The 51,844-nt window shown below is 40.1% G+C and overlaps 1 protein-coding gene across 1 annotated transcript; it reads left to right on the plus strand.

Annotated features, from left to right (window-relative positions):
- Window positions 1–623: 623 nt before the first annotated feature.
- Window positions 624–28,027, plus strand: NRP1 (neuropilin 1; the record flags this gene model as incomplete). The annotated part of the gene is made up of 9 exons (XM_010191174.1): window positions 624–955; window positions 5,506–5,650; window positions 8,640–8,723; window positions 11,779–11,838; window positions 18,883–19,020; window positions 22,408–22,679; window positions 23,181–23,274; window positions 25,010–25,069; window positions 26,324–28,027. Coding segments are annotated over 9 exons (1,475 nt in total), but the record flags the coding sequence as incomplete, so codon positions are not given.
- Between the last annotated feature and the right edge of the window lie 23,817 nt (window positions 28,028–51,844).

Below are 51,844 nucleotides of genomic sequence, written 5' to 3' on the forward strand. Positions count from 1 at the left end.
CTATGATTCTATGGTTCTATGATTCTATGAATATCAGCAGTACTGCTGTTGCGTTCCATATTGGAAATCTTCATCCCTTGATAGCAGCTTTTCCTACTTCTAACTGATAGTTATCTGTGCCATGAAAGAAGCAACTATTTAGCTTCTGTGTCATTTGAAAAAGCCTGAAAGACAAAAGAAATACATTAGGAAAATCTCAAGTACAGCAATAAATTATATTTTACAGAATGTATAAAAGTTTTTCATTTCCAATGTTACCAAAATTAAGTAATCTGCAACCAGGTTTTGGCTGATTTTGGAATTTTCTCTAGGGAAAAATTTACAAATTCAGCTATGACCCTGCACTCTTTGCCCTAGCAAGAATAGAAAACAAGAATAGAATAGGATTTTCTGATACTTTTGGTTCCCATCAAGCCAGAAATACTTGTGGTATTTTGGTATTTCCTGCCAAAACTAGGATGTGCAAATTTGAACAAATTAAAATTATATACAAATCCACAGAGATTATTTTAGATATAAGAAAGTAATAAGTAATTGCTTATGACAGTTGAACGGACTGATATGTCCTGTTTCTGTTTTGGTGCTTGTTCAGATTAACTATTTCTTTCGGTTTTTCTCTGTAGATTATCCTTGCTCTGGGATGCTGGGTATGGTATCTGGGCTCATTCCTGACTCTCAGATTACTGCATCTACTCAAGTTGATCGAAACTGGATCCCGGAAAATGCTCGCCTCATAACAAGCCGTTCAGGTTGGGCGCTGCCTCCAACTACTCATCCATATACAAATGAATGGCTTCAAATTGACCTTGGTGAAGAAAAAAAAGTGAGAGGCATAATTGTCCAGGGAGGCAAGCACCGAGAAAACAAAGTATTTATGAAAAAATTCAAAATTGGCTACAGCAACAACGGATCAGATTGGAAAATGATCATGGATTCCAGCAAGAAAAAGATAAAGGTAAGGAGGAAAAAGCTGCACTAAAAAAACAATTGCCTTAAAAAAAGCTTGCATTAATTTTTTACACATCTGTCTCTGACCTTAGAAAAGGCACACAGTGGGGATGAAGCCAAGCAGGACCCCTAGGGGAGCAACCCTGAAGGGATGCTGTGGGAATGGTACCATGCCTGAGGACAGGACCTGGCCTGAATATTCACCTCTGTGGCAAAGGTTTTGTTTATTCAACAGCGAGTTCAGGCTTGACTTCTGACAAGGGTGGTGTGCTTCTGTGGCCCCTAGGTTACTCCAAAATCCCATGCAATGGTGATATGCAACACTGCCAAAAAAAAGTAGAGGTCCCTCTGTAGTATTTCCATTGACACTGAATGAACATCATTAAGACACTGAATTACTTTTCCCTTGCTTCTTTTTTGTCCAAGCTGTAGAATGAGAATGGTGTTAGTAACTCAATGGGGTACCTGTTGGGTTTCTGAACTGCCTGTAGACTGCTTTGAGAACTTTGCAGGCTCTCTGTAATAGTCTGATCCAAGTCCCTCTGAGAGAAAGCAACGGAGTTTCTGACGTGTTATTCTATCCCAAGTGAAAAGTACTATTATACCTTCACAAGTGAAGCATCTTGGAGCATGCTTGGGAATAAAGGGCAGGTTCATAGGTTCAAGCAGAAACTGCAAGACAGAGAAGTGCCAAATGAATTGCTGAGTTAGGTGCCAAGGAATAGAAAATGAGTGTGGCCCAGAAAAGCTTCTGGGAATGTACCTATTTTGGTTTGTCTTTGAATGTAGGCTTTTGAGGACATAAATTGCACTGAGCGTTTAGCTTATTTACGCTAAATGCCATTCATTAAGTCTTTCATCCCATTTTGCTATTGCTGCTCACAAAGTGCATTTTTGCCTCAAAAGACACAACCATTTTTTAGTCCTCCTACTCTGTTACTTAAGGAAACCAATGGGCATTCAGTTCTGTTCACAAACTGGTGCTGCAGTACTAGAATGAATAGGGAATCATACAACAAAATGTGTCCTCGAAAGGCAAATCTGTGGGGTGCTTGGCAGATGGGAATCCTGGGAGTTGCTCCATATCTCATCTGCATTAGTCTGAAAATTAGATGTAAAAGCTGTTTGGCTACATAGACTCCTCCATTGGACAAACCTGTGTTTCCTTAAAGGAAAAGCTGAGTGGGCCCATGGATGTAGTTCTTCTAGGCACATTTGGTAAATATTGGACTTCATTCTCTCCTGTTTTAATCTCACTGAGTATGTCTGCATTTTCTCACTTCTCATCACTTTTCATCATTTGTTTTGGGGATTAAAACTAAATGAATTCAGCCTTTGCAGTCAGCTTCTTTCTCTTGTTACCATGAGTTTTGACTTCATCATAAAGTGTGAAGACAGTGTAAATCAACAATGGGATCTAACCATTTTCTTTCTAAAATAGATGTTGTTTTGACATGTACTTCTACACTGTGGCTCAATGAGGGAAAAAAATAATGCCATATGCTTTCAAAGCAGTGCGCCGTCTGCTGCATGGCTTTCTGTTTTCTAATACAAACACTTGCCATCATTGTCAGAAGTTAGCGGTTTGACAAGAAAACTAGTGTGCTAACTAATGCACTGATCCCATCCTCAGCTTTCATCACTACCAGAAATTAACTTTCAAGATTAATGGAATGGAGACGGCTGGAATTCAAATCTCTTGTGGCATAATTACAATCCTTCCCAAAAATTCAAGACATTTAATAAACTTTCTTCCAAAGCACAAGTTTTCTTTTAAGAGAATCAGATAAATCCCATGATTTGGGAGTCTGAGGGATTTAAAATGTTAATACTGAAATGTAGTATTTTTAAATGTAAGTGGAGCTGGATGGGACAGCATGCTATAATGAGTCACAGCAGGAATGTGGATTAGAAACAGTCCTGTTATATGAAATGAAACACATCGTTTCACTTCGTTAAAGTCTTGACTTTCAATAAACAAACAACTGCATTTTAGGAAAAGAAAGAGCAGTGAGAAGCTGAACATAACAACAAAATATGTTCAAAGGATGAAACATCACCTTGTATCTAAATATGATCTTATCATCCATGGCTGCAGCTCCTTTCACTAGAACTATCATAACTCCTCCCTCTTTGACTGACCCAATTTCTGCTGTTCTTGAATGTGCAGAATGTTTCCCCCTTTAGCCTAGCTCAACCACTCAAAGGAGTGAATATCACAAATCCTCAAATGACCACACAGACCCCCATTTTCATTTCAAGATCCAATTTGTATTTCTTGGCCATAGAGTTACTCAAGCTTGGTCCATAAAGTTATCTTTCTCTTTCATACTTCTTTCTTTCTTCCACATTTTTGGGGTTTTTTAAACCTCCTCTCATCATTCCTGGTACAAGAAACTTCTGAATATCCTGCCATTTGGAACAACCTTTTTAAATTTTTATGCCATGTTTATCTTCACTTTAGAAGATATTAGGATGATACTTTTTTTTCCTCTCACCAGTTTCGCTTCTCTTTTGTTTAGTTATTATTTACTATAACTTATCTTTGTAATGAAGTAAAGCAATTTGTGACATAGCCTGTATAAAAGACACTCATAAAGTGTAATTTTACTGTATACTCCTCTCTCCTCCCCCACAAAGACTATCAGTATGTGTTTTAAATGAACAGTCAAAATTGAATCACAGGCAGCTCTGCACTACAAAGGACAATGATTCAATATAATTATGATTCAATATAATTTTAGATGCCTATTGAATTCTAATGTCTATGTGTCAGTACTCCAATACTGATGTCTTTTATAACACAGTTTTCATTATTATATGTTGCTATTAAGACTACTATTAAAAAGGAAGCAAAGATTCCTCAGATACATGTGTCTGTCTAATTTTACACATAAAGTGGCATTCATTCTTTCTCATATGGAAGGTAGTTTTTCTGATCATTTGCACTATATTGCTATTCAAATATAATAATATGTAATTGCATGTTAATTGGATCTGACAGGCCATCTACATATGAATCCTTGAGAACCATCTTCCAAGCACTAGCAGAACACTAGGTCAACCAGTGCCCCTTGAATCACCTCAGAGGTACAATCTCCCCAAGGAAATAGGAGCAGAAGCATTAATGATGAAATTCTCTTTTTTAATTTAGTTGATCATAGTCTCCCATCATCATTGTTTTTTGTGACTGTTACTCTGTACAACAGCCAGAAGGGGCTGTGGACCATTGGTTCCTAATACAGAGGTGTACAGTAAAAACAAGCAAGGCTTTTAGGACTGCACTGAAAATACAAGCAGCAATCAGTGTATCCTATGCTGGTTTTGTGCTTTGGGAAGTGCAGGCAGCTTTTCCCGTGGCCTCTGTTTTATCTGCTCCCAAATCAATAGAAGGAGTTCATTGCAGATTGGGTTTTGTTCTGATCCAAAATTAAGGACATCTGGTGATTTCTTCCTGAAGAAGGCTTTAGGCTTTACAGCTATGAGTAGGAAGTATCTTATAAATAGCGCCTCTAATGGCAAATTTGAACTTAAGTTCAAATAACATTTTTTCCAGTGTTTTGACATTTAACTAATTCATTGAAAAGCTGAAAATACTTTTACCTCACTGTTATATACATTTTCATATTTTGTATTTTAGAGTATTCAGTATATGATATTCCTAGGTCATTTTTTACCATAAAATAGGGTAAAAATAACTCTTTTTGTCTATCTCAGGTCATAAACTCTTCATGGCAAGGGCTGCTTCTTTGTACAGTTAATTCATTCTAAAAAGCAATCATCTTCATGGAGGCATCCAAGGTGTTGCTACACATACAATTCATAACTTGTTCTATATGCAAAAAATCACTGACAAGAGAAGCTGAAAGTATCAAACAAATGCCATTGAAAGCTGCATTATGGCTGAAGAACCCAGAGCGCAACTCAGGAGATTTTTGTCTGAAATGTACATTTGCTGACCTGCCTTGCCCATTAGATTATATTGCAGTTTTGTCAGGAACCAGCTTTCTTCTTTCTTTCTTTCTTTCTTTTTATTCTTATTCAATAGCAAGCTCACTGGAAGAACTCTCGCAGCTACTGTTCCTGGAGTTTAATTTATGCCTTTTGAAATAACTACAACTTGTGAAACTCTGTCACTGGGGGAAATCAGATTGAAATTTTCTCTTGAATAGTTGGATTATTATTGTAACCACTTAAAAGGTGACAGGATCTTCACCTCAGCCTTCTTTTTTTCCTGAGAAGTGCTGAAAATGTCACCCAGTTAAACCCCAGATCAGAGTGTCATTTAAAAACATGTCTCATTAAGCACTCAGCTCTTGTTATGACCCTGATGGATTGGCTGCTACTGAGTGTATGAAAAATGAAATGCATTACTTTTCTGAGAAGCTTTAACTATGTATTTTCCATTCTCATTTAGGACGGCAATGCCTGACACTTATGAAACAGTTAGATTCGAGCCTACTGCTCACCTAATTCAAAGACTAGAGAATGAAGGAAAAAAGGTGATTGTTGAAAGTAGCTTTTTTTTTAACAATTAGCATTTGTCATGCTTTGCAGACTTTTGAAGGCAATACCAACTATGACACACCTGAACTGCGGACTTTTGAACCTATAGTGACGAGATTCATCCGCGTCTACCCTGAGAGAGCCACACACGGAGGGCTGGGGCTGCGAATGGAGCTGCTGGGCTGTGAACTCGAAGGTAATTGCTCTGCTAGAGATGAATGCACTTTATTATTTTCATAAATACATTCTCCACTTGGACTACAGCTGAACAGTGCTATGTCTGTACAGGCAGCATGTCAGACTCTTGCTTCCATGACTGTCCGTACAGGCAGCATGTCAGACTCTTGCTTCCATGACTGCCATTAGTGCTGTTTCTTGGCCTAATCAGTTCCTTCTCCACAGACATTTAAATATGCCCAAGGCACAAATATTATTCTTTCTCCCATTCCTTTGTTGAATCACAGTGATATTCTCCACATGGTTTTCTGTTCCCTTAAGCAGCCTTATGATTATACTTTCAAGAAGCATAAAGCTATCAGATGAGAATAAAGACAGGAACTTAAATTTTAAGTTATCATGATACAAACCTGGAAGAGATGTTTTCTGAGAAAGTAGAGAGCGCTTTGCACTAAATGTAGCAATTATGTCCCTTGTTCCCTCAAACAACATGACAGTCACACCAGACACTACGGTAGGCAACGATTACTTGGCTGGACAGTACCTATGCTGCTCCTTGTGGGGGGTAAAGGGAGCCTCTTCGTTCCTTACCAAGCTTTAATTTTGCAAGAGTATGTAGGAGACAAAAGACCAGGAAAAGCAAAGTTTAGATATTTATCCTAGGAATGTGACATGAAGTCAAGCTTTGATTCTTGTTATATAAACAATAATTGCTTAACTTTATAAGATAACTACAGATAACACTACGTGAATTTTGCAGTTTTATCTGGTGGATGACAGTATAGTGGTTTATAAACCACACAGCTTAAAAATACACAGAATAACAAACCATGTTATTCAGGGTTTCATATGATACCTTGTACAGAAGCAGCTGAACAGGCTCCCAAGATGAATGGAACTGACTGCTCTGCCTCCATTTCTTTCTCACCATTTCTTCCTCAGGGCGGAAGAGTGGGAGGCATTTGCTGTGAGAACTGATGAGTTCTGTGTTGTTGGTTGTTTTTTTTAGTGAAGGCCAGGTTGAATAAGTGTACTTTTTACTTGGCCCGGAAAGTGGGGAGGTTGGAAATACTTCTTAGTTCCTGCAGGAAATCCTTATTTCCTGTGGGAATACTTAGTTCCTGCAGACTATTGTGCTACTTGCTCAGAAAAAAGAAAATCCAGCACCTGCCTCATGTAAACTCACAACCTGTGGGTGAAGTCCTTTAGCCACAAGACTCCTGTAGTCACCTAGACATCAAGAAGTTAGTGCGTGGACCACCTTACAAGAACACATTGTTCAGTAAGATGGAGGAGCCAAAGAGGAGACTAACCAAGAAAACGCCTTTGCTTTTAGGCAGACTTTAGCAACAGGTATAATTTTTCCCTGCGACACATCTACTTGCAGATGTTTTCCCTCTATCGTGTACTTTTGAAGGGTGACCCACCTGTAGGTGTGGTCAATTCCCATTTACCTATGGGAGAACCTTAATAAGAACACTTTGTTGTATAACTGTATCTTAAGGTGGGAGCTGAATGAAGAGAAGTCACTCGAGATTTACTGAGCAGGAAAGGAACTGAAATGAGAAAAAAGGCTTGGAGGTAGGCACAAACAGGAGTAGAAATCAGGTCTCCAGCAGTAATGAGCAAAGGGAAGTTTCGTGTGCTTGAAGCATCCCAGGGGGACTTATATGAAATGATGGCAGAAATGTAGGCAAGCTTGAGGCTATACAGGGGCATGAAGATCAAGATAAGAAACTTAACTTGATGTAGAAAGCTAGAGGGAGCTCCCAGAGGGGTTTTTAAAGCGATGTGGGGAAGAGACGTTCTGCATAATTCATAATAGGTACAGAGCTGTTTCTTTAACTGGGGCTAGATTGTACCTGTAAAGCATAGGTCAGGGTCCTCAAGAGCCGTGTTTTAACCCAGAGTATAGCTACTGCAGAAACTACATTTTCTACTACTACTACTCCTGGCAGTTTCAGGCCAAGAACTGAGTGCATAAGAGCTTATGTGGCCAGTGGGCTCTGGGTGCAGTAGAAGGGCAAACAAGAACCTGAGAAAGGGGTGCATTATTACATAGCCTGTAATGAGAGTAAAACATTATTAAAGAAAATAACAGTGGATGAGAACAGACAAAAGCCTGGATCACACTCCCAGAGTGATTATCTTAAGCCAGGGAGCTATACTTGCAGCATAAAACATAAACCTAAACATAACACCAAGAATCTGTATTCTAATTTTCCAGGTGTGGTATATTTTGCAGATACTGGGCAATAGACATATTTTCTGGCACCTTGCACAAATCTCAAACTTTTAACTGTAATAACAAAGATCAGACTTTTACAGGTTAGGCAGCAGCTACCGGAAAGTAATCACCAATGAGAAGCAGGCAGGTGGCCAGGAGGGATGACTGACATCACTGATGTCTTATTTATAACTTCAACAAAAACAAAAGAAACTCCTTCCAGATCTCCTTATTGAGCACAAAATGATTCTACATCACACTGCCTTCCTGCTTCTGTTACCAGGACTCTGCTCAGACGTTTCCTCTCTTACATGTGCTCTGCAGAGAGGTTTCTTCAGCAATATGGCGGATGCTGGAGAATTACCACCTTGAGCATGCTCCTCTCCTGCTCTTTGTACAGGTCAACTCACAGGCACTTTGGCCTGCAATAAAATGATGTTTCTACCCCACCTCCCCACCAAGACTTCCATTCTGCTTTGTCAGGCTTTCACTCTTCATTGGTAGGGACAACAAACATAAGCCAGTGGACAGACAGTCTGGGTCTCTGCTGCCCAACTCTGCCCAGCCCTTGAGCTCAGATACAGTCAAGTACCTTGGCACAAGGAGGCAGAACAGGTACATCCCATTGCAAAAAAATACTAACTAACCTGCAAAGTAGAGTTGTTTCATCCCTCAGATACAACACATGAAGACAGCATATGGTGCTCATCAAAATGTTACTGCCAGTTGCATGCTGATTCTCCAGCACATGTTTTAACTGAATGACTGGATTTTGTTTCAGCTCCTACTGCTGTTCCTACCATTTCTGAAGGCAAACCCGTGGATGAGTGTGATGATGACCAAGCGAACTGTCACAGTGGCACAGGTGATGACTACCAACTGACAGGTGCAGAAACCATCCTCATTCCATTGCTGCTTCTGTTGTAGCTCATATCCATCACCAGTTACCAGCTAAGCATTTGCACTGATTTAATCACTCAACATAAATGGACATTGGTATGCAGTTCGTATTGTCAGTGCTGTCAAAACATAGGCATCTGCCTTTTACATATGACAATACTTTTGATTGTTTTCTCAGCTATGTAATTTTTGAAGCAAATAATAGTGACTAGCTGGAAGAGTGGGCAATTTTTTTGAGGAGGAATTGTGTCTAATCAAATGTCCTAATCAAACTTTCTCTTATTACAGAAAAAGCTGGGCAAACCTTTTGAGGTTTATTGTCTGAGACTGAAGAACTCAAAATGAATTATTGTTTAAGTTCAAGATACATATATGCCTGATACCTAAAATTTAGTATAGCCCAAAACCTTTCCTAGACAGAAAAAAAAGCAAATCAAAGCGTATTCACCCATATACCAACAGAAATATTTCCATGAGCTTTCCCACCAACACTGCATTACAGCCACAGAGGGACTGATGTTCTTCCAAGCTGCCATCACTAGCAGAAAAACAGGAGGAAGAGACATAAGATAGTTTGCATCTGGAACAGAGGAAGCTTGCTAGTTTTCATATTCTCCCACTTTTTGCACAGAACCACTCTCCTTCTGAGAAAGCTTACACTGCACCACTGCATTTTTTATCTCCTCTTGGAGGTCACTTGCTCCACAAAGCCCTGGGCCTGTTTGATGAGATCTTCCTGTAGCAGATCTATACATCTACAGTAATTGAGCTTATTTTCGGACACAGTGACACAAGTTATTTCATCACTGCTCCCTAGTGTGCTTATCTAATAAATGTTTATTGCTTCTTACATCCATGATATAAAATGGCATTAAAATCTGGCAATAGCTGTCCAGGAGGACACTGGGAGACATTAGGTAAGAGATTGGCTTTTTGGAAGCAGCCAAGTAGAACATCCGACAGCAGATACAAATAAAAGTGCAGTTTCAGCACCAAACCCTTTCTGAGCTTTGCCAATGTGTCCTGTAAATGCATGTTTCCTAATCATAAACTGAAAAACAGTTCTTGAGTAGAAAAGACATTGCACAATCACCGTTACTGCTTTTCAAATCAGTGTTCCAGATGAATCTTGTTCTTTTTGAAAATGAGCATTCAAGGAGTTTGATGAAATAGTCTGTATTGTGTTAAGGGAGCTCAGAAAGCTTTCAGTGTTACTAAATAGTGTAATTTACTTATTTCTCTGAAAGTAGAAAGCCAGGTCAGGATGCTCTGGTGCTTCCTGCAAAGCCCTACACTGAGGGCTGGCTTGCAAAGCCCTACACTGAGGGCTGGCTTGCAAAGCCCAGTAGGTAGGGACATACTTCACATGGATGGAGACTGTGAGAGGAAGGAGATAGATCTATGCAAGCACCTTCCCTGATCACTCACAATCTCTGCACTTCAGGGAGCTCAGGACTGCATCCCACATGTCCCATAGGGAAAGCTTATTCAGCAGAAGAAATTCCCTCTGGCAGTTTTTGTAGGTTGTGCTTAGGGAGCAGTTTATAATCTTTAAGACAAGGAAGCAGCCACCAGCCTTCCTGAGCACCAGCTCTTCTGGGGAACTGAATCTCTTCCAGTACTAAAATTGAAAATTACTACACTGGCCTTCTACAGAAGTACAGACAATTTAGTATCACTTATTACTATACCATCTAGAAATCCTGAGCAGTGCATGCCTAGTTGTTCTGGACACTACAGAAACACTGCGTTCTATGTATAGTGTTACGTACAACACTAAAATGCACAGAAGTTATTTTACCCATAATTTCATTGTAAACATTATGTTCTTCCTCTAAAATATATAGAAGGAAAGTATCTAAATCTCGTGTCCCATTAAGGGTAGCAGAGCAGTGCAGAGGGGATGTCATCAGTGCCTTACCCTCTTTTATCCACTCCTGATGTGAGTGTGGCACCGCATTCTCATGGGTACAACAAAGTGATAGCACTCGCACATATGTGTGTACCACAATGAAGCCTCCCTTGCAATTAACTGTAATTGTGCTGTAGGCCAGATTCCTTCCTGCTCTGTTTCTCTATTTGGACCCCATACAGAGCTACTCTATTTGTGTGGCTTATAGCATTTCCCATCAGATCATTCTCACAAACATAAAGCTGATATAGCTTGGGCATTCATTCTCATTGGAAGTCATCATAGTCATCCTTTCCATAGTGCTTTAAGCACTTGCTTGCTGAAGAAAAGAAAAGCCATTGACTGGTAATCAGCACCCCACTGTGCATTTATAATTGTGCTAATTTACTTTTTGTTTCCTTTATCAATATGAGGCTTGCTTTAAAAAGTCAAGTATTTTAAAAATATCAATTAGTGAGCTTAGGAGAGGGCCATGACCCCACTCACCTCTTGTTCCTCTCCTTGAAGAAGACGACAAAGGGGAAGTCCTTAATTCCTCCTGCCCTTTGAGACAGATGTGAAACCTGCCTTAGAATATGGCCTAAAGTCGGGCAGCTCCCATGCATCCCTCTTGTGAACTGGCCTCACAACGCAGCTACGAAACAACACACAGGGAGGACCCAGCATGGCAGAGGCTGGAGGACCTCATGTCCCTGACATGAGAAACAACATGCCACGGCTGAATGCACAAAGTGGTGACTGTTAGCAGATGCTACAGAGAATGGTCACTGACTTCCCATGGGATTTAGAGAAAAATCACTGTATATAAAATGAGAATGGCCACAGGGACTTGCTAAGGATTGATTAGTTGGTGTTTGCAAGGACTCCAAAGATACACAGCTTTATTTAATACTGAGTTCTTGTTTTCTTTGTTGATAAAGGAAACCAGACCTCTAATGTAATATTTTCATGCTTAAGCTCACATACTCAGTTACCTGCATGTCTAGTAAAGATGGAAATACTTCAGATTTATATATAGGATATGACCTATCAAGGTTCAGTTCCCCAAATGACTGCTGTGTCCTTTGTTGTGTCCCATGTATCATGATATGCATAATTTCTTTTCCAGGTGGTACTACAGTGCTGAACACAGAAAAGCCAACAGTAATAGACAATACATTACAACCAGGTAAAAAAAAAGATTTTTCTTATTGAAAACATAATAAATTCCATACCCAAATTTCATGCCAGAGACAAAATAATGAATTGCAGTACTTCCTGACTTCCCATTCCCTAAAAGTCTCTGAAGTAAAGAGGCATCTGGTCTCTCAGCTCTGTACAGTAAATATTTTATTCCTTTCTTCCACATGTAGACACAGCAGAGAACAAGATTTCCTTCTGCATCAGCAAATGCCAAATGCTGACAAAATTAAACTAACTTAATCACACAGTACACTCTGTTTAAATGTGGCATGTCAGTGACACAAAGTGTGTTTGCAAACTCTGGGAAAACAAAAACAGAGCCACACAGGCCCACTCACTATTTATATCCATGGTTTTACAAAACCAAGACAAGTAAATTTTGCCAGTTTTCTCCACCAGGGAGCTGGCAGTTTTACAATATTGTTTTCTAGCAAGTTTTCTCAAAATGGGGTTACATAAATTGCTACCATGAACTTGAAAAGGAAAACACAAGTTGTCACTGGCAGCAGGTCCTTTATACTTAATCAATGCAGTAACTAGCACCTTTTAAAATCCTTAGTTTGCTGCTTCCACAGCTTTCATACAATTTTTTTAATATCCTGTACAATTTACTGGCAGTAGGGGAGAGGATAGATCTGGGCAGAAAACCCAAACCCCAAAAGCTATGAGCACTAGTTTAAAATGGTTTGCATTAATTGTGGAGTGGTAAAGAGGTCAGTTTTCAGTTACTCCCATTTCCTCCATTAAAGTACAGTCAGGCACAGTCTTGCAAGTGATTTATTAACAGGGTGGGTAAGTGTTTATCATTGTTTCCTCAACCATGTGCCACAATCCTCTTTTGCTTCAAGCCAGAAAAAGGGACTAATAATGCAAAAGTCTCCTAAGAACACTGATGGTGTGGACCTGATTAAGAGCTAGAGATAACTTACCTCAGACATTGTTTCCACTCTCAGCCTCTGCGTTCTGATATTGCAAAGGCAAATGCTTTTACTCCCCTCAAAATTTGTCTCCAGGGTCATTGAGTTGGCTTAGTCAGCATACACTATTTCTAGCTCTGCCTTGCTTTATTAGCAGAGGGAGATTGTGGAGGACCAGTGCAATGAGAAACACGACAGCAGGCTGGCCTGCCTTCACAGGACACCTCTCTACGCTGCTCTTTCCCACTGTTGCTGAAGGGTTGGAGGGCTGCTGGTGATCCTACAGTTGAGAAAGGGGTGGGGGATGCAAAGGAAGTGGTTTTAGGGTAAAATATTTTAATTCTTATGTCTGAAATGTTCTTTTAGCCTTCCATTTTGCTGAAATGAAGGCTTTTTAAATCTTTAACTATCTTCTTGCATTTAAATGAATTGCAAATTCATAAAGTGCCTCTGTGCAACACAGTTTTCCTCCCTTCTTCCCAGCACCAGTTGCATTTGCAGGTTGTGCTTAATCCCTTTGGCTTGGGTGGGACTCTCCAGTAATAGACTGACTGTTTCTGCCAGAGATTAAGATATCTTCATTTTCTCTCCTTACTTCCCTCCTGCACCACATTCGCTTACTCTGTAATAAGCCAAGTGTTTTCTCTGCTAAAGGAGTTTCTGAGGTTGCCTTCAGAGCATGCCAATGCTACTTCCCTGCATTGTGCTGGTAGGAACCATTTCCTTTCAGGGAATAAAGGAGAAGTTCACATCCCCAACTCAAGGCTCCCACATGGCAGCACATTACAAAGATCACAGATAGAGATCAGCCAGATGCTAATAAATAAGAATAAGGTTTCCAGAATCTCCAGTTTAGGACATAAAAGTTTCCAGCTGCTTCATAATCCCTCACTGAAAACCAGCCAGAAAACTCCCAGAAAGGGGCAGACAGAAATTTCCCCTCAACATGGGGAGGTCCCTTGTGGCATGAAGGTGGGTATGCATTTCCTTCTGCTGAAGGGCATGGCTGGACGTAGCTGACACAATGAAGCACATAGAGCAAGAGGCCACACAGCAGGGAGCAGGAGTCTGCTATGACAGCCGCAAATACCATAGTCTAAACTGGCCTTGAAGTTACAGAGCTGCTCCAGGGGCCCCCTGGTCCTCAGCTGGCTGAAGATCAGGAGATCAGTGCACTCCAAGTCTTTCAGCTATTCCCAAGCTGAACAAGGTATGAATTTAACACACCAAGGACTGAGCCTTCAGCTTCAGCCTTAATTCCCTCTAAGGGCTGGTTTACCTTAAGAAGCTAATGCACCTTGAGGTAAATGGTGAACTCCAAGCCAAAGAACTATTCCAGCTCAGTTGGATGCAGGCTCCAGCAGGTGAACCTGACGAGCTACACCATGCCAGTGCTGGCCACAGCAGCTGTGCCACAGTGATTCAGGACAGGGATTTACCAGCCCTCTCAGTAGCAGCACCTGCTGTGGCACAGGTACTTCTGCAATAGGTGCTAACGCCATGTATTGGTGTCCTCCTGCCTGCATTCAAGCCTGCAAACACCTCTAATCTTGTTATCCCAGACTAACATGCTTGTGTGTGTCAAAGCCTGAGATTATCGTATTCCAACCAGCTTTCACACACTATGGAAACAGTTAAGAGCAAATAGCTGGAAAGCCTCCATGTATAAACAAGCTTTCCATCAAGAAGACTTTTACAGTTCATTTCAAGGGGACTGAATTGTAAAAAATAAAAAAGAATGTTGATTTCAAACTGCTAAAAATGTTTCAAGGTTTGGATTTTTTTAAGGTTCTACTTTTCTCCTCAGACTTAAAAAGATACCTTTAACAAATCTGTCTGTGAAGGCAAATACCTTTCAGGCCTCAGTCCTAAGACTCACCAACATCTGGTCTTTTTGAACACACCTTTATCAGTGCCAAAGGACTATTTTAAACGCTTGACTCTTAGCTATTTACATACAGAGCAAGCTGTTCATTTACATTATGTGCTCTCAGCGTGCAAGCTCAAGGCTTTGTAAAGCAGAGTAGTCAAGAAATATCTTGTTTTTGACACATGTAATAGCTACTTCAGAAAACCATAACTAAGAAATCCTGAGGTTAAAATCTATGCTAAAAAATCATTTAAAGGTAGAATAGGTCTGATTCTCATTTACGGTGGGACAACTTTGCATCAACAGAGGGATATTAAAGTAGTTAAATTATCATTTACTATCATTTAAGGTAATTCTGTGCTGCCAACTTAAGTGGTATAAAAAGGTGGAATGTAAATAATAATCAGACCCAATATACTACTTTGAAGTGGTCCAAATTATGTTTGTAATTTCCCATTTTAATGTTGACTTACCTTTTGGCAAGAGCATCCTATCGAGAATTTTCATAGCATCTTTAAGTCTGCGAGCCACAAAAGATTAATGGCCTTGCAAGAAAATCACTCAACTAGATTTTAAAATTACTTTCTTGTTTGTGTGCAGTAATGGTTCCAGCTGTGAGCAAGATGTGGTCAAGAAGTACAGCTGTTGGTTATTCTTTGAGAGGATAAATCTGTTTTAATTCAGTATCACGTACCCTACATTTTGAAAAAGGCATATGGGATTTCGTCACACCTCCCTCTCAGATTCTCATCTGAACTGCCGCTATTTGGTTACATAATAGCTGGTTTTCTTCATCATCTCAATACACACAAACCCAGAGATCAATCACCTTTTGGCAGGAGAATTATCCTAGCAGGGGAATGGACCAGTGCTGCAAAGGGAGCCCACCAAATGCTCCTCATCCCTGCTTTTCTTTCTTCCACCAGAGCTGCCAAGCTATAGTTCAAGGACAAAGAAGTGGTCAGATTGCCTGTAGCTTACTGTCAGCTACTGTATCAGCCCCTGGGACCTTTAATAGAAGCGTTGATCTGTCCTGCCTTTTGCTGGGGCAGATCCATTGTCCATATGACTAGCAAGCCTATCCTGATGCTACAAGTGCCTGTTATTAATTGGCTAGCAGATCTATTTTTTCTTTTTATGGGTCCCCAGGAGAAGCATTGGAAGAGGCATAAGAATAGACAATAAGAGATGGCATGTTTAAGGAGCCCATAAAATAAAAGCACTCTGAAACACCTTGCCTTTGACCTTCAATGCCATTGCTGTGATTTTCTAAGGAATATATTAACACAAACACTTCTAAGAAAACAACAGAAACCTAACAAGAAATAGCTAACTGAGAGCAGGTTACTGGTCAAATACTGCTCAACTTCAGAGAATTCTCATTAACTTCTGCATGGAAAAGAAGTTCATTTCTATGCTACACCATGCTGTCCATTAGACCAAGGCCAAGGAACACAGGCATGGCCAAAGCAAATCAGACTTTGGCTCTTTGCCAATTTCCTGGACTATATATTTCAAATGAAAGTGTAAGAAATTCTTTATTAGATGGTGCTGTGAAATTTAGCTCTGCTTTGAAACTCTCCTTCTAATCCTAATGTTCAGAGCTGGCTTCAGACCATGAAGCAAAAGGCTTTTGTCAGTCCCTGCACTTTAGGATTAACAATTAAATTCTGGATATTTTCCTTATCCATTTCAGTGTCCAGTTCTCTTTGAATTGCATTCCGCCTTAGCAGCATTGAAGGGAAGCAAGAATCACTCATATCATATGAGAATTTTTTTCTCCTTTGATCTGCATTGAACTTCACTGGATATCTCTTAGTTCTCAGGCTATGAAATGGAGAAAGCAAACTATTGTAATCTTCCTTCTCTGGATTCTTCACCCATTTTCATACTTCTCCTGTGTCTTCTGCTATTTATTTTTATTCAGAGTTGAACAATACCAGTCCTTTCAATTTCTTTGTGCTATGTGCTCATTTCTGCTCTGTGATATCTTCAGATTGATGTGATCTATCTACCACTGTTCTCCTTTCTTTTGGTTTGAATACCACGCAGGCTATCACAAGCTTTGCATGAAATAATCCTTCGGGATTAATAAGATTAATTTTGTTTTACGTTTTCTAAGACTTTTTCTAAGTTCTGTTTCATGGCTCTGATGTCAAAGCCATGTAATATAGCTCTTCCTAGGCCTACTTGACAATGAAAGGCTATTTTTCAAACTTAAAGCCCGTTAATTCATTTCAATGTCACTCTTTTTCTTTAAAAACTCCCCTTGATTTTCAGATGTCCCCTTTTGGGCAAGATGTCTTTGATCATGGCCCCATTGTCTAGGAAAAAAAACCACATATATTGAAGAAAGAAATATAATGGATTGCCTTTCTGCACCCACAAGCACACAGGCTGAGTTCTGCTTCTTCAACATTTTGAGCCCAAAGAGAGATTGTTCACCATGATCTGCTTCTTTCCAAGAAAGGGCTGGCATCCTCCAGGAAACATATTTTCTCCACATTAAATTCCTGTGCCAGACATTATCTGTTTATTTGTTCCCAGCTAGGATGCTGTATTCGTGACAATGAGGAGGAGACCCCTCTGGAGGCCAGTGGGAGGAAGGGGAGAGGCAGGCGGGATGGAGCAGATGAAAGGCAGGAGCGAAGAATGGGGCTCAGTGCAGAGAGATGCTGCGGCACAGCCAGGGTACTGACAGACTCAGGAGAGGGGCAGGAGCTGCCATACACCCAGACGTCTCTGCTGACAGACAGAAGTTTTCCAGGGGCCAGAGGGGAGAGGACACAGCAGGCAAGGAGGGAATGATATATGAACCCTTTTTATATCCATTTTATCTCAGCCTACTCACCTGAGGCTTTCACTGTGTTGATAAAATGATTAGTCTAGTTTACTTTACATTAAAATCTGGGTTGTGAGTTCAAAAGCCTTTCCAGTCTTCCATGGCAGCTCATTACATGAAGGAGGTCTTCGCCTCTTCAGATTGGAAGAGCTCCACCTCAAAGGTCTGATCAGCCACAGGTCCCAACACACTTCCTGTATTTCTCCATATTTTCCCACAATAAACAAAACACATTCTAGGGTATGTTCCGCGTTATCTTTCCTGGCTTGTTTTTTTCATTGTTTTTGTTTGTTTGTTTTTTAATAATGGGCAAGAAAGCAAAAAACCACAATTCTTCCCCCAGAGCTGATACTGATGGGAGCACAGAGTTCTTTGTTCTTAGTTCATACTTGCACAAAGCATCTCATTAGAGTAAACCTAAATTATTCCTTTAATAAGGTGTGAGTCATGCCTGAGAAAAGACTTCAGAATTTGGTCACATTGCTGTGGGAAGGGTATTGCTCTACTGGGAGTTGTCCTTGCTCAAGGTGGGGTAAAAGTTCATACCAATGTGGTAGGAACCAAAAGCCCAAAAGATTTCAAACTGCTTCTGAGAATAAGAAATGCAAGGAATTTGTATGCTATCTTTGCATAATCTATCCATTCAAATTCCAACTTCTATTGAAGAAAATAAGCTACTATGTATTAAACCTTTGGGCAGAATTGAAGAGAAGCTGAAAACGAGATATTATCTCATCATGATCATAATACCAGACTTCCCTTGTTTTACATGGAGCTTGTTTTGAAGCTTATTTTGAGTTCATTTGGCAATCAGCCACATTTGTCCCTTTTCCATCTCAATTTGTCCATTTCAATGCTGCCATCTTGTGGACCTGCTTAACTGTCTGGAAGATGCTGAAAAAAGTTCCTTACTGAAGCCACTTACTGTACATTTCACCAGAGATCCTTTCCTGCCAAGAACATTCCTTAGTGTTTCTGCCCTTTCTTATTTTTGTCCAAATCTTATTGTGAGTTATTGCAAAATTTTGCACAGTTATGGTACAAATAGATATTATCAACCAGCAAATATATCTGATAAATAAGGCAGATTTTTCTTTTTGAGTCATATATGTTACAGTACACTTACCAGCTAATGTGGGCAAATCAGAAGAATTAATCTAACCACAAAAAAAATCCCAAAATATGGGTCTTAATCAGACAAGACACAACCACATGATTTACTAGAAATAGTCATTCTTCATCTGTTTCCCAGCAGGGCTGCTCTCACTGTAGCTTCTCAGAGTTTCAAGTAGGAATGGCTCTGATAATTGTCAAATTCATGCATTTAGTTTTGAAGTACAAAATCTGAATTATGCAATTAATAATCACATTTAGTCCCTCCTTTTCTCTCTTATCTTGCAGAGCTGCCACTATACAACTTCAACTGTGCCTTTGGTTGGGGATCCCAAAAGACTTTGTGCCACTGGGAGCATGACAACCAGGTGGATTTAAAGTGGGCGATCTTGACCAGCAAAACTGGACCGATTCAAGACCACACAGGTAGTCATGAGTTCATGATTTAGCCATTTTACCTGGTTGTTCTATTTAATACCAACATGCCTTACAGAAGGAGAGGAGAATAAATTATACCTAAATTATGCAAAGTCTCAAAGATTATTCTCTAGGCAACCTAACTTGTTTATATGTAGTCACAATTGGTCATAATTGTCCTTTCTCTTGGGGAATAAAGATCATTTATTGTCAGGAATTGAAGATATTCCCTCCGCCTAACTTGCCTTTGGGTAACAACAATCTAAAGTAGAAAAAACATCTGAATGATACTCTGCAAATACCACTTACTAGGTGATACAGTCATAAACCAACCTCACATTGTTCCTGTTTGTAGCTACTGAGACTACCCACCACAGAAAAGTGTTGTAAGTGAAACTTCCCAGGTGGATGTATTTCCATGCCCTCCTTCTCTCCAGCAGGAGTTGAAGATTATAGCCATCCCTTTGCTCACACACAGTTTTTCCAGAAATATCACCCTGGGAAATGGATTGGTTGGTTTTGTAGTCTCTAAATCCTGGCTCTGCATAATCAGGCAATAAATATGCTACTGGCTATTGGCGAAGGGAGAGCACTGCGTGACCTGCACAGCCTCTTGCTTTAGTGCTCTCTCTTGCATACGTGCAGATTAATCAAATGTGTTGAGATGAATCCCCCTTCGCACTTCTGCTACCCCTTTGCCTAATGAGAATGACAAGGAAATTAGACAAAATTGGACTTTTTACATTCTGAGACACTTTCAATTGAATCTTAAGACAAGTACGGTAGTTTCAGGGAAAAAAAAACTTATAATACTTTGACTATAAATGGCATTGTACAAATAAATGACATCAAATTAACTAAATGCAGTTAGCTGAAGTGAAGGCTGTAATGGTGGAAAAATTGATGTAAAGTGAAATGGCTCAGTAGGATCTGACGCTGAAAGGAGGTTAAAAGCTATGTTAGCCAGAGACTGACAAAATCTAAAAGACATGCATAAGTAAAGCTCTAATTAAGACAATGAAGACAGAGTTCCTGACCCAGCACTGCAATAATATTCTGGAAATGAGAGCTATCTGCACTTTGCCACCAAGGATTATAGAGAGACTGAACCTGTCTTCAATCAAGCGATGAAGAAATTCTATTTTTCAAATGAGATTTTGTTTTTTCCACTGGGCCCTGCTAGTGCAGAAGTCTTATTTGTTCCATCAGCTGCATATTCAGTAAATCTTAAAGGCAGACCCTTTTCCTCCCTACTGAACTAACTTTCAATACTTTCCAAAATTTTTCTTCAAGTCAAAGGGCACCTTCACCTGCCAGGTTTGCTCTTCACCTGCTAGCAGCTACAGAATGAGTGGGGTGGGTGTGAATGCAGACCACAACCAAACTGAATGGCATAGCCATCCCAGACAAGTCCCTCAGTGTCACCACTGCACAGCAAGGCCACCTACAATGAGCAATTCCCAGGCAGATCTTGCTCTCGGTTGCACTTGTATAAAGCTGAAGAAACTCCAGAGAAGTGATCTGCAACAGCAATTGCTTTAAGACAGCAGGATATGCTGTATGTCACTTCAAATTATACATGTTATGATTAAATCTGGCCAGAGTTAGGTCTTCCAACTGAGACAGTCATCCTAATACTGTGATTAGTTTTCTTTTTTCCTCCGTTTGGATTTCCCTATCACCATTCTTTGATGAGATTTGCACATGTTGTGCTGCCCTCGGCACAAAAAACAAAGTTGGAAAGAACATATAGGCACAAGCGCTACTGGTGAAGATGGACAAGATGTTACTGCAGTAAGATAGAGAAAAAAAGGAAAGAAAAAAAGCCTAACTTTTTTTTTGCAATTTAATATCATCTTCCCTTATAAAATTCTTTCACAGATCAGATACTTCCACATGCATATTGATCAGCATACATCTGAATGCCCACAGAAAAATCTAAATAAAAGAAAAAAATCCTTGTTTCCTGTTATAGGAAATATTTCCCTTTCTCTTTTATTAGGCCCCCTCTTTCCATCTAGCCTCTGTGTTTAACCCATTTATCTTTGTTCCTGGTTTATCTTTTACTGCCCTGTCCTTCTTATACTTCCCAGAGTGGCAACGCTCAACTTCCATTCTTCATTGGTACAGGACTACACCATTACAATCCAGCAAGTCTGAATTATACATTATTTCAAGTGAAATTCAAGAATATCATGTATAAGCAAAGATCAGTGCTGATGAACCATCATCCTTCCAAAATATCTTATTTTGCCTCTTTTTACTATTCCTTTGTTTAAGCATTGGCATAAACAGAGATATATGAACTTATTTCAGTATTTGAGAAATAGTATTTCTTATTATTAATTTTTCTCCTTCTTACTTTCAAAATAACTTTATACCAATGCCAGTAAATCCTGTCTCCATCCTTTTGTGTGATTGCATTACACAGGCAATCTGTTCTTACACACACCAGGGTGAATTTCATATTTTTCCACCATAATTCTCTGGAAAAAAAAGCTGTTCAAAAGCTGACTGGAATGGATGCCTGGCTGGTGTAAATCAGAAGCATTTCTCTGTAGTCAGTGTCTTACTTAGCAATTTTCTGTTACCAAACTAATCACACTCCCACGTGCTTCTCTCCCAGTGTGATTAAGCAAGTAATTTTCCAAGTTAAGGGTATTAGGTATTCAGATTTCAATGTGTATAAATCTGTTATGCTCTTCAGAAAATACCAGCCATAATCTTACTGTTTCAGGAAGAGGCTCACAAATATATAGAGCCCAATATACTATGGACAAAATCAAGGGACTAAACCTGGCACTGTTTGTGACAAGGCTCAGACTTTATTTAGGAGCACTATTTAGATCTCAGTTCCTGACCTCTGACCATGGCTGTGCTACGCTAGTTTATCCTTCAGTGTTTTTCCCATTCTAATCTTACCTTCTCCAGCACAGGTTACTTTAAACAGAGATTTAAAATAGCTATTTGCACAATTACTGTAGAGCAGGCCCTGTAAGATTTCTGCCTGGCCTGATGAACTAGGGCTGGCTCTCTTTAGGAGGTGTACATGCACTAATGGAGCATATGCCATCACACCAAACATGCTTTTACCTTCTTCCCTGGGCAAAATAAAATGCCTTCTGTGTGCCATGTAGTGAATTAACATCTTGTTATGGTACACTCTCAGCACAAAGCATCCCAAAGAACAGCAGAGGAGTCTGTCAGAAAAAGTAAAGTCTCCTTAGAGCACATCAGCTTTCCTAGAGCTCCCAAACCATCTGACTCTCTTTGTTGTGAGGACTGACACATCAGCATGGAAAGAAAGGAAATGACTGGGGGAGGTGGGGGCTTCTTAAGTAAAAAAGAACATGAAAGCTGGTGGCTATCCCTAATGCAGTCCTTCTGTCACAGTAGGAGATGGCAATTTCATTTACTCTCAAGCTGACGAAAGTCAGAAAGGGAAAGTCGCCCGACTGCTGAGCCCCGTCATTTACTCGCAGAACTCTGCCCACTGCATGACTTTCTGGTACCACATGTCCGGCGCACACGTCGGTACCCTGAAGATCAAACTGCGGTACCAAAAGCCGGACGAATACGATCAGGTGCTGTGGACCCTGAGCGGGCACCAGGCAAACTTCTGGAAGGAAGGACGTGTTCTTCTTCACAAGTCTGTGAAACACTACCAGGTGAGCTTGACCAGTCCCCACAGAACTAACAGAGTCGAGGCCAGTAAGACTTCGCTGGTCATGTTTCGTACCCTGCAGCAGAAAATGTCACTGAAGGATTTATGTAGACAGTATTATACCTACAGATGAGGTGCTGTTGCTGTGACAGTAATAATAGTGCCATATTTTATGGTATCTCAGATGAGAGTGATACAAGCAATTTGTTATCAAAGGCCTAAGAAATAATTTAGAAATCATTTCTCATGTCACAGAACTGCATCCTTGCCACACTTTTGCTGCTGGTGCAAAAGTCTTTAATGAAGTTAAGACATTCTATAAATTCACATTTGTATATATAAGTTCATAAAGGCATGCACTGGAGATTGACAGGCCTCAATCAAAGTACGTGTAGATGTGGCATCATGACAAGTGAAGATGTGTGTTAACAACTAATTAAGACATCCTGAATCTGCAATTGTGTGTTAACAGGAAAACAATGTGCACATTATCTTATTTTGCCAGGTGGTTATTGAAGGAGAAATCGGAAAAGGAACTGGAGGAATTGCTGTGGATGATATTAAAATTGACAATCACGTAGCACAAGAGGATTGCCGAAGTAAGTATGAATAGCAAGATTATATAGAAATGTAATTCAAAACATTATTTATTTTCTTTTGATAGCTGTTTTTTTTCCTATGAGAAAGGCATAGATAGCTATGGACTCTATAGGAAGTTTTGCATGAAAAATACCCTAATCTGGCCCATAGCTTTATTCATAGTCAATACCATTGGTATACCATTGGTATCACCTCAGTACAGCAGCAACTGCAGTCTCTTTTGGGCCAGAACCGGGATCCAACTGACGTGGGTTACAGCATGTTGACATCCACACATATGTCCCTATATTTAATATTCATAGAATCATAGAATGATAGAATGGTTTAGGTTGGAAGGGACCTTAAAGATCATCCAGTCCAAACCCCCTGCCATGGGCAGGGTCACCTCCCACCAGACCTGGTTGCTCAAAGCCCTGTCCTGTCCTCTTTAAATTTCTCTGTTTTTCCTAATGCTATTCCCTGTTTTAACTAATGCTCAAAATCTAGTCTATTTCCTTACCCTTTTTAGATCACTTACCACCAAGCCTAGTTTAATTCTACCCTAGGTTTTAAAGGACTGTATCAAACCCATACAGGATACACAGAGAGGGTGAAATGGCCCCTGCTCTACCCCCGCTGTTCCGTAATTGCTGTCACTTGTTTGCTGTAGTCACCAGCTCCCAGACACGGGTGACATGAAGTACTGTTAGAACATGTTCTTTTCTATATCTGAGCCGGGCTATTCCTGAGGTGCTATTTGAACCCTTTTATTTCTGGCCATTCTTGAGTTATCCCAGTCCCTGCTGATCACATGTGCACTGCATACTGCACGTAATTTGGCAGCAGCACCACCAGATAAACACAAGCAACTGAACACTGTCCTTCATGATGAAGATGAAGCCATAACTTTTATGCAGGAGAAGGAATAGAACTGAGAACCCTCAGCATTAGAGATATAAACTGATGCCACACAAGTTCCAACACAACTGAGAGCAGTAATAGAGAGTGCTCCTCACCTTTTGTAGCTAATTGCCTTTTGAGGGTAACATGACAGACTACAGCTACATGGTAATTTCACTGCAGGATGAGAAAACTGTGCTGTCTGTCACACAGTCCGTCTCCTGGAGTTCATTGTATGCCACCAGAGTGGCAGTTACCAGGAAGAAGAGGTAGGATGCCCTGCTCCTACAGTGTCCTGCAGTGTCCTCAGTGCCAAGAAGGGTGCTGGGACCACAGTGATGGTATTTGCCTGACTCCAAATGAGAGAGAAAAGTAACTTCTTTCCTGCCTCCATGTGTTTTGGTTGTTTGAATCAAATGCTGAGCTAAGATTTTGGCCTGTGGGAGCTAAAGCCAAAAGCTTAGTCTGAAGCCCAAACACAAGTGGTCTCACTGCAGTTAGTGACACTATTTTTGTGATTAACTATGCCTACGCTGATGAAGTGTTATGGAATTGGGGTCCAAAATTGTAAATACAATGAATGAGATGCTAATTCATCACACTGATTTCTCTTTCCCAGACGTGGAAAACCCCTGCTGATAACTAAAACTGTGCCAAGACTGGGCGGAGAGGAGTCTTTAAATCTTTCTTTTTTTTCTCCATTAATTTTCAGAGACCATCATAATGAACAGTTCTGTCAAGCTGACATAATGATGCTCTGACACAGGAAAATCTGCTATACCATTATCGCCAGCTTGATAGTCAATCAGTGTTTGTAATCCTAATAATCAATGTCAATTCTCTTTGCTTCATTAGAATCAACTGATGTGGAGAATGAAATAGATGAAGAAGAAGACCCAGAAAGTAATCAAACAGGTAAAAATCATGTTATTGTTAAAAGGGAATGAATTTTAAAGTGTATTTTCATGTGAATTTGTGTATTATAATTATTTATTTATAGATTAGATCTCTAACTGCGTATTGTATTATGGTTTTTTGATTTATATAGAGCAGATGCCAAGAATGGTTACATTTATTTGAAAATTTAATAGTTTTGTTCTTCTGTGTCATATAATTTTATGGACTTTGTATTATTTATACTTGTCTCAAACCTTTCAAACTTTATACACATAAATTGTTACATTGAATATATCTATATATGCATGCACACTATAACTCCTTAATAATTTGTTATCTAGAAAGTTTGTCCACAGCTGAAGAAACAGCTATCATTATATCTTACAATTTATGACTCACGCAGTCTCTAGGAAATTAGGCTTAAAACTCTTCAGGGTAATTGTTTCTCAGACCTGGCTGAAAATGTCATTTTGTGACCAGTGTACCAAAGCATTATCATTTTCAATGATGATAGCTGTAAGTGGATCATTAAATGGACCATAATTGTCATATTGTCCCAATAATAAAATATACTTACATTTTTCAGGCAATGAGCTTTATTTTTTTCTGTTACAGTCAACAGGATTGCTATCATTGATTTCAGTGAAAGCGTGGTTTGTCAAAAAACACTTTTTGGCTTTTCCTGCAACAGTTAGCAGGGTTTGCAAGCCTATTGGATCTCTTTCATAAACTGAAAGGGCTGAGGGTAAACATTATGGTACCTAGTGAATATTTTACAGAAGGGGCACAGTACTCTTCGGTGTCAGTTCTGTCCCTGTTTCCATTTCAAGGTCCAATCCTGAAGTCAGGGAAGTGGAGATGGACACAAAATGACTGGAGATTCCCAACCAATGTCTAAGTCTATAAACATTCTCACTCAGCTGAAGAAGATTTAATTAACATTTTTGAGTTAAATATTGCAGGCTGGCAAAATATAATCAAAAGGTCTGGTTATTCATTCCCAAGACTCCCACTCAATCCAAGGTAGAATCAGACCTCTACTGACATGCAGCAGATTCAGGGATTGGAGAACAGTAAGAAAATAATCAACAACTATTTGTGTCTCATTATAGTTTTCAGCTATTTATGACTGCCTCCTAGAAGCTAGGTGTTCAAATTATGCAATAGTGTATGTGAAAAGCTTGATGTCCTCTCTCCAAATTCCCAACTCGTCAAACAAAGTTCTAACTAGAATCAGTTCTGAAAATTTTGCAATTCTTTACTCCATTTCAGGGTTTACGCCTCCATACCGTACAGGAGAGGACTACGACGATAACATCTCCAGGAAACCAGGCAACGTCCTGAAGACCCTAGATCCAATCCTTATCACCATCATAGCCATGAGCGCACTTGGGGTGCTTTTAGGAGCCATCTGTGGAGTTGTCCTGTACTGTGCCTGTTGGCACAATGGGATGTCAGAGAGGAACTTGTCTGCACTGGAGAATTACAATTTTGAACTGGTTGATGGTGTAAAACTGAAAAAAGATAAACTAAACACACAGAATTCATACTCGGAAGCATGAAGGTATAAAGCAACTGGAGAAGTTTCAGCGAGTCGGGATGGAAGGACATAGCTCGGTCGTGCTGGGGAACTGTTGATCTTCTTTTACTGTACAGGCTGAAAAGTGCATTGATGACACTGAGCCAAGCTTTTCTCAGGAGCTTCAATGAGTGTGTAACCGATAAACATGGACAACAATCTGTGTTAACAATCTGAATCATGTACAGTCTGCTTTTTCTGTTGGTTTTATTTGAAATAATCAAATGCTGGTGTTGAGACCAAGTATGATTGACTTATAGTTCATTTTGTCTTTCTTTCTCTCCCTCTCTTTTGTTTTCCGTTAATGGATAATTTTGGTTTTACTGTGCAAAATCCAAGATGCTGTCACAAAATGTATTCAGTGGGGTCCTTTGGATGGACATGCTGTCTGTAGCTCAGTGCCCAGAAAATATTGGAGTAACAGCAATTTAGTGGACTCCTGCACCTGTATTTGTGTATAATTGCTCGTGTTGTGCATAGGCAAAGAAGGGTTAGGATGTTTTTGAAAGTACTGCTGCATCAGTACCAATATAGTGTGTCAGCTCTGTTTACGAAGCAATACAGTCAAATTTTATTGATGTTTTTCAGTGTTGTACTAAATTTTGTGCTTGTGAACTCCATAAAAGTGTGCCATCATCAGACACAACTGGTAACCGAGTGTACTGCCTAAAAATGAAACAAAAAAGTCCTTGGCACTGGCTAGTGTATGTCCTCTCAAGTGCCTTTTTGTTTGTACTGCTTCTCATTGCATTAACATTAACCACAGCTCTGCTTCTCCGCAGTTATGCCCTTGTCTTTAATCATATTCTGATGGCTCACTAACTAAAAGAAAAGTATATTTTAGTGTAAGAAAGTAGCCTCAGGAAGGCAAGGGCTATCAGATTTGACAACCTGGCTCGATTGTTCTGCTTTCTGTATTTCAACTTCATATATCTTGACCCTTTTGTACAAAGCTGCAATATCCCCTTTTATTGTTCTTTCATATAGAATGTATTTTCAAATGTAAAATCTCTCTCCCTTTCTCTTCTCCTCTCTCTCTTTCTCCCTCTGAATAGATTGCATAAGCATTTGCCATTGCCAAGGAAAGAAAACTGCAGCTTTAACTTGCTGGTAATGGCAAAGGATTTTATTAGAGTTTGTGTTAAAAAATAAGGGAAAATTCTTAACTTTACCCTCCAAAGTCGAACTTTGGATTTCTTCTTAACAGCATAAAGTGACAGTATCTTTTTTCCTGAAGTCATGAAACACATCTTTTATCCTGAACAGCTTGCCTGTTAATTACACTTGGGAAAATTATTCCCTTGCTGAAAAGATTGCCTTTAAAATGAGAAACTTTCCTCCTCCTGCCCCTACCTGAACTCAGAGTTCTGTTCTCTCAGTAAACGTGTATTTTCATGCTAATCAATGCTAATTTGGCTTATGCATGGGTACTGAGGGCAGAATAAAATCCCACAGTGTATGTAAGGTATGTTCTTACCATCCTGTTATATCAAACAGGCACTTCATAGCAGGAGGTTTCTGTTTGACCAGAAGTGCAGACTGCAGATCTAAGTTGTCAAAAAAATGTGTTCGACAGTTATGTGGCAATTTTTTAATATTTCAGGACAAATATTATTGGACTAATAATATACAACAACCTATGCACCTGGTCCAACAGGGTAAAAAGAAACAAGAGTGTTTCCTGCAGGGGTCCACAGGAAGAGGCGAGGGGCTGGAGGGGTCACTCCCCTCTGCAGGCATGAGAGAACACCCCAGGTTTTCTGCGGTGACCCTGCACACAGCACAGCCATAACTGGGGAGGCAGTGGAAGAAGGCAGCGGAAGAAGGCAGCTTTAACCTTCCCCTGGGTATCCACTAACCAGCAGGTAAAACCAGGACAAACACAGGGAAAGGAGTGTCCTGCAAAGTGCTGAAATAGTACTTTTCCTCACTGAATTCCCCAGGTAGAGTCAGGGAAGTGATTGTGACTTTCTGAGATAGTCTTTTCAATAATTGCTTTTGTAGTAGAGCAATGAAGTCTCGTCTCCAGGATTAGGACTAAAGAAGGGTTAAATTCAGCCTTGAATTACTAGAGCAACAGCATCCACCCTTATTTCTCAATTAAACACTTTAAAACATATCATTTCACCGACATGAACCATAAACCAGAAAAAACTACAGAAAATTTACCAGTAACCTAGAAATTTAATAAAAGGGAAGGAGACGAAAGGTAAAAATATGAGTTTTGACATTTAAAATATTTTAAAGGAAGACTCAATAGAGAAAACAGTGGACAGTTGCTACTTCAAAGGAGTCTTAAATGCAAAGACTACAGTGAAAATTCAAACACCCACTTCAAGTCATCAAACCTTACATGCCTAAGTTGGAAGAGTTACCTCCCCAGGATCTAGACCTTGGGTCCTCCGGAAGGTGAGACAGATTATCTGAGGCCTGAAAGTTTGGCCTAAAAGTTAGTCCACGAAATGTCCCAAGTGGCAAACTCACTTGGGGAGAGGCAGAATTTTCATTTGTATCTAACAGTGTAATTTGACCATAATGGTATGGCAGCAGCTAGTTAATTAACCCAAAGAAAAAATGGACTTTTCAAAACTCTTTTCAGCACACCACCACCGTGTGATTCAGGTATTGGGGTCTGTTCTCCTCAGCTGAAGAAACTTCTAGTCCACTAGCTCGGCTGAGAGTTACATGCATATATTGCCTTGAAGAGAAAATCACACTGGGGAGCCCAAGCCTAAGACCTTTTGAAATATTCCCATGGATTTCAATAGATTTTGGACCAGCTGTTGGTCTTGATCTATTTGAACTGCAAAGCTGGTGGTTGGTGGTTTTTTTGATTCTTTTAACATACTGAGAAAGCAGACATGAAATGAAACATATCTCCTTTGTGGTCTTCAGACTTTACTATGTTAATGAGGATCTAGCACTGAAGATTTCATTTCTCTGAAGGTAACAGAATGAAAGTTGCCCTTCAATAAAGGAAAAATGATACTGCAACTTTACATTGAAAAGTATCTTGCACTGATAAATATATTTAAAAAAATTATATGTTTATAAAGTTATTAATTTGTAAAGGCAGTGTTACAAAATGTTCAGTTTATATTGTTTTAGATTGTTTCATAATTTTTAAAGTGTAAAAATAACATATTTTTTTCTTTATTGAAAAACTATAAAAATCTTCTGTAGTAAAATGATTTCATTTTACTGGTATATTATTGCTTCATGTTTTGTACCATCATAAAACTTTGTGCAAATTTTTTTTACAGAAATTTTTATTTTCTATGACAATATGACACTTGTAAATTGTTGTTTCAAAATGAACAGCGAAGCCTTAACTTTAAATGACATTTGTATTCTCAGACACTGAGTAGCATTAAAAAAAATCACATAGAACTGAACTGTAACTTAAATTTCCAAACTATGACTACTACATTCCAAAGAAACAGTTGAATTAAACATTTTCGTAAAATATCCCATACCTGACGTATTTTATTATACTGAAATGGATTTGTTTTATTAAATGTCTGGGTTTATTTAGCATCTTGAAACAAGCACAATGTTTTAACCATGGTTACATTTGTTCATAGGTAACTCCAACAGATACCTTGGTGGAAACGTTCATGGTTTAAGATGGAGGGATTCACCCTCTGCCTGCCCAATTCTCTCTCTCTCTGTTGGAAGACACTGCCACTACATGCCTAACTTTTAGCCAGACAGCAGAGATTTAAGAGGACAAATCTGCCACCACTGCTCTGAGGTTGTGATTCACCTCGCTGCTGTGGGAAGCCCATGCCGCCACCCTAAGTCCATCATATGTGCTCCCTGTGGCTTGCTCTTAGAGCAGGGAGCAATGTCCATTTTTTGACAAGTTGCTCCACTAAGTCTCTGCTCCAGCAGTAAGGTTTGTATAGATGAGCTCCCTGTAAAATTCCACTGAAGTCATCAGGACTTACCCAACATTGCCAAATCTTCCAATACAGAGCATAAGTTACTCACGGGAGAAAATGCTGCAAGGTTCGCCCATTGGGCCTAGTTCAGCACTCAGTTGGTTGCTGACCTCATCTGTGGAACATACAATCATAGGTAGGGAGAACTTTAAGGAGTCTGCATCCAGACCAGAAGCTTTAGATTGCACATTTCCTGTTTTATGCAATACTCACCTATTTATTCCTTTTTAATGATGAGCACTCTGCACATTAAAGTTTGTCAAATCCTTTCTTTATGTTGCACATACTATAATGTCTTTAGGTTGAATACTCATGGACAAACATTTTACTTCAGCTACTTCACTACTTCCAGGGAAAATATTGTACTTATTTTACTTTGTACTTATTGTACCACATATTTGATGATTGTTACACTTGAAGACAATTTATCAAATCTTGTCTCCTCGAGAGAGTGGTGCTGTGGGTACTTGTTTAAAATATGAGATGGAACTACAGCGAGGCACCTGAGCAAAACTTTGCTTTGTGGTCAGAGTAGAAATTGCTCTCAAAAGACAGTTGTGAAGGTTGCTGTCCATATAATCATTCAATCTAAATTATTTATAAATTTATTTCATTGCACTCTGCTTCTGTGATAACCAGCCACAGGGCTCTTTGAAGGAAAATAAATGACAATGGAATTCATTAGTTTAAAAAAGTAATCTATAAATTGAATCCACAGAGGAAGAAGTTCTGAAAAGAGAGACAAGTATTTTAAGTTAAGAAAATTCTCTTTCTTTCATTTAGGGGAAATTATTTAGCCTAGAAGCTAACAGCTACTTAGCACTAAACCTTCAGTTTTTCATACTAAATACACTGCATAAAGGAAAGACAAAAATGGTGCAATGGGATCTGAATTACATTTCAGAACATAACTTGTAAATTTGAAAGGAAAGGAAGAGCAGATGGAAATAGCAGGAGTCAGCTACAGACAAACAGTGCGAGGAGTGCTTAACTCTGAATCTCAAATGTTAGGGTCGTGGTCTGTAAAAAGGGTCTTTTGACAAGCAAACCCTATTATTATTTCACCAATCAAACGTACCAACCCTGAGCCAGCAGCCATGTAGCCACAGTGCTGACCCCAAAAAGCAGAAGTACAGGAGAGGCAGGGGCAGCACAGCTGATGTGCAGTTGGGTACAGCCCACTGGCATCACGGGAATGACCGTAGTGCCTACCTGTATCAATCTGCCCACTGGACCAATGCTGCCAGTCTCAGTGGAGATGAAGGCTCCTGAGTTCTCATAAACTACCTTTTATGAGGCACATGAGGACTCGAGAGGTGCATACTAGTGTAGTTCTAACTTTGATCCTTGTACATCTTTTATTATATACAATTAGTCCATTTCTAAGTCGACTCTCCTAACTCACTTTCTGAAAGTCAAATGTCAAAGTTGATTTTGATTTTCAGATCTTGGCATCTAGATGTTAGATCCCAGAAGTAATTTCCTTCCTGTTCCTTAATTGTCCTGTCCTTTGCAATGTATTATGCCTAACAGCATATTGGTTCAAGCAACATTAATTTATTATAGCTTTAATTTCTTCTTTAATACCATTTTATGCCTCAAGTCACCCATAACAACAATTTTATCTACAAGTGTTTGTTAAATTATAACCAAGTGTATCTAGGTTTTTTTGCCATGAGATACTTTGTATAGCTGTTTTATTTGCCGATTAGTCCCCTTGTAGACCCTAATTGCTTTTCTACAGTACGCCAGCTCTCCATATACACTTCTATTTTCATAGCTACACACAATCAAACTCTAATCTTGTCACCTCAGGACTGATGGTGCTTCAATGTTTATAACTGAAAATCTCATTAAAAAATCTTCTGGCATTTTTCACAGATGGATGGAGTCTTATCATGTGTCCAAACCTAATTCCACCTTCAATAATCATATTCTTCTATTTAAATTTACATTGCTTTTATTCATCTCTCAGACATTTGATTCGTGTCCCTGTCATTGTACAGCATCACTGTGCACCATGCTCCATGCTTTATTACAGGCCATTGTGTTTCCCTAATGGGTGAGGCAGGTCCGATTGAAAAAGGAATTGCTGTTTTACTGAAGCATCGTTGGTACCAAACAGAGGTCAGGCAGTGTTCTCAAGGGGAGAAGGTAGTGAGGAGGTTTGGCAGGTGTTGCCATGACAAAGACTGAGGGATTTAATGATGAGAAGTTGGAGGATGAAGGGCTTGCCTGAGGAAACAAGCATTTCAGGCGACATGATCTGCAAAGGGAATTTTCAGAAAACTCCCATCTTCAGTTCTTTCATCTTTCCCTCACAAAAAAAAACCCCTTCACAATTCTCAAAAAATGTCTGCATCACAGAAATGTCTCTGGCAGCTGTCATGCACTTTTACATCCTCAGGCATGGAAGAAGGGAGTGGGGGTACCAACCCATCTGTTACCTGAACTCAAATGGTCAGTTTCTACAGTCAAAGGGGCAACAGGTGTGGATGTGTCTTTGAAGACCCAGACAGCATCTCAGGACTATAAGATTGGCATTCTTCATGCATCATTTTCATTGTGAGCACCTTTATTCCCTTTCCTCTGTAACACGTTATTTTATACTGTTTGCTTCAGAAGTAAATTGCCTGGGCTGAACTACTGTTTTATTTTCCCTCAGTGCAATTCATGCTTCTCTCACTGCTCAAATACTTTTATAAACATCTCCCTGTGCATTTCTAAGGCATGCAGACCATGAAATCATCCCACCCGGTGCCACACATACCCCATGTCAGAAGAGAGAAGAGCAGCCCAGCTCATCCCACCCTTCCTTTTCCACATCTCTGCCAGGGCTGTGTTGTCTGTGTTAAGGACCCAGACACTACACCTTTAACAAATAATCTACCTTTCAGGGAGACTCAATGTTTTCCACATCAGGTCTGATATCTTTGCATTAATTCATTAATTAAATATTGATACCAATCTTCCTACTAAATATTTACTTACCAGCCTCATAACTGTTAGCATACCAGAGTGGGTCACTCTCATTTTGCCTTTTGAGACTACTAACTAGACCCCAGTGTTTTATCTTTCTCTCCTTTTGACCTTCTAATAGGACTGTTTCCCATAGCAATATCAGGAAGGGGAAAAAAAATGAGAAAACCTAAAATGAAGGCATAGATGTGCCCACTTTCTATGTGACTAAAAGAACCCATTGAATATGCACACGAATTAAATTTCTTTTTTATTTTGAAATGTGTTTTTCTGGAGTGAAGAGTAAAGCCACCAGACTGGCTGAAGGTGGTATTTGAGATGTCTGGGAAGCAGTAAGGAGACAGCCACTGGAGCCCTCTGAAAACTATGCTGTAACACATGGAAAGGCTTAACCACTCTGCAAAGTGATGGGAGCACAGGATTATCAAAGTAGGCAGGCTGTGAAGGTATTGGTTTACCTCAAGCATGGTTGACAAAATAGAAGAACAACAGGAAAACAGTGTTAAAAGTAGCTCAGAAAGGACCTTCTTTTTCTAGGTTCTACTAGTTTCTCTTTTAAACAGGCCTCAGAAGATAGGAGGCAAAGCAAGGAATGAGCTCGACTACAACTCAGTCCCACCTACAGCTCATGTTGACTAATTCATGTCCTACAGTTGCCATGCTGCTCTGAGACCAAGGCAAGGAGAAGTTGGCTGCCACCACTCTTTGTGTGAAATATCTGTGACCTTCAACACCATCTCCCTTGCATGCCCTATGAACAGTTACATGCGGTAAGCGATACCACTTTGTACCTGCATAGTCAGATGTATTTTTTCTTGCTGCAAGCCATATTATCTTCCTTTTGCATTTCTTTGGCCTGCCTTATTCTTAAGACAAGGCCTGCCAAATAAGCCATGTTTCCCCAGACACGCTGTCTTGCATGGTGCAGGGCACCCAAGTTCCCATTTATCAGCTTAGGAAGTCCAGTTGGACCAGACCTCCCATTTTCTCAGCTGATGCTGCTCTGCTGCCCCAGCCCCTCATTGCCTGATGGTTGTTTCTCCTCACTGTCTTTTTTGCAACAGGAGGTCCTTGAAAGTTCACTTGAAATCTAGACTCTTATTTCAATGCCATAATCTGTAGGCAACTAAGGATCATCTTTGCTACTTTTAACAAGTCTTTTCACAGTCTATTCAGTTTTCTTCATGCATAGTGAGGTCTTGAAGTGGTCAGCTTAAATCCATATATCTTGATAAAGTGGCTGAATTACTGCTGCTGAATGGTAGGCCATTATCCACAATTAGTTTATGGCTCTTAATAGCTATTACTGCAAAAGATGGATTTCTCTATAGCCTAAGTGTCTTATCAAAGATTGTGTTAGTATTCTTGCTTATGAAAAGTTAAGTGGTAGTGCCTTCTGGAAAAGATCAAGTTACTCTCCAAACTGAAATAAACTGGTACCAGCTTATTACTATGGGTAATAAATGGGTTATGCGCATTATGAGGACTATTTGGGTCTTCTTTGCTATGTACTGTATGTAATAATGTAAATCTGTATAGCGCTATATAGACAGACTGAAGAAACACTGTGAAGATGTCACTACCTAGTTTAAGAGAAAAATACCAAACATCTGCCGGTCACAAGCAAAGGGCGTAGTAACTTGCCTCAGAGTAGCAGCTTTTCTTTTTCTGTTTATAGAAGTATGGTGTTAGAACAGTTAGAATAAGTGTGTGCCAATTCATTGGAGAAAACTGTGGATTTATGAATCTCCTTGAGGAAGTGCTTTCTGATGAAGGACACGAAGGAGCAGAGAGTAGAGGCAGAGTAGATGGGGTCGTGAACTTCATTTTAATTCTCATCATGAGTAATAGCGCTAAACTGATAGTCAGTCAGATCTCTCATTTTCTTTAATTTAACGCTATTCTTCTTGCTCCTTGCATTACTGACCCCACATTATAACTGAACCATGTGTTTTATTACAATGCTAAGCACTGCTTTAAATGCACACGAGAAGATATCAGTGAGTTTTATACTGCACAGTTATGTGTGGTGAGTTTTGTTCTTTTCACATAAAGAACCATCTCAGAGCTAACAACTTGTATTATTTTAATCAAGTCTTATTTCATACAGGCTGTGAACTTTAATATAGATTGCCATTTCTTCTGGGCTTCAAATATAATGCACAGCTCAGCATACATCTGACCTTTGTGGTTTCATATCAGCACATAATTGCTGAAGGGGCTTCATTAGACACCAATGGCATTAGAGCTTTCAGCCTTTTTGCTGGCTTTTTTTGGAGCTGCTGATGATCACCAATATATACGTTTTAAGCAATAACATATAGTGTGCGTATTAAATACAGTAAGCACACATACACACATATCTCCTGAGATGCAACTGTGATTCTGCAACAGAAGGTGAAGAAGCACTGAAAGTACTATAGAACAGAGGGTTTGCCTAAAGGTAAAGGTCTGTGTGATCATTAAACATCTGAAGGTTGTAGTCAGGTTTGGGGATTCATGTGACAGTGTAAAGCACTTGGAAATGCAAAGTGCATCTCTACAGGCAGAAGTATTTTCAGGCTGCTCTTATGTTGCTCTTCTAGCTCGCTTCCTAGCTCAGATTTTGCAGGCTAAAGAGAGAAACTTTAATATTCAGCAAATATTTTCCCCTACTACTTTACGCATATAGTATTTTTTAAACTAAAGGAATTTGTACTTAATGTTTACATCCTGTGCCTACAGGATAACAAATTGTGGGCCCATAGTGTGAAACAACATTAAAAGATGCAGAAAATGAACATTCCTACCTCACAGACGGGAGCTGTAATGTGGCTGCTGTGAGCGTAGATGGCTCTGAACCCAGTGTCTTCATCAAGTGCCTTTATTGCACTGTTTCTTGTATTTTCCAGAGCTGTTGCTGGTGATGATCAATACATCAAAAGTATGGGATGCTACTACAGGCATAGTCAATTGGCTTTCAAGGGTAGCATTCAGTTTATCTACCTTTTGTTAAGTTGGACATCATCTGCGAAGTGTGAGTTGTATCCACTGTTTCAAACACCTACTTGAGGATAGGGTGAAATTTCCTCTCAGAGTACCAGTTTCTCTTGTCTATAAAATAGTTTAAATTAATATTTCAGATTTGAAGACCTACATTTTAGATGGATAAAATGAAGTCAATAAAATTTTCTAATTAAGTCTCACTATGATCAAACTAGTGGTGGTTATTTTTGTTGTTGTTGTTTTTCCAAGGGCAAAGATCTGAACTGCTTTTACTGATTTTCATCATAGTTGCTTTTGACATCTGAAAGCATTGGTCCACATACTAACCGTCTAGCAGAAGTGAAACTTAATCATTTAGGTTAGAGTAGGACTCTCCAAACCCACTGGTTCAATTTCAGAGGCGAATATACAGTGTGAAGGTAGGTCAAACATTGGCTCCTTTATCACTGGGTCATCCACTGCTACCTAAAGAGTTATTATATGCCTTAAAGAAGTCTTATCCTACCCCCATACTTAGGCAGACTTGGGTCTGGTTGTGTCTTTATTCAGAGTCTAAGACCAAGAATGAAACCTGGATTTTTATAGGTTTGTTACATTTGCTTCTTAAATTGGTTTAGCTCTGGCTGCTACAAGCTAATTACAGTGTATTCCTACAGTGCTGCAGTTTAGACTGATCGTTACCTACCTCACAGTCATCTATTCATTTTCTCACTTCCTCATCTCATGTTTTGGTTTCATGCTGTTTGACATGTATAACTTCACACGAAGCTGGTTGTTTTTTTTCCTCAGAGATTTGGTCTGCCTATAGTTTTATTCTCTGGTACTCCCTCTGACTATAAAAATAAAAAACATATATTTCAGAAGTGCAGCTCTTCATTGTCTCTAGGAAGTCTCAAACTTCTGCAACTTATAGCAGTATTTCATAACTTCCCCTGCATTTTAAACCATTATTTTAGATGGTTTGTTAAGTATTTTTCTCAGCAAGAAACACACTTATGTCCATGACAGGCAGCATGAAGAATGACCCAAAATCACTGTCTGCTTTCGATACAGAAGAAGTTCTAGGGAACGTATTAATGAAACCTGACAGAATCTTGAAATGACCTGGAAGAAACTATCAGAAGTGTTAGTAAGCATTACTGTAGGTATTGTTATTGACATCACAGTGCTTGCAGTGAATCTCAAGATCTTTTCTGATTGCCTTTTATTAAGAAAACTCACATTTCTTATCTGAATATGCATTTTAACAAAAGTCATGACATGTCTTCCTTCGTTTTGCATTTATGTGGGAAAATGGGACAGGCCTCAGTATATACCATACAAATCACCATCTTGGTAAAGTTTATTCTGATTTTTTCATGCCACACCAAAGAGACAGCTCCTCATTCCTCAAGCAGTTGAAATAACTTCTGATTGCTAGACATGTTGTGTGGTGCCTAACTGCATACAGATACTGGTTCACTTTAGGCACCTAACTCACAGAACTGAGTGAGTCCAATTTATCTGTTCTGAATTACTGTCTGTGAGAGCTTATTTCTCTCAATACAAAAGAAATGTTAGAAGGCAACTCTCCTCCTCTCCCCCAAATCAGTTCCAATACTCAACTCCTGCTGTAAATTACTATTCAGTATGTTGGCGAGGTCGCAAGCACGACGAGAAAAACTTATCTACTCAGTTGCAGATAAGCAGGCACTTCTTTATTTGCAGCGCTGGGGAACACAGAGGAAGACCCTCAAATTGTGTTCTGATGCCCAAACAATTTCACAGACTATTTATACATTCTCTAACAATAGCAGAATCATATGAATATGCATAAGATGATCACCTTTTACTACTCCCCTCACCCTGATTGGTTCCCCGTTATCACCCCACATAAGACATTGAACTACCCCCCATATGATTTTCCTTCCCCCCATATGATTTTTGACATAGAAAGAAAAGAAAAGTTATGGCCCATTCTTCGTATACCTGTCTTAAGCACCTGTATACACATATCCCACCATGGCCTATTCTTCTTATACCCGTCCTGAACATCTGTATACACATATCCCTCCGTGGTCCATTCTTCTCACTTCGTAGAGGTCAAAGTGATCTTTTAGCTCTAGTGCTAAGACAAAGGCCTACTTTAGCCAGCTAAAATTTCTTATGCCTATAACAAGTATAAGCCAAAGGCTCAAGAACTTGCTGGCTTGTTTGCCATTGGCAAACATGTTGTGATCATTCAGCAGTTTTCAGGTTTTTTTTAAACTCTTCTGTTCTTCATTTCACTGGAAAGAATGGAAACAAAGGCAACTGATTAACATGCACATAGGATTTGTCCAAGATTTGTGACCCAAGAACCTGGTGGTCATCATGTACAGCAGCATAAATAAGCAGTACTTTAAAATACATCTGTAAGATTTGGCATCCTCTCAATATTCCACACACAACAAAACTGTATGACTGTAAAATGTATTTGACAGTCATTGGTAGTGACAGGACTTGTCTTTTTAAATCCCTTCTCATTTCTAGAGTAATTGAACTCCAGTGCAGCTGCTAGAAGCTCAAGTTCCTCCTTCCAATACATCATTATCATTTGATTGCAAAGACTTCACGCTTTTCCAAACACTGAAGAGCAACACAGGTCCAACTCAGAGAAATAATATTCCAAAGATCATGGATATTTTTAGACCTTTAAAACAAGCTATCCCTGTAAACTGAATAAAAACATATCTTGTCAGCCAAACAAGATTAAACGATCCCATAAAGCAGGGGTTTGACATTGTAAGAGTATTTTTAAAGCCTGTTTTGAAACCTGCTTGAACACAAATTCAAGCATATTGAAAGAGTTACTGAAGAGCACTTAAAATACTACATATTTCATATGTGACCATAGATTCTACGTGGACAGAATGATTAAATAAAAGTGAAGTAGTTCATTAAGCAAAGAGTTTGACTCTAGTTTCCTAACATGTCTTGATCTTTGTACGGATGATGGTTTCTCTTGTTTTCTTTAGGTTGTGAAATAGAACCAGTTGTCACCAACACTGTTGCCTTTTCAGTGAAACAGAGCATTTGAATGTCGCAAATTGTCCAGTTTATCTAACTATTCAGTGTACATGTTCAAGTGTCTCTGTTCTGAAAACTTTGCACTGAAGGCCTAACAAGGAGATACACAGCTTAGTCATATTACTGCCTTTAGCACTTAATTAAAGAGGGTGCTATTAGAAAAGTGGATTTAATCCCAGTGTTTTAATTAAATTCTAGCTTGGCACAGGTCCACCTGTCTGGATTCAATTGGGTATAGTTCTCCTTCCTTCTAGCTCCTGACATTACCGTTGCCTGCTCCCACTGAACTGCTGCAGTAATTCTCCCATTGCATTTGAGTGCCAAAAAAGGCACTCCTCAAATACAGAAAGCCTCTTCCATAAAAGGAATATAACATCAAAGCAACTACTTAAGACTAAAGTGTCACATCATTTACTTGTTCAAATCATCTGAGGCAGGCAGTTGTGTTCACACTCTGATCCCACACTGAGTGTGATGATGTAGCCATTCATGGAGCTCAGCATCCACTACTAAAATTAGTTTGGAAGGGCATCATCTGTACTGCGGGCAAGAGCCAAGTTATCACTTCAAAATTGTACTGGACAAATTTATACGGGGTTGTGGGGGGAGGGGCAGTGACTTCATTATGAATTACAGAGAGGACAGAGATTTCCCACTCAGGGTGACAGAAAGGGTGAAGCCAAAATCCTGAGTGTGTTAAAGGTAGGCAGTATTTGCAGCTTTGTTTACTGATCTTTGAAAATCCTAACTAGTTAAACACAAAAGCTTTCAGAGGAGTAGATTTCTTGGGGGCAGGGTTGTAATGAGGAAGTTACAAAACTTCTGCCATTAACACTCCTATGTCAGTAGCCTATAGGTGGTAAACCTCCTAGTAGTGGAAATGAACAGAGTATGACCCAAGGTCACAATTCAGTTGATCTTAGGGTGGAAAGGGCTCTGAATCATGTGGGTAAGTATAGTCACCAGGCTATCATTCTTTCACCAAAAAGAAAATGAAGCAACACACAAAATGGAAGTCACATTTTTTTCCACCACATACAATTGATTTTAAACCCTGACGTTATTCTTGAAACAAAAACCTTGGTAATTTGCTGTCTCTTGCCAAAGAGTCACCCAGGCACATCATAGGAAAGAGGAGAGGACAAGGGTGGAAGGAAGGAAAGAGGCTTGAAAGCAGGAAACTTGAAAGAAGTGAGTTAGCATCCTCCTGCAAAACACCAGAGAAAGAGATCAAGCGCTGAGTCACAGCAGCAGGATTTGTCTTCATCCTCTCTAGTCATCCAAAAGTGAGGTCTAAGCCAACCATCCTTCTGTGAGTAGAGATGGACATCCCCAGATGGCAATTCAGTTCACAATTCTTGGATGGATATCTTAGGAAAAGGTGAATCCCTGGTGTGATCCAGCAGCCATGTAGCTACATGCCATCACTGACTCAAGGCTTCTTAGTTAATTAGAGTTGAAATGTCAACATATGCATCGCTCACCACTCCCACAGCCTTAATCCTCCCTCACATCTAACTGCTTATCTTTTTATTCACTTCTTCAGGCATAAGAAACAACTGTTGAAAGATATTTGAACTTGTAGAGAGAATACTGCTGGTAAGGAGAAAGCACAGAGAATGTGATTTATTATATTTTAGAACTACTGAAAAGCAGACTAGTCTCAGCACAGATACCACTTTGTACCAGTATGATGGCTCTGTTTCCCTTAGGTGACATACATTAAATATTGAGACTACACCCCCTCCCCACATGAAAGCAAATACTAAGAAGTGCACATGTTTACCAGCCCGAAAGTGGTGCCACATAATACCGTTACGACCTGTCAGGCGCTTGCCAGTTTCACTCTCTAAAAAGCATGTTTTGCCACCCTCAGTTTGCCTACCCATTCTGCCATTAAAAAGAAGACGTTTTGCCAAAGAACTTTAGTGCCCAAGAAGGAGATATCAAGAAGGGAAAAAAAAAAAAAAAGAAAAATATGTTTCTCACTGCAAATAACTACATAATTACAGAGTAAACTATACTATAACGTGCATTGTTAGGCCTGTTGAACTTACATGACTCTGGCACATTATGAAACTAAATGCATTCAGTTACCTGGCAGGAGGCAAATGTCTAACTTGAAGTTGCATGTGCCCAGATTCATTTTTATAGAAGATTATAAAATAGCCAGAGGTGTGTTTTGTTTTGTTGTTTTAATTTCAGGTTTGCAAAAGCTGATAGATTCACAAGGCTTCATACTGAGCAAATTCTGTACATGAAAAAGTGCCTTCTGAACACATCTAAACCCCAGGTGCTCAATAAGCCCATGCTGCTTGGAAACACCCTGGACTCAGTATTCAACCAGGTGATCCAGGGAGCGCTTATCTTGCTGCTCCCTTCTGCACAGAGCCACTGAAGACATCTTCCCAAAGGTGAAGCAATGATCCATGTCTGCGTTTTTGCCATACTTCTTTCTTTCATGACTTCTAATTTTAAGAAATACCAGTGCCACTGGCAGGCAATATTCCTTTCCTCAGTGAGCCAGTTCCCTCCTCTATATCATGTTGTAGACATCTTGTTACTTTGTGCATTACTTTATTGTTGTGATTAGTCTTCAGCCTCTTGGAAGGCTGGAATAGGGGCTGACTGCCTTTAGAGATAAATTATTTAGAAGTATTTTTATGCTCTAAGCTCCTCTAACATTAGTTAGACTATTAGTAGGGCTATTTTTCATTTTTATGCTGATACAGGGAGGTGTCACAAAAGAAAGGCGATAGTCCTATTCAAATGAGGACCCAAGAAGTCTCTGTGATCTTTCACACACCAAGACCAAGGAATGAGTTACAGACATTACTCCCTTGCTCTTGGAATAACTCCAGTTTTTCCACTCCTTCTCCACCTACCAGTCCCACCACATCTGCAGGAGACTCAAGTTTGGTTCCACACCTTCTGTGGCAGTGCTCAGGCTACAAGAGGATCTGAGAATGAGAGAAGCTGCCAACAGCCAGATTCCCTGCTCGTGCCTAATGCAGAGGTCGTGCTAGCTGTGTGTGGAAGCAAAAGCACTTCTCAAAGTGCGAGTAGCTCCCCCTTTCTTTCAGAGCTAACCTCCCACAGTGGCACCTTCACTTTGCAGTCCCAGCACTTCAGGACCAAGCTGCAGGGTGTCCAAACCACCTTTTGTGATCCACACACAGTTTGCCGGCACCCCCAGACTGCACTCATTTTCTTACACCAGATGTGCTGGAGCCAGGAGGAGAACAGCAGGTCAAACCACAGGACAGGGAAGGCTGCAGCTGGTAAGGAGGCCCCTTTGCTCATGGAGGCCTTCTGGAAGCAGGAGGGATGATTCACACGTGTTTGCCTCTCTCCAGCTCAAGGAGCTCCACCAGACATGCAAGGAGACAGCAGATTGTAAAACACTTTGGGTGCCACAGCCGCTGCCAGACATCCGCAGGGATCTACAGCAGAGGTGGTGGGCTGGCAGCTGATTGCCCAGGTTATTTGGAGAGGTGGGAGTTTGGGAGAGACAGTTCAGGTTGTTGGGAGGATTCGGGGAGGCAGAGGGGGGATTGCAGCAGGATCTGGGTTAATGTCTGAGTTAGGGCAGTGGGACTCACAGAGGGGCTGAGGAAGTCGCTGGGGATGGAGAGACTCAGCCAGATGAAAATTTTGGATTTGTGGTTTCTAGAACCTGGCAATCTGGGCACCCCTGTCATAAGCATTTAGAGGCACTTTGGGTTCTGCCTTTCCCAAATGAGTACTTGTAAGTCGCCTTGATGTTAATGAGAATTACATGCACACATCAGGGAAAGAATAGTCCCTCTACAATGGGCATGTGACAGCTAAAGTGCATCAGTCAGCAGGGAAACAAAAGAGGTCATAATTTATGTAAAAGGTTCATTTTTAATGTAAATTCTGCCCCCAAATGCTCTGCTTACCAGCCTGAATCTGTGGTATTTGGCAGTGGAAAATAAAAGGGGTGAGAAACTCACTGCTGGCAGGTAAATGCATAATGTGATAGATTGATTTAAAATCCTTGTCATCTTTCTTTTTCACCTGCATACATAACGATTCTCTGTTAGTCATTAGGGCTCCTTGTACCTTCAGCACTCTAAAAAAATATTGGCTTTGAAATGATACTTCATTGTTAAGGAATTTTTGTCAGCTAGCTCCATTTATCGATGTATCAAAGCCGTTTTACAAGAGATAGGCTCCACTTTGGCACCGGTAGCGCATACATTACATGCCTTGTGAGGACTTGCATCTCGTTCCAGCACTGAGTGGACGTGCCAAGTGCCACCGCAGTACATAATGAGACGTGTCACCCGGCACTGGGGACAGCAAGGAGACGTGAATGAATCAGCCACCCATGTTTACTCCCTGGCCAGAGACGAGAGGAGCGGGGACATGCGGGGTCGCAGCAGACGCATGCTAAGGGTGCGACTCTGCGTAGAGAAGCTGAGGACTCCGCCGTCAGAGCCCTCGGGGTGGGGGGAACATATGCCACCAAGCTGCATTTTTCTGTTGATCTATTTACACCTCCTCCCCAGACAGCAAGAGCCAAGCCAGGAAACACTCTTTTTTCTGTAGCCATATGTGTGTCTGCAACAAGGGTTTTTTTCAGCATGCTGGTGATAACTGGGGGTGTCACGCTGTTTAGCGAGCAAAATTTTGGATCATGAGCCAAACCACAGAAAGAGTACTACCAAGTAACTACCTCCAAAGCTGTTCAGGCTGTCTTGTGAATTAAATCATTTTCCTTTGTCCTTTTGTTTAGATCTGTACCTTGTGTTGCCAAGCAACTGCACGGGCAAAGTTAATGGCAAAGCTCCCCTTTCAGACCAGGCAGGTAGGTGGTCTCTGAACTGAGGGGATCCAGTGTGGAAAAGACAGCGACTGAGAGAGGAGAAAAAGCCCGTGGTTGTTTGGATCTTTTTGTATTTTCCATGCATCCTAGAAACAGAGGATGCTGCAGCAAAGATAGCCAAAGACAGGGTTTTCCCTGTGCATAGTTTATTACCATGCCAGTTCAAGGATACTGAACCTTAGTGCAGACTATGCACTGAGAGATGTCAAAAAGAAAATACCATTACACCACTGATTTCTACTCCCAATTATCCTGCCAAGAGGATTTCTCCCTCAAAAGGAAAATCTTGACCCAATTTGCTGCCACTCAAGCACTCATAGCCTAAGCCTTTGCAGCCCAAGAAGGAACCTCTGCCTCCATTAAATCCCACTGAAGCTATGAAGGATGTCACAGCTTCCTGCCAGCAATACCCAATGCACCTTCCAGATGGGAAACTCTAAGCCCACTGGATCCCTGTGAACTGGGACATGTATTTCTCAGGCTGAAGGTTCATAGCTTAAACAGTAAAAAAGGGGGCCAAGACACAAAGAAACTCAGCTTATACTGGCTCCCACACTCAATGTGCACAACTCACTGAACACAGTCACAAGAGCACTGACCATTAGGCACTTCTTCCCACTGTCATCAAAGACTCCCAAGCCTTGTACTTTCCATTTGCTATCTTCCTTTTTTTTAATATTATTACTAATCTATTATTAATATATTATTAATGATTCTGGTTTTCTAGTTGTACCACATAACAGCCATGCCTCTGAAGGCCAGGATTTCAAAGGACTGGTATTACTTCTAATTACATGCTTCATTTTGTAAACTCTTGGGTTTAGAGGGTATTAATTAGATTGGCCCAGTTAGCAGCATTTTCAATTCATTATTTTACCATGTCTTGTACATTTGGCATTTCTCCCAGGAGCTCAGCTGCTGGACTCAGGACACTGCATGGAGACACAAGACAGGAGAAGCTGAAGATTTTGCACCCAGAAAAGCAACAAAAATGTATTAGTTATAAACAAGTCTCTTGAGTTTTTAAACTAATCAAGTCAGTCCAATGACTGTAGAGGTCCTGTTTGACTTTTTTTAATACCAGTAGTATGAAATTGGTTCAGTGTGAACTCAACTATTTAAACCCTGGTCTAGACAGAAGCAAAACAGAGGAATTGTTCTCCTGAGGCTATATATGCTATTTGTGACTCATTTAATCTCCGAAGGCCAATAAATGCATTAGTAGGAATGTGCAAGAGTTGTGCATGGGAGCCAGACTCAATAGGAATGATTCAGTATCTCCTGGATATTTATGGGAATCAGCAGGAGCATGGAAAAAGGCCTGAGAAAGGCAGAGAACTGCTGAGGGTTCATGGGATGAACTTAGCAGTCCCAAATGCAGCATGAGAGGAATTGTGCTTCATAAGCGTACAAACCTCAACACCTCTTCCTCTCTCTAAGTGGCAAACCTGTTTTAAAGTGAACATTATTCTACATTCATCATTCCCCATGTTTGCAAAAATATACTATTGCAGATGAAAAACAGTATCATGATAATTAGAAACTGCAATCAAGCCTAAATTTTGTCACATGCTATTATGAGTATAGTTGTGAGAGCTGTGCTGAGGCTTGGCTAAAAATATTCTCACCGTATTTTTAAAGTCTGTAGGCTGATCTGACCTAGCAGTTCCTGTGTTTCTATCTAGTCTGGTATCCTGTCTCTGAGAAATGCTAACACCCACAGCTTCAGAGGACAACAGAAGAAACCTCTCACAGTCAGGTGGCACACTCTGCCCTATAAAAATATTACCCAGAGCCATAACAGCAAAAGATTGATTACTGAAGACAAAATAGTTCAGCTTTGTAACAAATGCCTCATATAGCACACTATTTACAGCTCATATGCATTAAAAATAAAAAAATCTTTGCTTTATCACTAACAGCATTGTAGACTTCTAGCAACCATAGAACTGTACACAGAGACAATCATCCACAAGCTGCCAACTCTCTCTTGCTTCCTTTTTCTGAACACAGTAATATTTAAGTTATTTAACCTAGCAAGTAAATTCAGTTGTGAGCTATAAGAAAAAAGAAATGCTCCTGTAGGTTTAAAATCAAGGAGATCCAAATTTAGGATCTCAGCTAAAATTACAGAAAGCCATCAATGTGCCAACATTATAATGTAACTGTGCACAGACCAACTCACTAATGTGGTCTAATATTTCCTGCAGATTTTGTCTGAAATGATCAAATATTTTATTCTAGTTTGATAATGTTTGCTATTTTTAATTGAAAGTATTTGTGTGCATATATATTATTTAAGACTGAAAGCCCCTTAGTTCTTTTACTCCTAAACAGGAAATTACACTGTAGATTTTTCTTGTAGAAGATCTCTGATAAGGTTCACATATATGTGCACATATGCATATATATACATATGCACATGTATATCGTTATTGCTAAAGCCTGTGGTTTTCACACTTGTATTTCTGTGTGACAAGATGGTTTCACACTTGACAAGCCCCTTTAGCAAGAAAGACAATAATAAATTTCTCTTTACAAGCTTTCTGCTTCTTCAGAGACACCTAACCACCATTAAAGCCTTCTGGGTTCTTTGCTAACCTACCTTAATTAGTATTAATTATATATTAATATGAATATTCTGCGGCAGGCAGAGAGACTCTAGACAGACCATGGAGAGATCAAATTGGATCTTTAATTGTATTTTAGAACATGAGGAGTATAAATTTTACATAATTCTAGTGAAGCTAAGAGGGTTAGGAGTATGTTGTGCTGGTCTTTATCCTCCTTCAGAGTCGTGAAATAAAACACTGACAAGAAACCACCAGGTAAATATATACACAAAGCTCAAGGAAAGTGCTTCATGAGTTTCATGTTAATTATTCTCCCTCCTCCCACATGTTGGTTCTTAATGGACAAACAGACCAATGTGAATGACTGTGTTTCAAATACATGTAGGTTGTTTGCCTGGAAGCACCAAAAAGCTTCTCTGAAGACGTCAGACTTAGCCTGAAACAGGCCTCTGCACAGGCGCCAACTGCTACAAGAGTGTGGAGAAGACAACCGGCCACCTCCAAAGAAACTTGTGGAACAAAGCAGAAAGAAGCAGTCCTTGCAAAGGCTGCCACGCTCCAGCTTTCCTCCCCAGCTGGCAGGCAGCAACTGGCAGCTCACACTGCTGGAAGTCTGAGCTGTGGAGCCATCTGGTGCTTAGGAGATAAGCAGAGCTACTGAGCTTCTGGTAAAAACAAGATGCACATTCTAAGGATTTGAGCTGAGCAAATACACGTGTACATCAATGACTGTACTATACTGTCTGCAGCCAAGCATACTGCCAGACACTGCTGGAAACTCATGGTCTCCTCTGATGAAGAAGATACCTTCTTCATGTAGTGAGACTTCAGGGTGTAAGGAGCTCTTGGGAGCACAGGCATGAGCTATGGAAAAGTGTCTGTAGCCATGTGGGCCACTTTAGTGTGTCTGCAAAGAAGGATTTTATCCACCTCCAAGAAATGCTGTGCTAACAGCTGAGCACTCACTCTGCCATGAAATTTCTCCCACTGGCTTCTCATGTTAATAGTTTTAAATTTATCAGAGTGCACTGATTTTGCTATTTGAATCTCCCAGTTACATTTGTATCATTTTTTCCCCAAAAAATGTAGTTTGTTAATAAAAAACATCATAGCCAGGAAATAAGAGCTTTTCTTTCTGTCCCCAGTTCTGGCACTGCCTCCCTCCATGCCATCAGCACTGTCTCAGGACTTCCACCCTCCTCATGCACACAGAAGATTGTAAAGCTTGCACAATTGGAGGAACTTACTGGTTACATTTGACCAGCCCCATATAAATACCAGAAATATTAAGAGTAAGGACTCTCTATATTCCCTATGGCATTGATATTAATATATCAATAAATTCCTCCCTGACTGCAACAGATGCTTAGGTCAGTAGTTTAACTATACAGAACAATGCACTGTTGTGTCCTTTTCTGTGAGCAAGAATAAGCCAGAAGCTTTTCCACAACATATTGGCAGAAATATGGTCCTATACAGCCAGAGAAAGCAAACTTTACCTCCCCTACAGATGAGCCTCTACAGAACAGCTTTTTAAACCTTGCTTTCTTAAAGCTGATTAATTTTGACAAAGGATTTACCTACTGACAGCTATCCAGATGATCAAATACTGCTAGAACTGAGACTGATGTATCATCAAGAAATATGAAACTTCCCTAATGTCACAATTATATTTGTCTTATTTCTTTTCATAATACCATTAGACAAAGGAAACAAATTAGTGATTTTCATTTTTCCACCATTAACTATTTTTTTTGCTTTTTTATCTTCTTTATTCACTCTCATTTATCTTCCTTCTCATTTCCTCGGAGAGCAAACAGTACTAACCTGCTTTCCTGCTTCCCTCATTAAATATAATTTTAATTATTTTTACTTCGCCCTTACCCATTATTTCTCTAAAGTTCTCTTCTAGCTGCATATATTAACAACTCGCTATTCTAATCATTTTCTGTTGCAAATATAATCACCTAATTTTGGCATTTGAATTTTGCTCTTTGATCCTTTAATTGGCATCCACTGTTGAATTCCTGAGGGGCTATGCTCTTTCACTACTTATGTCCCCAGTAATTCACATCACCAACTTCTAAGTCTTCCTACCTGACTGTATTTCAGGATTTGCTTTCACAAATTGTTTAAGTCACCTGGAGGCTCTGTGGCCACCAAGAAGCAGTTATCCTGCCATCCCAGTGACCCCGGGTGAACGTTCCCATTGCGTTGCTGACACTGGCATTACCGCTTGTGCAACCACACTGTCAGCCAAACCACAACTGTTCTTTCAGTTCTTTGTGCTTTTTTTTGGTCGGGTAGATTTTCTGGCCAATCAGTTAATGCTTGCTCAAGGGAGACAGCAGGGCTACAAGCAGACAGTGGCAGGACCTCCTCTTTTGGCCTGGAGACACACAGATGGATTTACAGCGTGCATGAAACTGCTGTCTGCTAAGTGCAAAAACTGCACAGTGACAGGGGAAAATGTGCATTTCGATTCTTTCCAGCTACCACTTTTCTGTTTTAATCACAATCACAATTTTATGCGGGCAGTGCATTACCCTTTGGGGAGGGGATTGCTATTTGCTTCACTGAACTGTTGAACTTCACCAGGCCTTCAGTTCAGCCAAAAGCAAAACTTGCTACAAGAAATGGACAGGTCTTGCAATCCTTAGTCATCAGCTTCAACAGGAGTTTGTCAGGAGCGGGGGAGGGAAAACCGTTAACGAACAGGTCTAAAAATAATTTCAAGGGTTTCCTGACATTGTTTTCTGGTCTTCTGTATTTCCCTCATGAGGAAAAAAGAACAGTGGGATTCAAATTGCATTTTAATTTCTTGTTAAAACTCAGAAACCAAGAAAATATGTAAGTAATAGCAGGACTCAGAAATAAGAGCAGGTCTTGATTGCAGCCATGATGACCCTCACTTCTGCTGTTCCTGGGGTTTGTGAAAGAGAAATCACTCACCATCACCAATATCCTTTCAAATTGTTTATTACAAGTTTAGGTATCCAAAGACTTAGCACTTAAAGGATTATTTTTCCTCCAAAAACGAGACCACTTTTATAAAAGAAACCAGTATGCTACTTTTATAGGTAACGTCTTAAACTCCTACATGTCAGAGAATATAATGAAAGCTCTAATTGCTTCTTTCAGTATCTTCAGGGAATCTGTCAGAAATTCTCCCACATCTGCAGCAGCCAAATACACAACTTTTCTTGTGATGTATCTATCTCTGTCATAGGACAGGCTTAAAAAAGAAGCAGCAACATTGATCTTTCAGAAATCTATACAAAAACTATTTAGGTCCATCTATCTTGGATACCATAATTACAGAGCACAGCTCTGGCTGTTAGATTCCTTGATACATGCTGAAAGGTAGTAGTTTGGGTATTTATTTTCTCCTTCGAAGTATCTCATTGCAAACTGCCCTAAAGATATTGAGAGAAATCCACAAGTTTTTCTAATGGTATACAAAAGAGAAAAAGTCCATTTTTTAGGGTTTTTTTTTTCTGTTCCACAAGATGTATGTAACAGGCAGGGACCATTGGAGTATGGAGGCTTCTGGTGTCTGTTGTACTGCTGCAGCAATCACTTGGGAGGCACAATGGTGAGATGAATAAAGGAGACACAGAAGGTGCTGGGCCAGCTGATGCTGATGGCTCCCAAACTCGGGATGGCACAGCTACAACTGCCTATGTGCTACTTTCTGCAGCAAACTTGGGCCACTTCATTAGAGTTATTATAGTAGCAGGAAAATCACTTAAGCTGCATCATCTCTTGAAAGAAAATGTCTACAACTGAAAACAAAACCAAAATGAATACAATAGAATCAGCAGGATGCACTTATGTAGTGTTTTTGGCTGAAATTGAGTTAATTTTCTTCATAGCAGCCCGTATGGTGTTATGTTTTGTATCTCTGACCAAAACAGTGTTGGTAACAGACTGATGTTTGTTGAGTGGTGCTTACACAGCATCCAGGCTTTCTCTGCCTCTCACCCTGCCCTGCCAGTGACTGGACTGGGGCTGCACAAGGTGTTGGGAGGGGACACAGCTGACCCCAGCTAACCAAAGGGGTATCCCACAACGTGTGACATGGTGCTCTGCTACAAGAGCTATGGCAAAGAGGGAGGAAGAGGGGGACATTTGCAGTTATGGTGTGAATCTTCCCTGGTAAATGTTATGAGTGATTTAGCCCTACTTTCCTGGAAATGGCTAAACACCTGCCTGCCAGTGGGAGGTAGTGAATTAATACCTTATATTGCTTTACTTATGTATGCAGCTTTGCTTTACCTATTAAACTGTCTTTGTCTTGACCCATGAGTTTTCGCACTTTTGCCCTTCTGATGCTCTCTCCCAGTCTGCTGCAGGGGAGTGAGTGAGTGCCTGCGTGGGGCTGAGCTGCCTACCATGCCCCTAGGGTTAATCTATAACAACTTATTGCCTTTTTTTTTTTTTGCTGTCCCAGTCAACCTTGACTTCATTTCACAGAGTTTAAGATCCCAAAGGATCGCTGGTTCACCTTGTATGACCTTCAATTCACAGAAAGAAAGTGCAATTTGCTCACAACCTTAGGTCAAAGATATTTGTTTGACTAAAGGTTTCCATAGTGAGGAACAAGAGCCAGTTTCATTGGTGTCATTTGCTGCAGAGACTGCTCCTCACATGGCTGGATGCTTCCGAGGTTTCTTGTCCTGGTCCTCTTCCCTTGCAACACCCACAGCTGCTCCAACTCTTCCCCAGAGTGCTCTCAGGTGTTTTGCTACACCTTGTAAAACCTGCTGGGATCTCGCATCCTGGGTGAACAGCTTCAGTTATCCATCACCACTCCTGACTTCTGCCCAGCAG

The sequence above is a fragment of the Mesitornis unicolor genome, unplaced genomic scaffold (assembly GCF_000695765.1).
Source record: "Mesitornis unicolor isolate BGI_N332 unplaced genomic scaffold, ASM69576v1 scaffold49658, whole genome shotgun sequence".
Taxonomy (NCBI): domain Eukaryota; kingdom Metazoa; phylum Chordata; class Aves; order Mesitornithiformes; family Mesitornithidae; genus Mesitornis; species Mesitornis unicolor.